Source organism: Homo sapiens, chromosome 19 (genome assembly GCF_000001405.40).
Source record: "Homo sapiens chromosome 19, GRCh38.p14 Primary Assembly".
NCBI lineage: Eukaryota > Metazoa > Chordata > Mammalia > Primates > Hominidae > Homo > Homo sapiens.
The window spans coordinates 29,181,539-29,253,112 of record NC_000019.10 but is presented as its reverse complement, the minus strand read 5'-3'; the positions used below and the strand labels follow the sequence as shown (position 1 = coordinate 29,253,112).

Below are 71,574 nucleotides of genomic sequence, written 5' to 3'. Positions count from 1 at the left end.
CAAATCAACAGAATATATATTCTTCTCAGCACCACATCGCACTTATTCTAAAATTGACCACATAATTGGAAGTAAAGCACTCCTCAGCAAATGTAAAAGAACAGAAATCACAACAAACTGTCTCTCAGACCACAGTGCAATCAAATTAGAACTCAGGATTAAGAAACTCATTCAAAATTGCACAACTACATGGAAACTGAACAACTTGCTCCTGAATGACTACTGGGTAAATAACGAAATGAAGGCAGAAATAAAGAGGTTCTTTGAAACCAATGAGAACAAAGACACAACGCACCAGAATCTCTGGGACACATTTAAAGCAGTGTGTAGAGGGAAATTTATAGCACTAAGTGCTCACAAAAGAAAGCAGGAAAGACCTAAAATCAACCCCCTAACATCACAATTAAAAGAACTAGAGAAGCAAGAGCAAACAAATTCAAAAGCTAGCAGAAAGCAAGAAATAACTAAGATCAGAGTAGAACTGAAAGAGATAGAGACACAAAATACCCTTCATAAAATCAATGAATCCAGGAGCTGTTTTTTTGAAAAGATCAACAAAATTGATAGGCCGCTAGCAAGACTAATGAAGAAGAAAAGAGGGAAGAATCAAATAGACACAATAAAAAATGATAAAGGGGATATCACCACCGACCCCACAGAAATGCAAACTACCATCAGAGAATACTATAAACACCTCTAAGCAAATAAACTAGAATATCTAGAAGAAATGGATAAATTCCTGGACACATACACCCTCCCAAGACAAAACCAGGAAGAAGTTGAATCTCTGAATAGACCAATAACAAGCTCTGAAATTGAGGCAATAATTAATAGCTTATCAACAAAAGTAAGTCCAGGACCAGATGGATTCACAGCCAAATTCTACCAGAGGTACAAAGAGGAGCTGGTACCATTCCTCCTGAAACTATTCCAATCAATAGAAAAAGAGGGAATCCTCCCTAACTCATTTTATGAGGCTAACATCATCCTGATACCAAAGCCTGGCAGAGACACAACAAAAAAAGAGAATTTTAGACCAATATCCCTGATGGACATCAATGCAAAAATCCTCAATAAAATACTGGCAAACAGAATCCAGCAGCACATCAAAAAGCTTATCCACCACGATCAAGTTGGCTTCATCCCTGGGATGCAAGGCTGGTTCAACATACACAAATCAATAAATGTAATCCATCACATAAACAGAACCAATGACAAAAACCACATGATTATCTCAATAGATGCAAAAAAGTCCTTTGACAAAATTCAACAGCGCTTCATGCTAAAAACTCTCAATAAACTAGGTATTGATAGAACATATCTCAAAATAACAAGAGCTATTTATGACAATCCCATGGCCAGTATCATACTGAATGGGCAAAAATTGGAAGCATTTCCCTTTGAAAACTGGCACAAGATAAGGATGCCCCCTCTCACCACTCCTATTCAACATAGTGTTGGAAGTTCTGGCCAGGGCAATCAGGTGAGAGAAAGAAATAAAGGGTATTCAATTAGGAAATGAGGAAGTCAAATTGTCCCCGTTTGCAGATGATATGATTGTATATTTAGAAAACCTCATTGCCTCAGCCCCAAATCTCCTTAAGCTGATAAGCAACTTCAGCAAAGTCTCAGGATACAAAATCAATGTGCAAAAATCACAAGCATTCCTATACACCAATAATAGAGAGCCAAATCATGAGTGAATTCCCATTCACAATTGCTACAAAGAGAATAAAATACCTACGAATACAACTTAGAAGGGATGTGAAGGACCTCTTCAAGGAGAACTACAAACCACTGCTCAATAAAATAAAAGAGGACACAAACAAATGGAAGAATATTCCATGCTCATGGATAGGAAGAATCAATATTGTGAAAATGGCCATACTGCCGAAGGTAGTTTATAGATTCAATGCCATCACTATCAAGCTACCAATGACTTTCTTCACAGAATTGGAAAAAACTACTTTAAAGTTCATATGGAACCAAAAAAGAGCCTGCATTGTCAAGACAATCCTAAGCCAAAAGAGCAAAGCTTGAGGCATCACGCTACCTGACTTCAAACTATACTACAGTAACCAAAACAGCATGGTACTGGTACCAAAACAGAGATATAAACCAATGGAACAGAACAGAGGCCTCAGAAATAATACCACACATCTACAACCATCTGATCTTTGGCAAACCTGACAAAAACAAGAAATGGGGAAAAGATTCCCTATATAATAAATGGTGCTGGGAAAACTGGCTAGCCATATGTAGAAAGCTGAAACTGGATCCCTTCCTTACACCTTATACAAAAATTAATTCAAGATGGATTAAAGACTTAAATGTTAGACCTAAAACCATAAAAACCCTAGAAGAAGACCTAGGCAATACCATTCAGGACATAGGCATGGGCAAGGACTTCATGACTAAAACACCAAAAGCAATGGCAACAAAAGCCAAAATTGACAAACGGGATCTAATTAGACTAAAGAGCTTCTGCATGGCAAAAGAAACTACCATCAGAGTGAACAGGAAACCTACAGAATGGGAGAAAATTTTTGTAATCTACCCATCTGACAAAGGGCTAATATCAAGAATCTACAAAGAATGCAAACAAATTTACAAGAAAAAACAAACAACCCCATCAAAAAGTGGGCAAAGGATATGAACAGACACTTCTAAAAAGAAGACATCTATGCAGCCCAACAGACACATGAAAAAATGCTCATCATCACTGGACATCAGAGAAATGCAAATCAAAACCACAATGAGATACCATCTCATGCCACTTAGAATGACAATCATTAAAAAGTCAGGAAACAACAGACGCTGGAGAGGATGTGAAGAAATAGGAACACTTTTACACTGTTGGTGGGAGTGTAAATTAGTTCAACCATTGTGGAAGACAGTGGGGCGATTCCTCCAGGATCTAGAACTAGAATTACCATTTGATCCAGCAATCCCATTACTGGGTATGTACCCAAAGGATTATAAATCATGCTACTATAAAGACACGTGCATACATGTGTTTATTGCAGCACTATTCACAATAGCAAAGACTTGGAACCAACCCAAATGTCCATCAATGATGGACTGGATTAAGAAAATGTGGCACATATACACCAGGAATACTATGCAGCCATAAAAAAGGATGAATTCATGTCCTTTGCAGGGACATGGATGAAGCTGGAAACCATCATTCTCAGCAAAGTATCACAAGGACAGAAAACCAAACACCACATGTTCTCACTCACAAGTGGAAATTGAAGAATGAGATCACTTGGACACAGGGCGGGTAACATCACATACCAGGGCCTGTCGTGGGGTGGGCAGAGCGGGAGGGATAGCATTAGGAGAAATACCTAATGTAAATGGTGAGTTGATGGGTGCAGCAAACCAACATGGCACATGTATACCTATGTATCAAATCTGCAAGTTGTGCACATGTACCCTAGAACTTAAAGTATAATAATAATAATAATAATAAAGAAAAACAGGAAGAAAAAACATCTGAGACAAGCAATTAATAAAGAAGAGATGTTTAACTGACTCAGAGTTCCACAGGCTGTATAAGAAGTGTGACGGCTTCTTGGGAGGCGTTGGGAAGCTTTCAATCATGGCGCACAGCTGAAGGTAAAAGGGAAGCAGGCACGTCTTACCTGGCCAGAGCAGGAGGGAGAGAGAGAGGGGAAAGGAGCTACACTTTTAAATGACCAGATCTCGTGAGAACTCTATCATGAGAGCAGCACTAGGGGGATGGTGCTAATCCATTAGAAACCACCCTCATGATCTAATCACCTCCCACCAGGCCCCACCTCCAACTCTGGGGATCACAAGTGAACATCAGATTTAGATGGGGACACAGATCCAAACCATACCAGTGAGGCTGTGAGTCTGGGCTATGGACAGGAAAGTTTTCTTTGCTGGGCACCATCTTGAGAGAGGACAGAGGGCTTTGGGTAGTCAGGAAAGACTGCCTGGAGGAGGCAGAAATAGAGCTGAGGCTGAAGAGGAGCAAGACTTGTGCTGAAAGGGAGAGGAGAGCAGGCAGTCGAGTGAAGAGGGAAAGAGCCCTGAGGAGATCCTGGCTCAGAAATGAGGCAGGGGCCTGGGCAACCCCAGCCTGGCAGATGGAAGCAAGGTGTGTGTGCAATAGGGAGAGGTCAGGTGAGGAGGCGAACTCCCAGGCTTCTTTTTCCATCTAGCCAAGCTACTTTTCATGTTGTTTTACCATATGTGTTTTCAAATCCATGCACACAGAAAGACAAATTCAAACAGCACAATAGGGTCAACAGTGAAATGAAGGTCTCGCTTCCCTTCCTGCCTCCATCCCCCAGCTCCCAACTGCTGGCCCACCTGTTCCCACCGAGCACCTTTCCAGAGCTGTTATAAGCCAATGCAGACGTATTGAGCTCTTCCAGCCTGGAGCCACTGCTCTGCAGCTGCCTGTGCCCTGGACATGCTGTCCTGAAGAGCTTTCTGTATCCCTATCTATGCGTCCACAGTGACTACATGCTTTTTACCCCTGGAGCTGCCTTAGAGGGGGCACCACGGAGGGATTGCTTTGTTTTGGAATCGGGCAGAGCTGGGCTGTAACCTAGCGCCATCAGGTGTCAGCTGCAGACCCTGGCCAAGTTCTTGGCCTCTAATCCATGGTTTTCTCATCTGTCAAATGGGGAGGACAACAGCCCCCTCCTCAGGGGCTGTGATGAGGATAAATGAGAGAATGCGTCCAAAGCCCAGGTACACAGCCAGGCACAGAGGATACTCCCCATCGGTGGTAGCTGCTAGAACTCACCCAGAGAGAAAGGAGCCTCGAGGCGCCCACCTGCTCTTCTTTCCCCAGGGACCCTGCAGACAGAAGGAGTCACCCCATGCCAATCTCACAGCTGGCCCTGCACTCCCGCTCCTTCTCCCTGCAGTGTTTTCTGCTGTCACTGCCCACGAGTTCCCTCAGGAGGGAAGGAATGACAGCTAAATGTCAGCCAGGCAGAAGGGCCACTTTCTCTGTGTATTCTGACTCTTAGATTGGACTCTGTTCAAGCCAGAGGCCGGGGAGCTGGGACGGCATCTTGGGCTCTGCCCAGGCGGGTCCCCGCCCACATTCAGCTGGCCACGTGGCCGAGGGCTTCACACAGAAACAGCACCACGCTGGGGTCTCATGTGGAGATGAAAATGAAGGGATAAATATACAGGTTTAATAATCTTCTGTCATTTTGACAATCTCTGCTGCTTGCCTGTGATATTTTAATCCACTTTGCACGCTTTTGACATTAAGAACTTCTGACAAAGTTTCACTGGGAAGATGTCTTTTTATAATGGTCCTGTACTATGTCTGTGATTCTAAACACAAATTTATTTGCTTTTATCACTTTGGACTAAAGAGAAAGGAAATGAACCATTAGAAAAAAGGCTTCTATACTTCTCTCCCCGCATAATTCTCCCCTGGAAGCAGCCGTCCCTCTCTTTTATCTTTCTACTCTGTGCTTGCAGGCACAGCCCCATTATCTGCTTCCGCACCGCCTTTGAGGTTAATATTTCAGTTCCGTCCTTCCGTTAGCTATGGAGATGAATTAAATTAGTGCCAGCAGGAGGAGAGAATTAAATAAACTGTAAAATAATGCCAACTTTCCCGTTTCTCCGCACCATCCTTGTACCCAAGCTAAATTTTTAAATGAGGTCTATAGGGATTCAAAAATACTTGTCTTTACTGATAAACAGAAGTTCAGACTGCTCAAATTGTTTCCAAACCATGTTCATTCATTCATGCATTCATGCATTTATTCCTTCATTTGGCACCCACTCTGTGACAGGTGCAGTTCTAGGCCACAGGGTGGAGCGTGGAGCAGGGCACTGCCCCTCAGCAAAGGACAGGTGGAAGGGGTGAGGCACCCCCAGCATCTGACATGGGGCAGGAGCGGCAAAAATGAAGGGAGATGCATCACTAAAGGCCTCTTAGGCCTCTGCAAATAGTAAGGATTTTATCCCTGTGAAATCAGAAGCCATTTGCAGATTTTAAGCAGGTTGTGGGTGTGTGGCAGGGCAAGAGTGGCTGGCGGGAGTCCAGGAGAAAGAAAGGAGCTGGCCAGGCACAGTGGTTCGTGCCTGTGGTCCCAGTTACTTGGGAGGCCGAGGTGGGAGGATTGCTTGAGCCCAGGAGATTGAGCTAGCAATGAGCCGTGATTGCACCACTGTGCTCCAGCCTGAGTGACAGCATGAGACTCTGTCTCTAAAAATAACCATAATAGTTAAAAAGAAGGAGCAGCTGTCCAGGTAAGAATGATGGGGCTAGGTCTAGGCTGAAGGCAAAACAGGTGGAGAGGAAGGGGCAGATTTAGGGTGTATGTGGGAGTGAGATGCCACCACAAGAGGGAAATTGATTACTTTTTTTTTTTTTTTTAATTTAGAGACAGTCTTCCCTTGTTACCCGGGCTGGAGTGCAGTGGTGCGACCATAACCCACTCCTGGACTCAAGTGATCCTCCTGCTCAGCCTCCCAAATAGCTGGAACAGGCACATGCCACCATGTCCAGCTAATTTTTTAAAAATTTGGTGGTCTTGCTATTTGCCCAGGCTTAGAACTCCTGGCCTCAAGCAATCCTCCTGCCTTGGCCTACTGAAGTGCTGGGATTACAGGTGTGAGCCATCACGCCTGGCTGTATTTTACTTTTGAGAAAGTTGTCTGTCTTGCTGTCATCTGGGTTGGCTTACCTGAACACCAGCCCCCATCCCACACCTACAGAACAGCTGTCAGCCTGAGAAACGGATTTTCAGGGGACCCCCAGGGTTGTGGGGAAAGGTGTGGATGGAGGGAAGGTGAAACTGCCCAGCAGCCTAGGTGTCATGTCTGCCATCCTGGTGCTGCTCCTGTCCTCCCGCTAGGCAGGGAGATGGGGAAGGTGGAGAGACAGAAGATGCTGACCACGGTCTTTTTTTTTTTTTTTTTTTGAGACTGTCTTGCTCTGTTGCCCAGGCTGGAATGCAGTGGCACGATCTCAGCCCACTGCAACCTCCGCCTCCCAGGTTCAAGCAATTCTCTGCCTCAGTCTCCCAAGTAGCTGGAATTACAGGCGCCCACCACCACACCCAGCTAATTTTTGTATTTTTGTAGAGAAGGGGTTTCACCACGTTCGCCAGGCTGGTCTTGAACTCCTGACCTCAAGTGATCTGCCTACCTCAGCCTCCCAAAGTGTTGGGATTACAGGCGTGAGCCACTGCTCCTGGCCCCGTGCACCTTTTAATTGCTCCCCGTTTGGACTTCATAGGGCCCTATATCTGAGTTTCTTCCATTTTAGGCCCAGGGATAGGGTCTGAGGAAAGCCCTCCTCTTCTACCTCCCACTGCCTGGGCTACACAGGTTAACACTTGTTTCTACCTCGGTATCCTTCGACCTCATCAGTCTTCAGCTTCCTTCCCCCAAACAGCCCATCTGCCTCCCAGGCCTGCTGTGACACTCTTTGGAGATGGGAGAAGTGGCATTCCTGGTGTGAGGGCTCAGCTGCAAGGAGGCACTCACTCTGAACAGTGCTCTAGATTGAGGGGAATTCTTATGAACACTGAGTGGACTTCCACCAGGGGTTGCAAACTTAGCCGGCCACAGCACCCAGGCAGTAACTGAGAGCAGTGAAGGCAGGTTCTGTAGCCTGCTGTAAAGACTAGCAGGGCAAAGCTAGGGACATGCCTCTCTGGCCGCAACCCAATTTTACCAAGGAAGCTGGGAACCAGAATGTCTATGGGAACTCTGCCAATATTTCATGCTGACAATGAATCCACATTCGAAGATCCAGTGCAGTTACTCTCCGTCCATCGGAGGGCTGAATTTGATGTGTTAGTCTCCTTGTGTGATCACTGCCTGCACTCACATTTCACTGTTCTCCAGCGCAGAAGTACAGATTTATTAGTGAAAATTTGTTCTGGCTAAGAAAACTACTGAACAACCCACCCTTTCCTCCTCCTGGGAGACTCATGAGTAGAGGCACTAATGATACTCACAGGAACTCAGAGGAAATAGCCCTGCCAGTCTTCCATCACATGTCTCTGGACATGGAGATTGGTTCAGGAATGGGCATGTTGCCCACTTTACCTGAGTCAATAAGCTATGATGAAACTTTTTTTGGGAGTCCTATGCGGGGGGGTGGGGCTTGCTTACTTGCTTAGATGAGAGGTGAGAGCTTCAAGAACCATCCTGCAACCCCTAGAGGACAGCTTATCTGAAAATGGAGGCTGCAGGAGAGAGAAGCCAGAGGGAGAAGCCAAGCTCTGGGGACATCAGTCCAGCCCCTGGATCCAGCTATGAAACTGAAGTTCTACCCTAGGGTATTTCAGTGATGAAGTCCCCTTTAGGCTTAAGTCAGTGTGCTTAAACTTTCTGTCTCTTAGAATCAAAAGTAATTTAGCAGATATAAAAGGATACCTACCCATTCTAGAATAGGATGAAGGTAGGTCCCGAGGAGAGCTACAGGCATTTGTGTAGCCCAAAGTGACCAGCGCAGAAGTCCAGGCAAGAAGGACCATTCTACTAGTGGCAGAGAATACAGCCAGCACTGGAGGCCAACACATGGGAGGTAACTCAGAATACAGGGAGGAGTAATTCACAATGGCTCTACCACCAATCTGTCTGTGACTTCTGAAAAATCACCCTCCCTCACCCCTGGACCTTAGTCTCCAAGTGTGTTACAGTCACAGATGCCGTCCAGTCATTGGCTGAGTGGCTGCTCTGTGTCAGGCACTCCGCTAAGTGCTTCCTTACCTGGTCCAGTGGCATCCTTCTGGCAACCCGTAGGCAGTGCCGCTGTGCTTGGGCCACTTTCCCAAGGTCCTCATAACAAAGGGGCAGTGTCAGGACCGACCTCAGGGGCAGGCAGCTCTGAAGGCCCGGGATGTTTAGGACAGGAGGCCAGGGCACCCTCAGAGGGCTGTGGAAGCAGCAGCCATGGCTGGCTTGAGGGAGGAGTTGTGGCGTCAGCTCTGAAGCACAGAGCTGTTTATGCAAACTCTGCTCTGATAGATCACGCTCGTGGGATTTTGCGTGTTCTTTGTTGGAGGAATTTTTGGAGCTGTCACTGGGTTAAGTTGAGAAGTAAAAAGTAGTGGGGGAAAATCATATCATTAAATATTCATCTATTTTCTTTGTTTTAATTAGATTCTTTACCCTATAGGCAGGTAGAAGGACAGGGCCTTCAGAGGCCTCTTTGTTGCATTTAAAAAAAAACTTTCACGCAATCAGTACAATAATTAAGAAGCACATTTTCTTTTTCCTAGCAAAAGGAACTAGTTATTTCAGCCTTGTGCTGATTGATCCATTTTTATGAGCAGTTTTAAAATCCTAGATGCATTTTGTGAGTCATTTAAAAGATGGCCTGGGTGAAGCCATGCATATCAACTGTATATTGTCCCAGCAATGGGTGGGGGTCCTGGCCACGTGGGGATGCTCCCCACAACAAGATCCCAGAAGCCAGCTCTGGCGTCACCCAGGACTCTTTCGGCATCAGCCACGAGGAGTTGCTGATAAGTATGCGTGGGGATTCTGGAGAACTCAGTCTGCTTCAGGCTCAAGCCCTGCTCTCTCTTTCCCTAGACTGCGTCCTCAAAATGTTCTCACTGGGAAGGGGCAGCCCCCTGCTTCCCTTTCACCCCTGGCCTAATTCCAATCCATCTCTACCTGTACAAAATCTATCAGCCCTTCAGTGCGCAGCTCAGCGGCACCTGTGCCATGAAGTCTTACACGCTACCCAGGTGGGAGCGCTGTGTCCCCTCTGGGCCCTCCCGGCTCTTTGTCTGAAGCCTTCGAGCCTGGCTACCCTCTGTGGTCTGCCTAGGGCTGTTGCCTGGGATGTCTTCATTGCCTCTGGGTGGAGGAAGATCTTCTTGGTGCTTGGTGAGTGTCACATGGGGAAGGGAGGAAGTGAAAGGAAGGAAATGTATGGGAGACAGGGAAGAAGGAAGGAATAAAGTCCCTTACTGTCTGATATTTTGAAAAACAGGGAGATTCATTAAGTATAACCTCTCCTTTCCAGGGAGGGCAGGTCTAGGTGGTAGAGGGGGTGTTTTAGCTGAGTGGAGTGATGGGTGTGGAGGCTGAAAGATGGGAAGGACCAGCCTGGCAGCTGGAGAGGAACTCGAGACGGGATTGACCAGTTTTAAAATGGATTTTATGAAATTATTTCCATTATGCGTGGATCCCTGTCTTGCCCCAATGTGTTCAGTGAATGATCAATATCCTGCTAATGTGTGGTGAGGATTTGGGGTCTCTGAGTCGGGAAAGACTGCTCACATGGCTGATTTTGACTTCGAGGGGGACCCGGGCAAGACGGACCGTGGATGTCTGCTTCTCTCAAGAGTCACAGCCTGAATCTCCTCTCTCGGCCTGTTTCACTCTTTCCTTGGCTTTCTGGGGACACTGTAGCAGTCAGGCTGCCCGGGTTCAATTCTAGTTCCCCCGGAGTCCTAGTTGTGTAGTCTTGAACATTTTACTTAACCTCGTCGACCTCTGCTTTTTCATCTGCAAAGTAGGGCTCACAATAATTCCTTAACTTAGAGGTCAACACAAAGCTTAAATGCACTTAAATGGCCATAAAATATTTAAATGAGTGCATGGCACAAAATAGAATGTTAGATGTTATTCCCTCATTCTCTCTCTTTTCTAATCTGAGGGCATTGGAAATATGTATGGAAACCTTTAAAAATATTCCTGCTAAGGTTGCCAGATAAAATACAGAACTCCCAGTTAAATTTCAATTGCAGATAAATAATTTGAAATGAAAAATTTAAATCCTACATTTTTAGCTGCTAAATGTGGCAACCCTAATTCCTGCCCTTCAACCCTAAGATTTCACTTCTGTGAATCAATTATAAGTAAATAATCTTACATACAAAAAAGTTTTATGTGAGGATCTTCAAGCGTTTTGAAAGTAAGTGTTGAAAATTTGAAAAATATATCCACTGGTAGGAAAACTGGTAGGAAAACGGTTAAATAAATGAGGGTCTATCTGCCTGATTGAATATTATAGAGTCAAACATTTTTGTTCCTGAAGAATATGCAGTAACATGGGGAATGCTTACGACATAAGAGAAAAAAGCAGGGAATACAATTATGTAAACTGAGGGTTTAAAACTCTGTAAAAATGATCCTTAAATACAGAAGAATACTGACAGGAAAATTGGTTAAATGTTAATAATGGTTATATCTGCATGGTAACATTATGGCTTTTTTCTTTTTTCTACTTCTGTGCACATCTCAAATTCTCTGTAATAAGCAAGAACTACTTTAGCTATAAAAACTGCTTCTCTATATTTGTGACTTGGGGGAAGAAAGAAGGAGGCTGGGTGCCGGGACGCTTGGGTCCTCATGCTGGGTCACACTGATGGTGTGGCCCTGGCAGAGTCACGTTGCTTCTTGGGACCTCTATTTTCTCATCCATAATATGAGAGCTGGACATATCAGTCTACACAACCCCATACTGCCCTAAAAATCTTTTATTCTTCTGGATTATTATTATTATGATTTGCCTCTTCTCATTTATTCTCTTTCTTAATTTCCCTCTCCTTTTCTCCTTTCTTTTCCTTTCTTTCCTCCTTTCTTCCCTCTCTTTTCTCCTTGCTTCCCTTTCTTAATTTCCCTCTCCCTTCCTTTCTCTTGTCTTGCTCTTTCTCATTCTCCAACCTGCTCAGTGTCAGAACTCTTAACATGCAAACATCAAACTGCTGCCAAATTCCAACCAGCCTATAAAACAAGCAAGATTTATTCCTACTGGAATAAACTGTTGGAAATCAAGGAAAGCACAGCTTCAGGAATGGCATGATCAGGGTGCCCTATTTTGCTTGATCTCCCTCTGGGTCCTTCTGTGTGTGCTGGCTTTGGCCCTGGGCTGACTTCCCTTTTTGCAGCCATAGTTGTTCCCACAATTTTAGGTTTCCTGCCTGCACATCACAGAATCCAGTTGGTGAGTGTTCCTGTCTCAACATTGCAGAAGGGTCACCTCTAAACTAATGACCAGGTCTGGGAAATGGAATACCTGAATTTATTTCAGCCACTAAAAGCCCCAATCTGGAATTCTGGGTCGGGCCATGAGCTGAGGTGGATTCCTGAAGAAAAAGCTGGGTATCAGTAGGAAGTGAACAGAAAAAGGACCCTGGGTTGGCACCCCCAAATGCTCATTACATCAATCGGCACGCATTTGGGGGCATCAGCTGATCCCCCAGCACCGCGCAAGGCCTTGGGATCAACTTGGGGGAGATCAGATGATTTACCTTCCTCAGTAGCATTTCTACTCACCTCCCAGAGCAAGTGCAGAGCAGCTTAGGGCAGGAGATGGCACTGTTGAAGCCATTTCTGGGTCTTAAATCAGATGTGTTTCTGTGTGTGTGGATTATCTGGGTGGAGGCTGCCATTGTCTCACTGGCTTTGTGTGTTTCTAGCATGATGGGACCCCTGGGATATGAGGGGGTCCTAAGCACCCTGACCATCTTCTCCCCATAGTTGAACTTCCCTGCCCTATTCTAAAGTTGCACACTCAGACAAAAGCCATGTTCTCCCCATCTCTCTCTTCTTTTTTATCTTCCATCTCTAACTTACAAAGTCATTTTTTAAAAAAGTCCATGTTCCCCTGCTGAGACTTTGCCTAATGAAGTATTTTATACTATTCGATCCTTTAAAAAGAATGAGGGTGAGTGTTTATTAAATTAATTTTTGCTTTAATGTATTTCCTCCATATTTCATGCTGTGGACACAACTGTTTCTGCAAATGACTTTTTCCAAGATGTCTGATTTATTTTTAATTGCCTCTGTCCCTTGGGTTTGTTCCACGCTACAATTGTTATTTCTATTTGTGTGGTGGTTAAAGCCTAGAGATACAACAGGTAAAGGCTTCTCCCTTTGGGGGAAAGAAGGCTGTGACTCTGAAGGGTGGAAAAAGATCCTTTCTGAATAGGAGCTTCAGAAACTTGTGTTTCTGAAAGTAACACAAGTTACTTTCCTGTGGCTTCCAGAATTGAAATACAGATAACCTTTTCTCTCCTCTGTAAAACACCTTCGGTATAGAAAGCTGGTTTACATGCACTATCTCAAATGCTCCACGTTTTGGTGAGGGCTTTCCCCACAACTTATGAGGTAATTAAATGAGAGGTTATTCCTATTTTGAGGGTAAAAGTAGAAACTCGCTAAATGTTTGTAATAGCACCTGTGGAGTGTACAGTTTTGACCTTGAAGATAAGCATCTTTTCATAATTCTACTCTATGTCCCCTCAAAAAGAAAAAAGATTCCAACCCCCAAAGGATGTTTTTGCCTTAAATATTTGTGTTTTCAAAACACAATACAGAAATAATATAAGTTGTATTCATTGTGAAAAAATGGAAAGAAAATGAAAACAATGAGTGTTTGTGTTGTGTGTGTGTGTGTGTGTGTGTGTGTACACATGCACTAATCAGCCCCCCACCTGGAAGTGACCATTGTCTGGAAAGACAGGGGGGTTAAGCTAGGTTCTGGGGTAAGTTCTGACCTGCTGGGATTTCATCTGCCCATCAGATCCCTCCACATTTCTCCCTACCTCCTGCTCCACCATCTTTAAACCCAGTGGGTGCAGGGAGTGCACATCTGCTGTCATTGCCTGCTCAGTTCATTCTCTCTTCTCAACCTCAGTGTCCCTCTGGGAAACCACCAACTCACTATCAACCCTTGCAGTGAGTGGAATGATTGATGCCAACCTCAGAGTCAAGAGTGGTCATGTGATCTAGACTTAGCCAATCAGAAACAGTGATAACGAAAAGCTGTGCCTCTTGGAAAACACTAGCTCTGTTTCTGCCAGACATGAAGATGAACGTGGCCATCCTGCCATAGAAGACATTGCTCAAGAGGGAGTCCACACAGAATAAAGTAGAGCTGGGAGGCTGAGGGGAGGCTGAGGGTGAGACCATATCCTCATGCTGGGGTTTTCTGTTCACATGAGCTAATGCATTTATTTTTTGCTAACTCCAGCTGGAGTTGCATTTTCTGCCATCAGCTCAAAGTGAGGAATGGTTGCTCATGTGCTTATCAGAGTGGAAACAGGATAGTTATTTTTAAAAGAAAAATTTATTTTTGAACTTCCCCAGTTCAGTGCTTACTGAAAAGCTGCAGAGAGGAGATTTTCCTCAAAAGTTTCTCAGGATACTAGACGGGGTGAGATTTCTGCTACTGACTGAATTCTGCTAGGATTTATAATTTACTTTCTTTGTGGTCAGAGGACATACTTTGTAAGATTTCATTCTTTAGAAATCTATTGAATTTGTTTGATGACATAGTGTATGATCTACTAGATGCACATCCATTTGCACTTGAAATGAATGTGTTCTGCAGTTGTTTGGTGTAGGGTTCTATCAATGTCAAGTAGGTGAAGGTGGTTGATAATGTTCTTCAGACATTCCATACTTTTACTGGTTTCTTGTCTAGTAGTTCTCTTTGCCCCCTGAGAGAGGTGCACTAACGTCTCTTACTATGACTGTGGCTTTGTCTATTTTGCTTTTTAATTTTGTCAATTTTTATGCATGTATTTGGAAGATCTGTTATTAGGCACCTACACCTTTATAAATGCCATATCTTCCTGATTGTATTGACTCTTTTTTAAATTTTTTAATTTATTTTTATTTTTGAGATAGAGTCTCACTCTGTCGCCCAGGCTGGAGTGCAGTGGCACGACATCAGCTCACGGCCAGCTCTGCCCCTGGGTTCACACCATTCTCCTGTCTCAGCCTCCCGAGTAGCTGGGACCACAGGCGCCCGCCACCACGCCCGGCTAATTTTTTGTATTTTTAGTAGAGACGCGGTTTCACCATGTTAGCCAGGATGGTCTCGATCTCCTGACCTGGTGATCTGCCCACCTCAGCCTCCCAAAGTGCTGGGATTGCAGGCAAGAGTCACCACGCCTGGCCTGACTCTTTTGTAGTAATGCAAAGTTCTTCTTCCCCTCTAGTAATAATAGCACTTGTTTTGAAATCTATTTTGACTAATATTATTATGACCACTTCAGCTTTTGTATGTTTACATTTTGCATTTTTTTTGCATATTTTTCTTTCAATATATTTTTCTTGTATTTGAATTTAAATTGTGTCTATTGTAAAGAGCATATACTTGATTCTTGCTTTTTCTTTTTCTTTTTTTTCTTTTTGAGACAGGATTCTTTCTCTGTCACCCAGTCTGGAGTGCAATGACGTGAACATGGCTCACTGTAGCCTCAAACTTCCAGGCTCAAGCGATACCTCCACCTTTTTTTTTTTTTTTTTTTTTTTTGGTATAGTTGCGGTATCACCATGTTCCCCAGGCTGGTCTGACATTTTGGGGCTTAAGCAGTCCTCCTGCCTCAACCTCCAAAATGCTGGAATTACAGACATAAGCCACTGTGTCTGGCCAATTCTTGCTTTTTATCCAACCCTTAAAAATCTCTGCCTTTTGATTGAAGTGAATATTCTTTATACATTTAATGTAATTATTGACATGGTGTATCAAAGTTTGCCATTTTTCTATTTATTTTCTATTTGCCTAATCTATTTGGTGTTGTTCTCCCCTTGTTCTTACTTTCTGGTCTTCTTTTTTGTTAAAATATTTTAGTATTTCATCTAAATTCCTTATTGGCTTTCTATCTATATATTTTGCAGGAGAGGCATTCATACCTGTAAGCCCAGTATTTTGGGAGGTGGAAGCAGAAGGACTGCTTTAGACCAGCCTAGCAACACAGCAAGGCCTCATCTCTACAAAAAAAAAAAAAAAAAACCTCCAGGCATGGTGGCACACATCTGTAGCCTGGGCAACAGAGTGAGACCCTGTCTCCAAAATATACATATTTGCCTTATGTTTTTAGTGGTTCCTAATAGGATTACTATAGCTACCTTTAACTTAACCCATTCTACTTATGGTTAATATCAACTTACTTTACACAAAATATAGGAAACTTGAAATAGTATGTTTCCATTTGCCACCCTATTTTTAGTGTTATTTTTATATATATATATACACACACACACATTATAAACCCATTTGTGCAGTATTACAATTTTTGCTTTAAACAATCATATTTTTAAAAGAAGAAAATTAAACAAATGGTCCTTTGTATTTATGAACATATCCACTATTTTCAGAGCTCTTTATTTCTTCAGCTTAAAGGACCTCCTTTACTTTTTTTGTAGTGCAGGTCTGTTGGTGGTAACAAATTATCACAGTATTTGTTTTCTAAAAGTGTCTCTATTTAACCTTCATTTTTGAGGCATATTTTATCTGAATATAGTATTCTTGGTTGACTGTTCTTTTCCACCCTACAGTACTTGAATTATATTGTTTCTATTTCTTTTGGCATCCATAGCTCATGATAAGAAATCAGTGATTATTCTTACTGGTTTTCTTCTGGAGTCACTTTGGCTGAATGTTTTCAAAATTTTATCTTTCTTTGGCTTTCTGAATGTTGAGTATTATATATCCAGTAGAATTTTCTTTAGTTTTATTATACTTGGGGTTTATCGAGTTCTTGCATCTGTAAGTTAATTTTTTCAACAGAAATTGGAGCTTTTGAGGCTATTCTTTCTCTAAATATTTTTTTCTTTCCTTTTCTGTTGCTCCTCTCATTCTGGGATTCTAATGACCTGCATTTCAGACCACACACTATAGTCTCACACATCTCTGAAAGTATTTTTATTTTTAAAACCTTTTTTGTGTATGTACCTAAGACTGAATTAATTTCTATTGATCTGTCTTCAAGTTTACTACTATTTTCTTTCACTTAAAATATGCTAGGCTGAGCACAGTGGCTCATGCCTGTAATCTCAGCACTTTAGGAGGCCAAAGAGGATGGATTGCTTGAGCCAAGGAGTTCAAGGCCAGCTTGGGAAAAATGGCAACACCCCATCTCTACAAAAAATGCAAGAAATTAGCCAGGCATGGTGGCACATGCCTGTGGTCCCAGCTTCTCAGGAGGCTGAGATGGGAGGATCACTTGAGTCTTGAGATGGAGGTTGCAGTGAGCCCAGGTTGCACCACTGCACTCCAGCCTGGGCAACAGAGTGAGACCTTGTCTCAAAAAAGTAAAAAGAAAATATGCTATGGAGCCTATCTAGTGAGTGCCATACAAGTGTCATTGTCCCCCTTCCTTTGTCGGACTGGGTGATTGTTCTCCCATTTTTCAGTAGAGTGTAATAAGTAAGCCAGCCTTGCCTTCTAGCAAGCATTTTTTTCCATTGATAATAATTTAGGCTCCTAGGATAAGAAGGCAAGGTTCCCTGTGAAAGGAAGAGAACAGGGTTTGAGGCAATGGTGGTAGTAGAAATGGCTAAAATATCTCTCAGGAAAGCAGGGAGGAAGAAGAGTTAGGTGGGAGTGAGGTGTCAGGCTCCTGGGAAAACTATGTAAGGAGGAAACGTACTGGGGAAAGCCAGGGGCTATAGCCTGTCGAAGGTCTGGGAGAAACCACATGTGTGTGTGTTCAGGGATGGCAAGGCAGTGAATTCTTCAGCAGGCCACCCAGCTCTATGCCCCACTCACACCTGCAGACTCTATTTGCTTGGGTTTGAGAGTCAGCATTGCATAGAGGTGAGTACTTCATGTTGTCAGTGTCCAGCACTGTGCCCCTTGGCCACCCAGCAGAGGTGACACTCACACCTGTCCTGGGAGTCCATCCAGTCCCAGATCATTACCTCATGTGATACACCAGCCCCTTCACAAAGCTCCAGGACACTGTAAACCCAGGAAAAGGATATCTCACCTGTTTCTGGGGGGTAGTGCTGAACTTGGACTTGAGAAGCCCTGCCACTGTGACAGAGTTTACCGACCTGTTGGTAAACCCCAGTGATATGGAAAGTCCCCGCTAAGGGGAGCGTCTGACCCTCACAGTGACCTGGAGAGGCAGGTGCTATCCCATTTAACAGAGGATAAGTGAAACCTCAGAGAATCCAGTGCCTGGTCTCACTGCCACGAAGGAGATGAGCCCAGGAAGTCTGGCTCCAGAACCAGTCCATTTAATTACTGTGCTCTCTACCCACACAGGAAGGGCTCAGAAGCAGTTTGCCAAGCTCACTCCAGAATGTGTGTGTTTGTGTGTTTGTGTGTGTGTGTTCTTTTTTTTGTTTTTTAAGTGTTAGTTCAAAGCTGCAGCACCCAGGATGGGGTCAGTCACATTCATAATCTACATACATTCTTAGAGATGCCCAACTGGGCTGCCTCAGGTGCACAACTGGGCAGCCTTGGCATTCTGTGCTTTTCTAGGGATAGGGGTGGGAATGGAGGGAGGAGCCAGTCTAGCAGGATTGTCCGGGAGACCTCTGATGGCACCCATGAAAGCTCCCTGAATACAGTCTGAACTCAGGCCCTCAGGCTACAGGTGCAGAATTGAGGCCAATAAAGAGAATGTGGCCTGCTAACAAATGAGCCATTGGAAGGTATAGACCAACAACACAGATCTCTTTCCATGCATCCATCCATCCATCCATGTATGTATTCATCAATTCATCCATCTATCCAGTCCGCTGTTATCCATCCGTCCACCATACACCCATGCATCCATCAATTCATCCATCCATGTATCCATTCACCTATCCATACAGTGATCATTCATCCATCCGTCCATGTATCCACTCACCTATCCATCTATTCATTCATCCATCCATTCATCTATCCATTTATCCATCCATCTATCCATCTACCCATCCACCAGATACTTACTGAGCTACCATGTTCTAGGTGCTGTATTGAAAGCTGGGGATTGGTGGAAGGCAGGGCAGACACAGTGCCTGTCCTCATGGAGTTGATATTTGCTAGAAGGCTTTTGATCTGTCCCTCTCCCAGCCAATGCAGAGCTGTGTCCGTAGTATCCCTCACACCTTATTTTTCCTATAATTGTTTTTTCTTGTAAGCAGTATTCTTCTGGAAGCCCCAGGAGAGGACCTGTGCCTCCTCTGACTCTCAGTGTGGTGAGAACTGTGTCATGGAAGAGAAAACCTAGGCCCTGGTGTCAGGCTCACTTGGGTTCGAATTCTGGCTCTGCCCCTTCAGCTAGTCACTGAACACTGTGCCTGAGTTTTTCACCCCTGACACAAAGATCATAAGATCTACCTTGCAGGGCTGATGTGAGGACCAGAAACACTCAGCTCATGGTGGGGGTGGGGAGCATGCACTGCCTGCTGGGCCTGGGGCATCTCTTATGGCAACACTGACATGGACTTGGCCCTTGGAGCACAGCTCACCCAGAGATCGGGATGCGCAGTGCCTGGCACCTGGCAGGTGCTCCACACGTGGGGCTCTTTCTCCATCACACTGGGCAGACTCTCTTGGCAGCTGCTCCAAGAAATCTGCTTGGCTGCCTTCTCTGTGCTGAGCAGGAGTGGCCTTGGCTGTTCTGGCAGTTGTGACCTTGCTGCTGGCAATGTTTAGCTCAGGGCCTCCTGAATGTTCCACCTGACTTTTAAGGGATCACATCGCATCAGCTTCACTTATCTGATTTCCTTCAGGTGGGCAGCTGGGGGGCCTCAGCAAGGTAAAGGCATCTGCAGCCTGGCACTCGAAGTCCAGACCCAGTGTGTGTGCATGTGCATACGTAAAACTGAAATAAAGGCTCACAAAGCAAGCTCACCCTTCCTACGGGCAATGCATTTGTATTTTCTCCACTATTCTATGCTGTTTTATGATGTATTATTTTTATTTTTATTTTTTAAATACTGGTTAAGATCCAATGAATGGATCTTACGATCTAATAATGGGTCTTCACAGTGCAAAAAACATTGCCCTTGCTGGGTGCAGTGGTGCACACTGTAGTCCAGCTACTCGGGAGGCAAGGTGGGAGGATGGCTTGAGCCCAGAAGTTTGGGGCTATAATGCGCTGTGCCAGTCGGGTGTCTGCACTAAGTTTAGCCCCCAAATAATGACCTCTCAGGAGTGCAGAACCCTCAGGTTGCCTAAGGAGGGATGAAACTGCCCAGGTTGGAAACAGAGAAGTTCAAAATTCCCATGCTGATCAGCAGTGGGATGGTTCCTGGGAACAGCCACTGCACTCCAGCCTGGACAATACAGCGAGAACCTGTCTCTAAAAAAAAAAGAAAAGAAAAGAAAAAGAGAAAGAGAAAAACACTAGCTGATCAAGCTCTTGCAGGCTTTCCCCTCTCACCTTAGGCTAGCTCACTCATACCCATCACCCCAGCGTCTCCGCAGAGCCTAGGTGGTACCGCCTTTAAGCCCATATGAGGGCCTTTGAACATCTACCCCAGCTCTTCCTGGGCCATCTTGTTCTGGTCTCTGCTCCCCTGCTGTCATCACAGAGAGGCCCTCACTGATCATGCACATGAGCAGCTCTCACTCTCAGCTCCAGGCACTGTCTGTGTCACCTCCTTGCTTACTTCCTGCAGTCCTGCCTTCTGTCTTGCTCACCTTGCACACTGTCTGCAGGTGGTTGAATAGAGTGCTGGAGGCCTGCCTTCTTGGCTTTGCAGGGCTTGGATTTGCAAACTGGTCCCCTGGAGCACCTTCCAGGGAGGTCTCCTCCTACCTCTCTCCCTGCAGTAGCCAAGAGGGGAGCAAAGTCTCCCTCCACAGATGCATCTGCCTAGCACTTAGGTGCCAGGCGTACTCACTCTACCTGGATTGGGGGCACCAACCCCGGAGCCTGCCTTCTTCCATGCCCCCATGTGGTGTCTTGTACTCCTCTCCCTCCCTGTCCCTCCCTACCCCAGGTGCAGCCCTGCCCTTGTGTAAATGTCTCCTCCAGTTACAAGGGCCAGGCAGGTACCATACAGTTTTCAATGCACCCAATATTGAGGGATAAATCACAACCAGTCCTCAGCTTCGTGTTCTAGAAGACAATGGGAGCTGGGAGCAACCACGGAGAAGCTGCAGAACTCAGGCCCTGTCTAAACCGGGGTCTCCACATCACTCCTCATGGTTGCTGCCTAGGAGTGCAGCTGTTATGGTCTGACAATCTGATTGTCTGTGTGGTGTGTGCATGTGTGTGTGTGTAACCTCCAAATTTTCAAATACTGGTTGACAATTCCGTTTTTGTTTGTGTTTTTTTTTTTTTTTGAGACAGAGTCTTGCTCTGTCACCCAGGCTGGAGTGCAGTGGTGCAATTATAGCTCACTGCAGCCTTGATCTCCCAGGCTCAATCGATTCCCCTGCCTCAGCCTCCCAAGTAGCTGGGATTACAGATCCATGCCACCACACCCAGCTAATTTTTTAAAAAAATTTTTTTGTAGAGATGGAGTCTGGCTATGTAGACCAGCCTGGGCAACATAGCCAGACTCCTGACCTCAAGAGATCCTCCTGCCTCAACATCCTGAATAGCTAGGATTATAGGCATACAATCCCATTTTATTTATTTATTTATTTATTTTTATACTTTAAGTTTTAGGGTACATGTGCACAATGTGCAGGTTAGTTACATATGTATACATGTGCCATACTGGTGTGCTGCACCCACTAACTCGTCATCTAGCATTAGGTATAACTCCCAATGCTATCCCTCCCCCATCCCCTCAAGCGACAGCAGTCCCCAGAGTGTGATGTTCCCCTTCCTGTGTCCATGTGTTCTCATTGTTCAATTCCCACCTATGAGTGAGAATATGCGGTGTTTGGTTTCTTGTCTTTGCGATAGTTTACTGAGAATGATGATTTCCAATTTCATCCATGTCCCTACAAAGGACATGAACTCATCATTTTTTATGGCTGCATAGTATTCCATGGTGTATATGTGCCACATTTTCTTAATCCAGTCTATCATTGTTGGACATTTGGGTTGGTTCCAAGTCTTTGCTATTGTGAATAGTGCCGCAATAAACATACGTGTGCATGTGTCTTTATAGCAGCATGATTTATACTCATTTGGGTATATACCCAGTAATGGGATGGCTGGATCAAATGGTATTTCTAGTTCTAGATCCCTGAGGAATCGCCACACTGACTTCCACAATGGATGAACCAGTTTACAGTCCCACCAACAGTGTAAAAGTGTTCCTATTTCTCCGCATCCTCTCCAGCACCTGTTGTTTCCTGACTTTTTAATGATTGCCATTCTAACTGGTGTGAGATGATATCTCATAGTGGTTTTGATTTGCATTTCTCTGATGGCCAGTGATGATGAGCATTTCTTCATGTGTTTTTTGGCTGCATAAATGTCTTCTTTTGAGAAGTGTCTGTTCATGTCCTTCGCCCACTTTCTGATGGGGTTGTTTGTTTTTTTCTTGTAAATTTGTTTGAGTTCATTGTAGATTCTGGATATTAGCCCTTTGTCAGATGAGTAGGTTGCGAAAATTTTCTCCCATGTTGTAGGTTGCCTGTTCACTCTGATGGTAGTTTCTTTTGCTGTGCAGAAGCTCTTTAGCTTAATTAGATCCCATTTGTCAATTTTGTCTTTTGTTGCCATTGCTTTTGGTGTTTTGGACATGAAGTCCTTGCCCACGCCTATGTCCTGAATGGTAATGCCTAGGTTTTCTTCTAGGGTTTTTATGGTTTTAGGTCTAACGTTTAAATCTTTAATCCATCTTGAATTGATTTTTGTATAAGGTGTAAGGAAGGGATCCAGTTTCAGCTTTCTACATATGGCTAGCCAGTTTTCCCAGCACCATTTATTAAATAGGGAATCCTTTCCCCATTGCTTGTTTTTCTCAGGTTTGTCAAAGATCAGATAGTTGTAGATATGCGGCATTATTTCTGAGGGCTCTGTTCTGTTCCATTGATCTATATCTCTGTTTTGGTACCAGTACCATGCTGTTTTGGTTACTGTAGCCTTGTAGTATAGTTTGAAGTCAGGTAGTGTGATGCCTCCAGCTTTGTTCTTTTGGCTTAGGATTGACTTGGTGATGCGGGCTCTTTTTTGGTTCCATATGAACTTTAAAGTAGTTTTTTCCAATTCTGTGAAGAAAGTCATTGGTAGCTTGATGGGGATGGCATTGAATCTGTAAATTACCTTGGGCAGTATGGCCATTTTCACGATATTGATTCTTCCTACCCATGAGCATGGAATGTTCTTCCATTTGTTTGTGTCCTCTTTTATTTCCTTGAGCAGTGGTTTGTAGTTCTCCTTGAAGAGGTCCTTCACATCCCTTGTAAGTTGGATTCCTAGGTATTTTATTCTCTTTGAAGCAATTGTGAATGGGAGTTCACCCATGATTTGGCTCTCTGTTTGTCTGTTGTTGGTGTATAAGAATGCTTGTGATTTTTGTACATTGATTTTGTATCCTGAGACTTTGCTGAAGTTGCTTATCAGCTTAAGGAGATTTTGGGCTGAGACAATGGGGTTTTCTAGATAAACAATCATGTCGTCTGCAAACAGGGACAATTTGACTTCCTCTTTTCCTAATTGAATACCCTTTATTTCCTTCTCCTGCCTGATTGCCCTGGCCAGAACTTCCAACACTATGTTGAATAGGAGCGGTGAGAGAGGGCATCCCTGTCTTGTGCCAGTTTTCAAAGGGAATGCTTCCAGTTTTTGCCCATTCAGTATGATATTGGCTGTGGGTTTGTCATAGATAGCTCTTATTATTTTGAAATACGTACCATCAATACCTAATTTATTGAGAGTTTTTAGCATGAAGGGTTGTTGAATTTTGTCAAAGGCTTTTTCTGCATCTATTGAGATAATCATGTGGTTTTTGTCTTTGGCTCTGTTTATATGCTGGATTACATTTATTGATTTGCGTATATTGAACCAGCCTTGCATCCCAGGGATGAAGCCCACTTGATCATGGTGGATAAGCTTTTTGATGTGCTGCTGGATTCTGTTTGCCAGTATTTTATTGAGGATTTTTACATCAATGTTCATCAAGGATATTTGTCTAAAATTCTCTTTTTTGGTTGTGTCTGTGCCTGGCTTTGGTATCAGGATGATGCTGGCCTCATAAAATGAGTTAGGGAGGATTCCCTCTTTTTCTATTGATTGGAATAGTTTCAGAAGGAATGGTACCAGTTCCTCCTTGTACCTCTGGTAGAATTCGGCTGTGAATCCATCTGGTCCTGGACTCTTTTTGGTCAGTAAGCTATTGATTATTGCCACAATTTCAGATCCTGTTATTGGTCTATTCAGAGATTCAACTTCTTCCTGGTTTTGTCTTGGGAGAGTGTATGTGTTGAGGAATTTATCCATTTCTTCTAGATGTTCTAGTTTATTTGCGTAGAGGTGTTTATAGTATTCTCTGATGGTAGTTTGTATTTCTGTGGGATTGGTGGTGATATCCCCTTTATCATTTTTTATTGCATCTATTTGATTCTTCTCTCTTTTTTTCTTCATTAGTCTTGCTAGTGGTCTATCAATTTTGTTGATCCTTTCAAAGAACCAGCTCCTGGATTCATTAATTTTTTGAAGGGTTTTTTGTGTCTCTATTTCCTTCAGTTCTGCTCTGATTTTAGTTATTTCTTGCCTTCTGCTAGCTTTTGAATGTGTTTGCTCTTGCTTTTCTAGTTCTTTTAATTGTGATGTTAGGGTGTCAATTTTAGATCTTTCCTGCTTTCTCTTGTGGGCATTTAGTGCTATAAATTTCCCTCTGCACACTGCTTTGAATGTGTCCCAGAGATTCTGGTATGTTGTGTCTTTGTTCTCATTGGTTTCAAAGAACATCTTTATTTCTGCCTTCATTTCGTTATGTACCCAGTAGTCATTCAGGAGCAAGTTGTTCAGTTTCCATGTAGTTGAGCGGTTTTGAGTGAGATTCTTAATCCTGAGTTCTAATTTTATTGCACTGTGGTCTGAGAGATAGTTTGTTATAATTTCTGTTCTTTTACATTTGCTGAGGAGAGCTTTACTTCCAAGTATGTGGTCAATTTTGGAATAGGTGTGTTGTGGTGCTGAAAAAAATGTATATTCTGTTGATTTGGGGTGGAGAGTTCTGTAGATGTCTATTAGGTCTGCTTGGTGCAGAGCTGAGTTCAATTCCTGGGTATCCTTGTTGACTTTCTGTCTCGTTGATCTGTCTAATGTTGACAGTGGGGTGTTAAAGTCTCCCATTATTATTGTGTAGGAGTCTGAGTCTCTTTGTAGGTCACTCAGGACTTGTTTTATGAATCTCAGTGCTCCTGTATTGGGTGCATATATATTTAGGATAGTTAGTTCTTCTTGTTGAATTGATCCCTTTACCATTATGTAATGGCCTTCTTTGTCTCTTTTGATCTTTGTTGGTTTAAAGTCTATTTTATCAGAGACTAGGATTGCAACCCCTGCCTTTTTTTGTTTTCCATTTGCTTGGTAGATCTTCCTCCATCCCTTTATTTTGAGCCTATGTGTGTCTCTGCACGTGAGATGGGTTTCCTGAATACAGCACACTGATGGGTCTTGACTCTTTATCCAATTTGCCAGTTGGTGTCTTTTAATTGGAGCATTTAGTCCATTTACATTTAAAGTTAATATGGTTATGTGTGAATTTGATCCTGTCATTATGATGTTAGCTGGTTATTTTGCTCGTTAGTTGATACAGTTTCTTCCTAGTCTCGATGGTCTTTACATTTTGGCATGATTTTGCAGTGGCTGGTACCGGTTGTTCCTTTCCATGTTTAGCGCTTCCTTCAGGAGCTCTTTTAGGGCAGGCCTGGTGGTGACAAAATCTCTCCGCATTTGCTTGTCTGTAAAGTATTTTATTTCTCCTTCACTTATGAAGCTTAGTTTGGCTGGATATGAAATTCTGGGTTGAAAATTCTTTTCTTCAAGAATGTTGAATATTGGCCCCCACTCTCTTCTGGCTTGTAGAGTTTCTGCCGAGAGAGCTGCTGTTAGTCTGATGGGCTTCCCTTTGAGGGTAACCCGACCTTTCTCTCTGGCTGCCCTTAACATTTTTTCCTTCATTTCAACTTGGTGAATCTGACAATTATGTGTCTTGGAGTTGCTCTTCTCTAGGAGTATCTTTGTGGCGTTCTCTGTATTTCCTGAATCTGAATGTTGGCCTGCCTTGCTAGATTGGGGAAGTTCTCCTGGATAATATCCTGCAGAGTGTTTTCCAACTTGGTTCCATTCTCCCCATCACTTTCAGGTACACCAATCAGACGTAGATTTGGTCTTTACACATAGTCCCATATTTCTTGGAGGCTTTGCTCGTTTCTTTTTATTCTTTTTTCTCTGAACTTCCCTTCTCGCTTCATTTCATTCATTTCATCTTCCATCGCTGATACCCTTTCTTCCAGTTGATCGCATCGGCTCCTGAGGCTTCTTCATTCTTCACGTAGTTCTCGAGCCTTGGTTTTCAGCTCCATTAGCTCCTTTAAGCACTTCTCTGTATTGGTTATTCTAGTTGTACATTCTTCTAAATTTTTTTCAAAGTTTTCAACTTCTTTGCCTTTGGTTTGAATGTCCTCCTGTAGCTCGGAGTAATTTGATCGTCTGAAGCCTTCTTCTCTCAGCTCGTCAAAGTCATTCTCTGTTCAGCTTTGTTCCGTTTCTGGTGAGGAACTGTGTTCCTTTGGAGGAGGAGAGGTGCTCTGCTTTTTAGAGTTTCCAGTTTTTCTGCTCTGTTTTTTCCCCATTTTGTGGTTTTATCTACTTTTGGTCTTTGATGATGGTGATGTACAGATGGGTATTTGGTGTGGATGTCCTTTCTGTTTGTTAGTTTTCCTTCTAACAGACAGGACCCTCAGCTGCAGGTCTGTTGGGGTACCTGGCCGTGTGAGGTGTCAGTCTGCCCCTGCTAGGGGGTGCCTCCCAGTTAGGCTGCTCGGGGGTCAGGGGTCAGGGACCCACTTGAGGAGGCAGTCTGCCCGTTCTCAGATCTCCAGCTGCATGCTGGGAGAACCACTGCTCTCTTCAAAGCTGTCATACAGGGACAGTTAAATCTGCAGAAGTTACTGCTGTCTTTTTGTCTGTGCCCTGCCCCCAGAGGTGGAGCCTACAGAGGCAGGCAGGCCTCCTTGAGCTGTGGTGGGCTCCACCCAGTTGGAGCTTCCTGGCTGCTTTGTTTACCTAAGCAAGCCTGGGCAATGGTGGGCACCCCTCCCCCAGCCTCGCTGCCACCTTGCAGTTTGATCTCAGACTGCTGTGCTAGCAATCAGCGAGACTCCGTGGGTGTAGAACCCTCTGAGCCAGGTGCGGGATATAATCTCCTGATGCGCCGTTTTTTAAGCCCGTTGGAAAAGTGCAGTATTCGGGTGGGAGTGACCCGATCTTCCAGGTGCCGTCTGTCACTCCTTTCTTTGACTAGGAAAGGGAACTCCCTGACCCCCTGCGCTTCCCGAGTGAGGCAATGCCTTGCCCTGCTTCGGCTCGCGCACGGTGCGTGCACCCACCAACCTGCACCCACTGTCTGGCACTCCCTAGTGAGATGAACCTGGTACCTCAGATGGAAATGCAGAAATCACCCGTCTTCTGCGTCGCTCACGCTGGGAGCTGTAGACCGGAGCTGTTCCTATTCGTCCATCTTGGCTCCTCCCCCACCAATCTCATTTTTTAACACTTTACAGGCCAAAGAAACCATGGCTCTGGGCCTGATTTTGCGCACAGCCTCCACTGGTGAGCTCTGCTCCAGGTGCTGCAGGCTTTGGGCTGGATTCAGCCTGCCTTGCTCATGTGGTCATTCCATGTGCCTCACATTTAAGGCAAGGAAAGTTGGCTGTTGCAAGCTGTCAATGTTGCTTTGCCGGAGTAAGAAACAAAGACCAGCTGGTGGAGACCCCCAGTACTGGTAGATCTCAAGAGGACAAAGGTGCCTGCTGAGGAGTGGTGGGAAAGGAAATCTGACTGATAAACTTTCCACTGATTGTAATTATGTAAATCCAAGATCCCAAAGAAGTAGAATATTGGCCTTTAGATAAGGTACCATAAACCTGTCTTGGATAATTAACCTTTTTAAGAAGCAACCATGTTCAGTACTTAATATCTGAAAAGGTGTAACGTAGCAAGAGTGGGCTATAAATAAAAGAGATGGAAAGTGCGGTTGCATTTCCCAATTCATGATGGTGGGCTGCAGCTAATTAATTCATAATGCCACTGAATTGATACTTCTTTATTTGTGTTCATGCAAATTACCTCTTAACTCATGTTAAAAGGCAAACATATTGAGCAAGTTGAACTTTCAAAAAAGCCAACGTTCATAGAACACAGAATAATAACGGTTATAGTTGGTTATTCATGCTGCTATAGATAAGATTATTATGTCAACATTTCCATTTGAAACTCTTATTTTCAACAATTTATAACTTGGTCATAAAAAATAAAGATCCATTGTGCTCTAAGTGACTGTTACGGTTTTACCCAGGGAAAGGTTATTTTTTTCCCCTCCATGTTTAAAAATAGCTTTACATAGCAGGTTAAAATTTTATCATCTCACCAGGTTTAGAAAACGGCATTCACTGTCTGGGCGGGCCAGGCCATCACCAGGGGCTGCTGCTTTCTGACCTGGCTGTTCCGAGTGTCCTCCTTGGCATGATTCTCAACTCACCAACTGCTGGGGATAGGGGTTTCTTCTCATTGATACTCACCTGCTCTTGTTTTTTGTTGTTGTTGCTTTCTTTTGAAACAGAGTCTCACTCTGTTGCCCAGGCTGGAGTTCAGTGGTGCGATCTTCGCTCTCTGCAACCTCTGCCTCCCAGGTTCAAGTGATTCTCCTGCCTCAGCCTCCCGAGTAGCTGGGACTACAGGCACGTGCCACCACCCCCGACTAATTTTTGTATTTTTGGTAGAGATGGGGTTTCACCATGTTGGCCAGGCTGGTCTTAAACTCCTGACCTCAGGTGATCTGTCCACCTCAGCCTACCAAAGTACTGGGATTACAGGTGTGAGCCACCGTGCCTGGCCTTGTTTGTACCTGCCCAGTGGCCTAAAAACTTTCCTCTCTAATGTAGCCCTCTTCTGTCTTCTCTTTTCTTCCCCAAGGCTCAGGAGACATGCATCCACTTATCTATCAATTCGATTGTTACTTATTCACCGAGTACATACAGTGGACAAGATGTATGCTGTTGTGGGGACACAGGTGTGAGCAGAGAAGATATGGGAAAACTGAGAACTCCCTTGGAGTTTCTCTAATATTCAGATGTAGATTTCATGGGGTGGGATGGGCAGGAGTCCATCTTTAGGTTCTTTAAAGGTGCTGATTACAGCCAGGTGTGGTGGTACACATCTGTAGTCCCAGCTATTTGGGAGGCAGAGACAGGAGGAGTGCTTGAGCCCAGGAGTTCAAGGCTGCAGTGAGCTATGATTGCACCACTGCACTCTGGCCTGGGAGACAGAGCAAGACCCCGTCTCAAAAAAATAAAATAAAATAAAATAAATAATAAATAGGCTGGGCTCAGTGGCTCACGTCTGTAATCCCAACACTTTGGGAGGCCGAGGCAGGTGGATCACCTGAGATCAGGAGTTCGAGACCAGCCTGGCCAACATGGTGAAAGCCCGTCATTACTAAAAATACAAAAATTAGCCGGGTGTGGTGGCTCACACCTGCAGTCCCACCAGGAGTCTGAGGCATGAGAATCACTTGAACCTGGGAGGCGGAGGTTGCAGAGAGCCAAGATCACGGCACTGCAGTCCAGCCTGGGCGACAGAGTGAGACTTGGTCTCCAAATAAATAAATAAATAAATAAATAAATAAATAAATAAATGTGCTGATTTGGCTACAGTAGACACCATTAGCTTCCCACAGTAGTAAACAAGGCCAACTGTAAGTGAGCAGGCAAAGAAACAGACATCGTTGATTCAGATGGTGATGACATCAATAAATAAAAAAATAAAAATCAGTGGAGTGACTGGGAGTGACAAGAGGTGTGGAGGGCGGGAAGATCAGGGGTAAAGTGGGTACTAATAGAAAGCTCAGCTGGGTTGTGCGTGCTGGGAAGACAGGAGGCACCCAGGAGTGCTGGGGCACCGGGAGCAAGTATGGGAGAGTGGAAGAGTTAGAGAGGGGGCAGGTGGAGGAGCTGGGCTAGAATTCCAAGTCGCTTCCCTCTCTGAATCACAGGCACTCATACTTAGTGCTATTCCTCCCTATCCTGTCTTCCTTGTGTAGTTGAAATGGACCTCCCAAATGGAGGTAGATTGATGGATTGATATTTTAATTGTAAAAATAATAATATAAACTCAGTGTACTTTTTACTACTTCCCAAATGGAGGTAGATTGATGGATTGATATTTTAATTGTAAAAATAATATAAACTCAGTGTAAAAGTGTCAGATAACATAGAAAAACAAAGGGCAAAGTCAAAAATAGAAGTCAATAAATCCAGAATCCAAAGATAATGATTGTTAATATTTGATGCACGTCTTGCTAGACGTTTTGTTTGCAAACACAGACAGTTACTGACATGCATACATGCATCCATTTAACAAAAACTTGATCATATACATCCTGATATGTATATGCTTTTTTCACTTAATGCATTGAGTACCGTTTACTATGTCATTAAACATAGATCTATGATATAATTTTAAATGAGGGCAAAGTGATTTTATGGATGCATCCCCGTCTAACTCATCCTGCACAGCAGACAGGAAATCTGCAGATCATTTTTCATGATTATAAACAATCCTGTTATGAACGTCTTTGCACATTCATCTTCATGTACTTGTCTGATGCTTATTTTGGACACATTCCTACAAACAGGGTAGTTGGGTAAAAGGCTCTGGGTTGTGAGTGCAAACTGCAGAATCCCACACATAGAGGACATGGGGGTCCTCGGGCAGGCCTCCTAGGAGAGCAGGAGAGCTGCCCTCACTCCCCGGGTGGGCAGGGCTCCAGGGCCAGATGTGCTGTCTCCAGGATCCCTCTACCTTGTCTGAAGTCCAGGGCTCCCGTGACCTCTGCCTTCCAGTGGCACCTGCAAATTAGACCCCATTCTCTTAGGGTCTGAGTTGTCTTCACACAAAAGTGCTGAGAAGGGACTGTTGGTGTCTGGCAAGGTATTTTCCTCTCCATGTAGCAAAGCTACAAGAAAAGGGGGTTAGGGTAGAGTGTACCATTTGGGATCTGAGCTGAGAGGGAACCTAAGACTTGACCTCTAGAACTTTCAAATATTCACATTCTATTCCCTAGATAGCAGAGATCTACCTAGAGCTCCTGTCTCTTGCAGGGCAAGCCAGGGGAATGATTGCCTCTCTCAGCAGGAGCCGAGAGAGGAGAGAAGCTTCCCTCCACGGATGCACCTGCCCAGCACTCGGGTCCTAGGATGTTGCTCCACCTGGATCAGCGGCACCATCCCCAGTGCCTGCCTTCTCCTCTAATGCCTCCAGGTGATCTCTTGTGTTCCTCACCCTTCCCATCCCTCCTGACCCTGGGCACCTCCACGATCCCTTCTGCCCAGGCTTTTGGTTCCTTCTCCCCTCAGGGTCTCACTGACTGCACTCCATTCTCTCTCTGGAGCACAAGAAGCCTTATATGCATTTGCTGACCCCTTCAGCCAGCACAAATTTGCCATCTCTCTCTGCGTGCCTAAAGTTCCATTACAGGTGGAATAGAAGAAGCCCGGTCACTCTTACACAGCTGAGGATGCAGCAATACTTCTTCGTGGAGTGCAAGACTCTATCCCTGCCTTAAGGAGTTTATTTGGTGGAGACAAGGCAGAGGAGAAGGTAGGGTGGTTTATTCCAGCCTAAGAGAGGGCATCCACAGCACATCCCATAGCCGTCCAGAGGAAGGGGACTGGAAATAGGACAGTAGCTGTAAAATACTCATCCACACAAACTGAGCACCGCCAGAGGCCATGCCAACATAACCGAGTTCAAGCCGGTACCATGCACTGCACAACAGCCAGTACGTCAAGAAACAAGGAATTGGGTCAAGGGAGGGGGCTTTGTTTTGGAGAGCCAGCAACCGAGAAGGTGGTGGGCCAGTGTCCTAAAGAACCATCTGAAGTTACTATGAATTTCAGCCTCCTTTTATGTGGGAGGAGAGAGGGGGTTGAGGTTAGGATGTGACCGATGACAGCGGACATCTGAGCAGCAGCAAGGGTCTGAGGGGGCTGGAGACGTGTTTGTCCTTGGTCAGGTCCCAGTGCTCGTGTACATCTTTAACACACAGTGTTGCTCATGGGACGCCCTCCTTATCTCCTTGGGGGTGAGTGTTCAGAAGGAACTGTGGTCTCCTTGCTTTAAACTAGAAATGAAAGGCCTCTCACAGTTAGCTTGGTTTATGTGCAGAGATCAGCAAGAGCAGTTAACCCAGAAGATGTCACCAGAGGAGGTGGGTTAGGAGCAAAACACTTGTCACATGAGGGCTTCTTTTCACTGCTCCACCAAGGGCACATTCTTGCCTTCCCCTTTATACACACTCCTGTTACCCCCATCTTGCCAGGAGGCTGGACGTGTCCCCAGGTCTGCCCAAGTCCACCAGGGCTTCCTGGAGGACATGGAGTTCATGCTGGACCTTGACCCGGAGAAGAATGAGGCAGAGGATAGAGGGGGCTCCAGGTTAGGCCCAGCACAGGGCCAGGTGGGAAGGAGAGTAGCTTTGGCCTCTGCACAGAACCACCAGGTCCATGGTCCAGTCTTGTCTCTTCTGCCAACCCCATCCCTTCCAGCTCTGGCATTCATGGAACAAATCATCAGTTATTTGGATTCAAATCTGACAAATTAAATTGCAAAGAATTAAATAAGTTGTAGATCAATACTGTCTAAATGATCAATTAATCATTCCCTGTAATTAAAACTACCAATTCCTAATACCTTTCAGTTAAATTTTATTGCACCATTTCTAATTCAGAGCTTTTCGGCAGTTATATTGATTGCAGGTATACTTACCTGGTAATCAAATAATTTATTAATCAGCATACTTCATTATGGAATATCTGCACATTGACTCAGAAGGCTGGTTTAGTTCAGCCTGAGTTTTATTTTTATTTTATTTTATTTTTTTGAGACAGAGTTTGGCTCTTGTTGCCCAGGCTGAAGTGCAATGGCATGATCTTGGCTCACTGTTACCTCCACCTCCTGGGTTCAAGTGATTCTCCTGCCTCAGCCTCCCAAGTAGCTGGGATTACAGGCACCCGCCACCATGTCTGGCTAATTTTTTTTGTTTTTAGTAGAGACAAGGTTTCACCATGTTGCTCAGGCTAGTCTCGAGCTCCCTCAGGTGATCCACCAGCCTTGGCCTCCCAAAGTTCTGGGATTACAGGCATGTAATATCCTGCCCAGCCCAATTTGAGTTTTATTTTAAAGATGCTGGAGGTTTGCCATTACCTGCTTGTATACGTCACACAAAGTTCCTTCTTTTGTGAAAAATAATTGCAAAAAAAATAGGTGTGTGTACTTAAAAGCAGGTAAATGGATAAACTCAAGTGGTTCCTCAAAATTATGTTTTAACCGTAATCTTTTTCATGGAGGTTTTGCAACTTAATTTATTCCCAATATGCTTAGAAAAGTGCTCTCAAGATTCAGGGATGAAAAGGCCTTTGGGAAAATGGGTGCTACCTTCATTAGTACCTTGAAATACAAATTAAATCCCAAGCACATCACAATTTGCTTTCCTGCATCTACCAATTTTGAAATAGTACAAATAAAATGTCTTACTTACCTCGTGAATTTATTATTTCAGCTGTTCATGCTGGACACCTGGTGGTTTGATTTAACTTCCCTTAATGTTTTGGGGCATCATTAGGAGAGGGAAATGAGGACCTGTAATTGTGTGTGCAGACCCTGCAGGGGCCCTGGGTGGGCTGGAGCCTCCTTTCTGCTCCCCTTGCTCACATTCAAGGTCCCCAGGGCTGTCTGGGTTTGTCTTGGAGATTCAGGGAGCCAGCTCCTCCCCAGAGAGAAGAGGGCTCTGGTGGGCTTCCCTCTGCAAAGACAGAACGTGGGCATCAGTCTCTGGATCTCAGCTTCTCCTGATTGATGGGCAAAGCTTCCACAGAGGTGTTGAGCTGGGTTGCAGCTGAGTGGATCCAGCACTTCAGGCTTGAGAACAAGATGACTGAAGGTAGGGAGCCATAGGACCACTGAGAAGGCCAGAGGTGGAGGTGGGAGAGGGGCAGAAACTGACATTACCACCTTCTCTGTCCTCTACAAACTGCCCAAGGACTTTCAGAGCCATACTCCTTCAACTTATGCCCCACACCCCGAAATCTTCCTTCCCTCCAAAAAATGTTCATTTCTCCATCAACACAGTTCATCCTAGACCCGTCTGTCTCAGAGTACTCCTCACTCTGCAGGGAGAGCTGGGGGAAGTCCCTAACAGCACGCAGAAAGGATGGCAATTTGGAACACGGAGTGGATCACATGCCGAGGGCTTCCATGCAGTCACATGCTTACACACCTTCTACCTGCATCCTCACAGAGTCCTCCGGGAGTTCCAGCCAGCAGCTGAGCAGCCGGACGGCACCATCCTTGCTCCACTTCCCTGCTTGCTGGCTCTCATTGTCCTTATTCTTGGAGAAAGAAAGTCCAAATTCTTAGCACAGTGTGCAAAGCATGAGCCCTCCAGGTCAGGGCCTGAATTAGGTGATCTCTGAGTTCCCTCTGAGCCATAGCACCCTGTCCCACCAGCCCAGGACTCCCTGCCCCTCGTCCTTTCTTTCCTCCATAGAACGTACCACCATCTGGTATATTACATGTTTGGTGGTTGTCTAGCTTCCACCACTAAAATATAAGGTCCTGGGGGCCACACGCATTTGACTGCTGTGTTTGCTGCTGTCTCTCTCATCAGCAGTGGACACACAGGGTTGCATACAGTAGTCACTGTACACAAATCTTCTGAATGGATGAATGAATGGATGAATGATCCATCTCCAAGGGCCCTTAATTACAATCATAACCAACTAACTTAGCAATTTGAAAGCCTTCTTTCATCTTCACAACCAACTTTCGAGTTAGGTATTCTTATCTCCATCCTCAGACGAGGACACCAGGGCTCAGAGGGCGTCAGTCACTTGCCCAGGTGACTCCAGCAATGGGAGGACTTAGGATCACACTTAGGCCGCCTGACTCAAGAGCCCAGGCTCTTGCAAAGTATTTGAAACAAATGAGCTCAATTAATTCCACACATTTTCAGGGGGCACATAATACAATCCAGGTGTAAAAAACACTGGGGGACTTTTGGTGCTACTGCACCAGCCTGCTTGGCAAGAGATGGATGTGTGGCTGATAGGGAAACTGATAGGGTTTTCAACAAAGCCTGAAATTAATCATACTTAATGAATGTGACTAATGTGATGAAAGAATGAGCGATTAAAATATTAGCACATCTGAACTTCTCCTCCCTGGCTAATCTCCTCCCTAGGGTTATCATCTTTCAAAGAAGTAGGGGCACAGAATTACAGAAACGGGTTTTATGGAACACAAATGCCTTTTAAATGGCTTAGATTAAGGACAGTCTGTGCAGTTCTCAAGCGGCTGTCTGTCTTCACATCTCGCTGCTCAAGTGAGGGACGTGGGCTGTGGGGAGAGGCTGAAACTGTCAAGATGGCTGCAACTGGAAATGGGAAGCCAGGCATTTCCCGGGGTAATTGTGTGGAAACAGGAGACAGGCGTGGGGTCCCTTCAGCAGGGAGGCGGTTGCCTTTCTGTGTAGGCACTAGGTGAGATGAAAGTGGCTGGGAGGCATGTTCCCTGGGGATGAGGCAAAGGCATCTTACTGGCTTTGCACATTATGCAGGATCACAGGCAGAACTACCTAGGGACCAATTTTGTTTTGAGGATGACGAATGCAGAATCCCAGCACATTTGCCTTAGAGCTCCCCTCCCTATGCCCCCTCAACACACATTGCCCAGATGAACACATCAAGGCAGTAGGGAAGAGGGCTGGGGGCGGTGGTTTGCGCCTGTAATCCCAGCACTTTGGGAGGCTGTGGCGGGCGGATCATGTGAGGTCAAGAGTTTGAGATCACCCTGGCCAACATGGCGAAACCCTAACTCTACTAAAAATACAAAAATTAGCTGGGCATGGTGGCATGTGCCTGTGATCCCAGCTATTCGGGAGGCTGAGGCAGAATTGCTTGAACCCAGGAGGCAGAGGTTGCAGTGAGCCGAGATCACACCACTGCACTCCAGCCTGGGCAACAGAGCAAAACTTTGTCTCAAAAAAAAAAAAAAAAAAAAAAAAGACTGTAGGGAACAGGAAGTGTCTAGACTACAACTCACACTTGGAACTAGGAGATTCCCCTGCATATCAGTGTTCTGCTACTCTCCGGAATCAATCGATCATGCTTGTGCAAGGAATTATATAAACCTGAGGTCCCAAACTCGAGGCCTCAGCAGATGGGCAGGTAATGTAACTGAATGGACACAGTGGGAAAGGACCCAGACCACCAAGCAGGTACCTACCCTGGCTGACAGCACCCCACCGTCTTTCTCTTTGTTGAGGACATGGGCCTCGAGTGGCTTAAAATAATGCAATTTTATTATTTTACAATTCTGGAGGTCTGAAGCCTAACACAGGTCTGTAGGGCTGCACTTCTTCTGGAGACTCTAAGGGAGAAGGTTTCCTTTCCATTTCCAGCTCTATCTCTGCCTGCAGGTCCCTCCTCTGGCCCCACCCTCAAAGCCAGCAATGTGGCATTTCTGTCCTCTCACCTCTTGCTTCCCTCTTCTAAGACCCTATGAACATGCCGCACCCACCCGGACACTGCAGGAAGACTCTCTGATATGGTTTGGCTCTGTGTCCCCACCCAGATCTCACCTTGAATTGTTACAATCCCCTTGAATTGTAACAAGGGGGGGACCAGGTGGAGGTGATGGATCATGGGGGCGGTTTCCCCCATGCTGTTCTCATGACAGTGAGTTCTCATGAGATCTGACAGTTTTATAAGGGGTTCCCCCTTCGCTCTGCTCTTATTTTCTCTCCTGCCACCCTGTGAAGAGGTGCCTCCTACCATGATTGTAAATTTCCTGAGGGCGCCCCCCCAACCAGCCGTGCTGAGCTGTAAGTGAATTAAACCTCTTTTCTTTGTAAATTACCCAGTCTCAGGTATTTCTTCATAGCCGCATGACAACAGACTAATACACTCTCCCTATCTCAATCTCCAATCACAGCTGCAACATTCCTTTGCTGTGTAAAGTAACATATTCCCAGGTTCCAGGGATTAGGCTGTGGACATTTTTGTGGGGAGGCATTATTCCATCTACCACAGTTTGTATGTGGGAGTACTCACAATTTGTAAATGCTAGCAAATAATTCTGAGGTTCATAGCACTGTGTATGCCAGATCACCAGGTGTCTCTGGGCAGAAATGAGTGGGGAGAGAATGAATCTCCAGTCCATGACTTCCGACCTCTGATTTAAACAGTGTTTGTTAAAAGGAAGGCTTGGTGTCATGCTTCCTCCTGCCTTGTTCATACATACACATTGCGTGTCAGACTTCCAGGGAACTGAGAAGCTTACCAAGCATTTATGTTCCCAGGCCTGTGGCTATTTTTTTCCCTCAGTTTACAAAACTAACAATGTTTATTAAGCTCTCATTGTATGCCAGTGTGCTAAATATCTCACATGGATTCTTTCTTTTAATTTGCACAGCAATGTCATTTTTATCCCTGTTTTACAAATAAGAAATCTGACACTCAGTAACGTTGCCCGATGTCACACAGGTAGTAAGGGGCAGAGCTGCCATGAAGGCCAGGCTGTCTGGCTCCAGAGTGAGCTGATACATGAAAGCTAAAACCCCCTTCAGTTAAATAACAACCACTGAGGGGTTGCAGTGGTGTGTACCTGTAGTCCCAGCTACTCTGGAGGCTAAGGGAGGAGGACTGCTTCAGGCCAGGAGTTTGAGACCAGCCTGGGCAACACAGCAAGACCCCCATCTACCAAGTGGAACCCAGGTTGGCCTACAGAAGTCCAAGTTCCAGTATGCCTGCCACTCCTGGACATTGGCCTCCTTCTTCCACGAGAAGACAGCTGTTCGGCCATACAGTTACCCATCTCTCTGCTGCAACGCTGGACTCGAACACCACTACCAGATGCGTTCTTATCAATGTGTCTTTGGGCATGTCATTTGTCTTCTCTGAGTCTTAGTTTCTTCATCTAGAAAATAGAAAGTTATTATTATTGCAGATATTTACATACTGTGTGCCAGGCACAGTTCTAGGCATTTTACATGTATTAATCCATCTCATCCTTAAAATAACTCTCTAGGGTAGATCCTGTTATTATCTCTGTTTTACAAGAGAAAGACGGAGGCACACACAGAGATTAAATAACTTGCCCTAGGGCACAGCTAGTGAGTGGTGAAACTAAAATTGAACCCAGGAGGTCTGGAGATAATTCCTATTCTGTTCACCCAACTGGGACATTGTGAAGGTTTTGTGAAGGATCATTCATTCATTCATTCATTTTTCATTTCCTTACCAACTCAGAGGGAATTGTGATATTATTTCTTGTGAAGCACTCAAACCATGCATGCTGTGTGACAACTTCTCTGGAAATGTCTTTTATCCTAAGGTTGTTGCCAAGGGAGAGCACTGAGCCAGCTGTGTGATGAGCCTGGCTAGGGTGGCCCCTGAGGAGGCAGCCTCCAATCTTGAGAGTACAATATAGTCCCTTGGGCTATAAGGCTGGTCAAAGCCTAGGCCCTAAGGGGAGTCATAGGAAGGTCAAAGGGGAAACCTGTCAGTACACTTTGGACCTGGCATGAGGAATAACAACGAGTCAGCAAGGATCAAGGGAAGGCTTCTTAGAGGAGGTGGCATCTCAGATAAAAACACCACTAGCAAATCCTCACTTGGTGCTGCCTGTGTGCTGGGCCTGCTTGTAGATGCTTTACACGTTTTAGTTCATTTACTCCTCCCAGTAACTTTACAACACACATGGCATCATTACTGCCCCCATTTGGCAGGTGAGGAAACTGAGGCACAGAGAGGTGAGGGAACTTGCCCAGATCACAGAGCCCATGCACAGCACAGAGCCAATTCTGTGCACTGCTTATATTAACATTTACTTAATATTTAAATTATTTTTGACCTAAATGAAAAACTTTATCTCAGTATAGTACAGAATAGAAAACCAGTATGGATAGAAAATCAATACTATGAACCATATAATGAAATCACTCTAGACTCAGTTCTCTGCTAAGAGCTTCTAACTCAAGATCTTTTCTGTTAAAAGTGGGAGATAAGTGTAGAGAGGAATTAAAGATATATTAGGATCAAACTGAGGCCAAGTGAATTTGCTCATGCCTATAATCCCAGTACTTTGGGAGGGGGAGACAGGACTCCTTGAGGCCAGAAGTTCGAGACTGGAGTGGGCAATATAGTGAGACCTCATCTCTACTTTTTTTTTTTTTTAATTAAAGATGTATTAGCACCAAACTGAGACTTTCTCATTGGTGCAATCAGGATTGAAAAACAAAACAAAAGAAAACAAAACTTTCTCACTATGTGATGGAACATGAATGAGCGAGCTCTGTGCATCCTCTAAAATTCTAAAATCCTACTTTGGGAAACAGTGGTGGCACTGAAGAGCATAGACTCAGGAGACAGATTACCCTGCTTCACATCTTGCTGGCTATCCAGTTCCTGGAAAAGAATCTCTCTAAACCTCGGTTTCTTCATGGGTAAAATGCTGATAGTAATAGCTCTGACTTCATAGAGACCTTGATAACAAATGAAAGAACGTAGGTATAATAAAACGCAAAACCAAATACACAGTGAATACTTAATAAACATAATCCATTAGCATTATCGAGCTTTGCACAGATGCCTCTGGCCTTTTTGTTGTTGTTGTTGTTAGATGAAGATAATAAAAATCATCATAGTAAACACATAGCGATTACTATGTGCTGGACTTCGTCGTAGTTGAGATATATTACCATCCTAAGTTAAACTATAATCGTTTATTGTTATCTCTAGGTCTTCCTAGATGAAATTTTTACCCTAAAGGATCGTAAAGTCGGCCCACCGGACGTCAGTGGGGTCCCCTGTTCAGCCCTCTCGTTCTTCTGGGGATCTCTCGGGACACTGACGAGGTGGCACCGGGACCTACAGGTGGGCCGCAAGCCCCGCCCCCAGCGACGGCTTGTAGCCCCGTCCCCCGACGCAGCGCCTCTCCAAGTTTGCCCCGCCCTGCAGGACTGCAGAATTTCCTTTCCGGCGGCGCGCTGTCGTCACGCGTCCCGCGCCTCCTCGCGCCTGCGCCGTGGTTGGAAGGTCGTCCCTGTGACCGGCTTGGCGGTTGGAGCGGCTGTCGCCATGTTGTCGGTAGCATCCCGCTCAGGCCCGTTCGCGCCCGTCCTGTCGGCCACGTCCCGCGGGGTGGCGGGCGCGCTGCGGCCCTTGGTGCAGGCCACGGTGCCCGCCACCCCGGAGCAGCCTGTGTTGGACCTGAAGCGGCCCTTCCTCAGCCGGGAGTCGCTGAGCGGCCAGGCCGTGCGCCGGCCTTTGGTCGCCTCCGTGGGCCTCAATGGTGAGCCGGGGCGAGGGCCGCGAGCAGGGCTGGGGGTCTCTCGGTGCCCGCTCCTCCGGCCCCCAGCAGGGAGCGGCCGCGGGCGCGCGAGCGGAGCCTGAATCAGGTCGGGCTGGGCGGCCTCCGCAACTCTGGGCCTGGCCCCCGGGCTCGGGGCGTCTTTCTGGTGGCCGGCCTGGACTCGCGTCCGCCGGCTTCGCCTGGTTCCTCCTCGGCCGAGTTCACGAGCTCTGTAGTCCCGCTGTTCCAGCCACCTCTGAGGGGTTTTGTTGCTTGCAGGTCGTTTGACCTTGGGCGAGTTTCTAAACGTACTTCCTGTGAAATGGATTCATATCTTTATCAATTTTGTAGGGGTGTCGTGAGGCTTAGGTGGAGGAATTCTACGTAAAGCCGTTAGCACAGTTTGGGCACTTACATGCTTAAGAAATGGAAACTTACTAATATTTGGGAAGTTGGTCTTCTCACCACTACCGATCCCTTCATGTCCTTCCCCTTCATCACCCCCCCACCAAAAAAAAAACAAAAAAAACATACACAAGGTCAGTTACAGTGTAGTGTCACAACATAATCAGTCGTCAAGGACGGGCAGAGATTGACGACATTTACATTTTACAGATGAGAAAACAGACGAGGTAGAATGACTCGCACCAGGATCCGTGGTGTGGACATGTGGTAGCAGGGATTTGACAAGACGAATTGTCGTAGCCACTGAGCTCTTCGCAGGGGCTATTCCACACCCTCTGTCCTTAGATCCCCGTTTATCTTCTTTGCCTCGCCTTCCATCTTTACTTGGCCCTGTATCGGAGATAGAGAAATGGCAGCCTGTGGGCAGTGTGTCTGCAGGCTGTGTAGTTTTCAAAAAAACTGGGAAGACTAATGGCATCTCTTAAAATGCTGGAAGCCGGTAATACTGGGATCTAGTTTCTACTTGGGAAAATTCCATAGTGTGCTGTGTAGTGGCCGCCCCCGCAGTTGGAGCAAGTGGTCTTCTCCAGTTTGTCACAGTCTTTACCAGGTCTGCGTGTTTCATTCTGTTACCAGCCTGGCTCCACTGATAGCTGTTTGTGACTCTTCCCCTACACGCTAACCAAATTGCCCGCCACTTTTCTTTTTACTCTGTCTTCATTCACCCTGGGCTCTGCACTTTCTTCATGGTCCTTCCACTAAGTTGCTACATGTCCATATGTTTTCCTTACCCATCTTTTCAATCTCAGTTAAGGATCAGGTGAATAAAGTTTTTATTTGCTGATTTGTCTGTCTCTGTAGCACATACACTTTACACTCTGTATTGTGTTTATTGGTAACTCCTCCACCCTTGGGCTTAAGGGCATAGAGAAGGTAATATCTTCTTTATTTTTCTATCTTTCACAACGTCGGATTTTGTATACAGTTAGTGCAAAGTATTTGTGAATGAATATTTGTTAAGGAGCATCAGTGGGTTTTGAAGAAACTGTCCATGGCAGGTGTAGAGTACCCTAGCCCATCCTTGGGACCTGGAGGTGAGAAGGAAGGAAGGAGAACATTTCAATAGCAAAAGAAAAGCATCTTTGGAATTCGTCGTGTTGCTAAAGTTTCTTCAAAAAATTGGAGGCTTACATTTCTCTGATGGCCAGTGATGCTGAGCATTTTTTCATGTGTTTTTTGGCTGCATAAATGTCTTCTTTTGAGAAGTGTCTGTTCATGTCCTTCGCCCACTTTTTGATGGGGTTGTTTGTTTTTTTCTTGTAAATTTGTTTGAGTTCATTGTAGATTCTGGATATTAGCCCTTTGTCAGATGAGTAGGTTGCAAAAATTTTCTCCCAATTTTTAGGTTGCCTGTAAACCACAATGAGATACCATCTCACACCAGTTAGAATGGCAGTCATTAAAAAGTCAGGAAACAACAGGTGCTGGAGAGGATGTGGAGAAATAGGAACACTTTTACACTGTTGGTGGGACTGTAAACTAGTTCAACCATTGTGGAAGTCAGTGTGGAGATTCCTCAGGGATCTAGAACTAGAAATACCATTTGACCCAGCCATCCCATTACTGGGTATATACCCAAAAGACTATAAATCATGCTGCTATAAAGACACATTTACATGTATGTTTATTGGGGCACTATTCACAATAGCAAAGACTTGGAACCAATCCAAATGTCCAACAATGATAGACCGGATTAAGAAAATGTGGCACATATACACCGTGGAATACTATGCAGCCATAAAAAATGATGAGTTCATGTCCTTTGTAGGGACATGGATGAAATTGGAAATCATCATTCTAAGTAAACTGTCGCAAGGACAAAAAACAAACACTGCATGTTCTCACTCATAGGTGGGAATTGAACAATGAGAACACATGGACACAGGAAGGGGAACATCACACTCTGGGGACTGTTGTGGGGTGGGGGGAGGGGGAGGGATAGCATTGGGAGATATACCTAATGCTAAATGATGAGTCAATGGGTGCAGCACACCAGCATGGCACATGTATACATATGTAACTAACCTGCACATTGTGCACATGTACCCTAAAACTTAAAGTATAATAAAAAAAAAATTGGAGGTTTACCTGACTTAGAGAAACTATTTTTAGAAACAGGCAAATAATGTAGAACCATAAGGCAAAAACCTTTTCTGTAATCATTTCAGCCTGTAATTTAAGTTCACATTATAGTCTGTCTAGATGGTTCATGGCAGGATGGCTTATGGGAGTGGAGGGGTTGGATCTGGAGAAGATTCTTGAATTGGAGAGGAAGGTTGTACTATTTTCATGCAGATTTCCAAGGCGCATTGGAGCTCAACCTTAAAATAAAACTTGTTTTGTTAAAATTCCTTAAATTTTCTCCTTTAAGTATTTGATTTTGCTTTAGGTTAGAATTAAATCTAGCATCTTACTGAAAGTCAGACCTAATGCAGCTCATGTAAATATTTGGAGAATGATTTTTGCAACAGGGCAGTTTAATTTCCGAAAGGATTCTTGGTGGTGTAGCCTACTAAAGTGTAACCAGCTAGATAGAGTGGGAGGAGACTTTTGCCACCAAATCTCTGAATGAGAAGGGCAAAGCCATTTTATTGAGTTTTCTTGTACATTTCCTTGTATACTGTTAAGGGTTGTGGATACTGTTTTTAATGTAGAAGTATGAACTTTTTATTCCTTTATCTTTTAGGGAGGAAGCTCATCTTTTCTGTAATCCCAGGTAGTGCTAGGAGCAAGTAATTTATGCTTAATTCCAAATGCCAGTATATACTGGCAGGTTAGCATTTATTTGTTAGAGTAGTAGTATAGGATGTAATGTCACTTTGACTCCACAGATTCTGGGATGTGAGTCTCAAGTTGCCATTATCTGTGTCCTGGTCTTCTCCAGGAAATGATTTAGTCAGAAAAGCACATAGAGTGATTTTGGTAGGTTTCATTATTGTTTGAATACTTCTGGCTTCCATAAAGTTATTGACCTTGAGAATCATGTGAAAAGCAGTTCAGGTATTCCATATTGTAATGTTTGACTACTCAAGGAAGTACAGTATATTAGGATGATATCCTAGTAGAGCAAGGTAGAATTGCAGTTTATTACAATAAAAATGCATCATAAAAGATCTTTATTTTGGATACACATTTTCTAAAAGAGGAATTTTTAGTGTCCCCTTTTTTAAAAAGGAAACTTTGTGGCAAATTTCTTAAGATGAATATACAATTTGCAAAGAGGTTTGCTTCCTGAAACATACCTAAAAGTGGTACTAGGTAAAATTTTTTTTTGGTCAGATATTTAAAAATAGTATTGGAGAGAGGGATGTAACTGTGTCTTGTTTTTGTTTTTTAAACTACCAAAGAAACTCCTTGCTCCCAAAGTACTACATAGTAATTATTTGTTTAACATTCATTTGAGCTCTTTTATGGCCTAGACTAGAAGTGCCCCAGTTGAGAGAACTACAGCAGTGAAAAGGGAAGATAATACCCCTACTTTTACAGTAACTATTGCCCTTTACTGAAGAGGGGGAGATATGAAAATTTTGCCCTTTTTTTCCCTTGCTAAATTGAAATAATTAGTTCTTTTGCAGTTTTCATTTTATTTTGAGAGCTCTGATAAGGATGTCCTTCTCTGCCTATTAGTGGTTTTAAGTTAAAGTAATACTAATTTATACACTAGAGTATAAAATAGAAACGCTAATTTTTCTGCAGCAGAGTTATACAGTTCACAGAATGTTTATTATATCATTATTATTTTATGAATTAACAGTTTTTTCCGAGAACATAGATTGGACTATAAGGGGCAGACATTTGCCTTAATAAGGTGATCACACGTCAACTTACTGTGTGGACTAGATGAGTTTTAGGGTGTCCTTCTAATCCAGAGAGTATGGGAGGTATTTAGCATGATTTATATAGTAAGTCTTGGCAGTTGAATTTTCGGAAACTTTGAGTTATTACTGTTTATTTTGCTGTTTAACGTTTTTAGCATGATGCACTGAGGTGTTGTGAATCCTGAATCAGCAATGTTCAACCAACTAGGGGGAGCTCAATTTACAAATAGTATCTTGTGATTTCATACCAGTATGATAGGTGGTGGTTCACTTCATTTCATTTTTAAGATTTTATATGCTAGCACCGCCAATTTGACTATTTCTGAGACCCAGTGAGTGCCATATTTCACATTTTTAGAATTTGATTTTTTACCTGTGAATCCATAAAGGGCTATTTCCTGATATATACTCCCTTCGGGATACTCATCTAATTGTGTTTTTTAACCTTCTGTTTGTCTTGCAGTCCCTGCTTCTGTTTGTTATTCCCACACAGACATCAAGGTGCCTGACTTCTCTGAATACCGCCGCCTTGAAGTTTTAGATAGTACGAAGTCTTCAAGAGAAAGCAGCGAGGCTAGGAAAGGTTTCTCCTATTTGGTAACTGGAGTAACTACTGTGGGTGTCGCATATGCTGCCAAGAATGCCGTCACCCAGTTCGTTTCCAGCATGAGTGCTTCTGCTGATGTGTTGGCCCTGGCGAAAATCGAAATCAAGTTATCCGATATTCCAGAAGGCAAGAACATGGCTTTCAAATGGAGAGGCAAACCCCTGTTTGTGCGTCATAGAACCCAGAAGGAAATTGAGCAGGAAGCTGCAGTTGAATTATCACAGTTGAGGGACCCACAGCATGATCTAGATCGAGTAAAGAAACCTGAATGGGTTATCCTGATAGGTGTTTGCACTCATCTTGGCTGTGTACCCATTGCAAATGCAGGAGATTTTGGTGGTTATTACTGCCCTTGCCATGGGTCACACTATGATGCATCTGGCAGGATCAGATTGGGTCCTGCTCCTCTCAACCTTGAAGTCCCCACGTATGAGTTCACCAGTGACGATATGGTGATTGTTGGTTAAGAGACTTGGACTCAAGTCATAGGCTTCTTTCAGTCTTTATGTCACCTCAGGAGACTTATTTGAGAGGAAGCCTTCTGTACTTGAAGTTGATTTGAAATATGTAAGAATTGATGATGTATTTGCAAACATTAATGTGAAATAAATTGAATTTAATGTTGAATACTTTCAGGCATTCACTTAATAAAGACACTGTTAAGCACTGTTATGCTCAGTCATACACGCGAAAGGTACAATGTCTTTTAGCTAATTCTAATTAAAAATTACAGACTGGTGTACAAGATACTTGTGAAATCTGTAACTGACTTTATTTTCTTGCCCAAATATTTGCTTCCTGCTTTGCGTCAGGGACGCAGATTCTGCACGGTCATTGTTGGGATGAAGTAAAATTAACGGGTCATCTAAGTGTCTATGGCATTGACAGAAACAGTAGTATCTAGGTATTCCTTATTTACCGGACTTGGTAAGAGTCCTGGCTATGCATTTCCTCCCTACTGTGTAAGCCGTGTGATAATCTCAACACTAATCTGTGGGAAAGAGTCCTGAATGAGGCATTAGTAGCTCTGAGGGTTTATCTTCACGTCTGGTCTGCTGGTTTTTCTCCTTAAGTGACAGGCCAGGAAATTTTATTAGTCCCTTATGAGTGTAAATTAGTACTTAATCCTTTAGTCTTAATAGGCAGTGATGGGATATTACCTGAGAGAAACTTTCCAAAATGAGAGTGCTCTGCCATTTCGTTCATTTTGTGTGTGGTTCATCATGTCCCCAAAGTTCCTGCATCCACTCTATCAGGAGGCAGAAAGGGAGCATCTGAGACCTAATACTGCCTGCATGCAGAAGTGGTCCTGCTGGGTTTGTTTCTGTAGTGATGACACTTTGAATGTTTTTTCCTGTTGGGTTTACAGTCACTCAGCACTTTTCACTGTAAGATGGTGTGGAACCAGACGCAGAGCACATCGGAATTCACATCCTATTCTGCCTCCAATTACACAGGTGAAACAAGACTAAGGTCCATTTTCCCCTGGGAGTTGGGAGTGGGCTTTGTCCTTTGAGAATCACAGTCACTTTTTGATGTGTTTGTCTTTGCTGTTTAGAGGTGGACCAGTCGTGCTTTACTGAGTCTACCTGATAATCTCATGTACACTTTTTTAAAATGGCAAAAATGGTTAGGTTGGGTCTGCCCAAAGGGAACTGACCATCCAGGATTCCAGCCTTTGATGTTAATAGCTAGGTGTTGACAGAAAAAAGAAAATGTCAAACTTTCTATGCTTATGAGTAGATACTAGTCTTTGCTTCATTTTTACCATTCTAGAAATGAAATTAGCATGTGTGATAATTGGTGGGACACAGAAGTATTTTATATTCTGTGTCTCTAGATAGTGGAGGCACTCTTCGGATTGGGGGTTGGAGGAAGGGTTGGTGGCAGAGTTGGAATGTGAAACATTGAGTTGTGAGGGGAACACAGGTCCACACACTAAAAAACCTGTGCTGCCAAAAATGTCAACAGCACCCCCTCCCTATAGAGAAATACTGATAACCTATATCACCTCCCACCCTGAAGTGATACCTTGAAATTCTACATGGCAGTGGAGGACAGAAGTAGGAAGTTTGCAGGTCTCTAGGTACTCACTTAGTGCCGGAATTGCTATATTTGGTGGCTGCTTACTTCATCTTTCATATTTAGAGTTTGATGGTGGGATGCTGTTAAATTGTAGTAGACCATTTAGTTTTTAAAGAAGGCTTTGTTCCACAAGTGACAGGACAAGTCAAGTCACTTCATGCTGTTTTGCTGAATGGATACGGCAGACCTGTGTTAACATTTTTACCATTCTGTGAAAACAAAATCCTAGATAGTAGGAGAAAATTACTTACAGAATAAACCTGACCAGCTAGCACCCTGACATCAGATCATTAACCTACTGCATTTTATTGGGGATAATTCTTGGGACAATCTTGAGAGCCAAGTGTTTTCATTATGCTTTAAAAAGTGTTATAAAAATGGCCTTTTTGAAAATGTTGCATTATTTGTTAAAGATAACATCAAATTTTCTTTGGTCTTTCTGAGCATACCTTTGTAAAAACTTTGACTCAATCTGAGTGTATAGAGGGCATTTGTCCTGACTGGATCAAAATGTGCTTTAGTACCCTCATTTTTCTAAACTGTAGGAACATACTATTTAAATATCAGAAGTAATTCTTCATTCTCACAGTACTAAATTTCATTTTCTGTATTTTCATGTCGTTTGAATTTCATTGCATTTTGTATATTAACCCAAAATAATGTTTATATTTTATGGACTGTTATCCTTAGCCCACTGTTCTAACACACTTTATCACCACCTATTTGCTGGTGACTCCCCACAACCACTTCCCTGAGTTTCATATTCATGTGCTTACTGGGCATATATGTTTGGATGTCCTGTTGACACCTTAAACTCAAACTGTCTGAAAGGAAAAGATGTCATCTCTGTTTCCAATGAACCAGCTTCTCTATTTTAGTCAGTTGCCTCTCCATCGACCTTGTTAACTACCCGCCAGGCGAAAAACCTGTTAGTTTTCCCTGCCTCCTTTCCATCCATTATCTCCTCTCCACTTTGCCCCAAATCAGTCCCCTAGTTCTGCCAATCTACTCTTTGTTTTTCTTTTTTTTTGAGATGGAGTCTCAGTGTTGCCCAGGCTGCAGTGCAATGGCAAGATCTTGGCTCACTGCAACCTCCACCTCCCAGGTTCAAGTGATTCTCCTGTCAGCCTCCTAAGTAGCTGGGATTGCAGGCACACGATGCCACACCTGGTTAATATGTTGTATTTTTGTAGAGACGGGGTGTCACCGTGTTGCCCAGGCTGGTCTCAAACTCCTGAGCTCAGGGAATCCACCTGCCTCGGCCTCCCAAAATGCTGGGATTACAGGCCTGAGTCACTGCGTCCGGCCTGCTAATTTACTCTTAACAAGACCATTACTGTATCTGTCATCTGTAGCATTCTAATAATGGCCAACTTTTTGAGCACCCATTACTGACCACTAGGCTAAGTGTACATTAGGTATATGGTCTCTCTTAATCTGTAAAATCTGAGGTTAATGTCAGGTAGTGTTGCTATTTCTAGTTTACAGATGGGGAAACTGAGGCACACCAAAGTTTCTTTTCTACAACCATACCTGTTAGGTTTGTTGAGCCAAAACTTTTATTTTAGCTGAGGGAGTCTCGAGTCCAGAGCCTATAGTCTGATCCCCATTTTATACTGTAGTGTTTTAATTGAGGCCTTGTTAAGTCTTGCCTAGTCTACTGCAGTAAAATTCCAGATAGATCTTTCCCCCAATTCTGTCCCCATAAAATTTGTCCTCCATGTAGCTGCCAAGTAGTGTGGAGGTTAAGAATATGACATTGGTTTTGGATTCCAGTACTGGCTCTGCCATTTCCTAGATGTGTGACCTGACATAAATTACTCAATCCATTCCTCTTCCTTCATCTGAAAAATAATACCCGCTCAGGGTTGTTTTAGGAAGTAGCACATTAGTATGTGTCAAGGTATATGTCAAAACTCCTTATACAAGTCCTCACCTGCATCCCATCGGTAAACCCCTTGCTCTAGTAACAGAATTTTCTTGTAACCTATATTCTTTGTAGTTTTCTTTCAGTCTTTTCCCAAGCTGTCCCTTCTTATCTTTATTTTAGCTATTTCATCCACTGCCTGCCTATCTGCTTAGGTGCAGTGCCCTGCAGGAAGCCTTCCTTTTCTCACAGGCCCTTTCTCAGTAAGTTTTTCCAAAATAACCAGGAAATATCCATTGTGGTATTTATATTAACCTCTTTTGTAAAGCTCACGTTCCTGGTTTGTCTCCCCTCCACCGCCAGACTGAAGGCTGAGGCCCATGGCAACTACTGAGCCATGGAGTTGCATGCTCCAAATGAAAAAAAAAAAAAAAAATGAATTTCTGAGTGGCATTTGAAAGGAAGATTTTCCAAAGAGTATTTTGGAAACATCAGGTCTAACAACAACAACAACAAAAATCAGTGTATTTTATCTTTCCAGGACTTGAGGTCAGAGGAGATATTACAGTATATTTTGGATTTAAATTTAAACCATCCCCATAAGAAAAAGTTGAAAAGCATAAATAATGAATTCAGGATCTTAAAAACTGAGATTTTACTTTAGTTATGTTTGTTTCGTAATGAATGTTCTGCCTATGTAAGACTTCAGTGTCAAAAAGTCTGTCCTTTAGTATTTTATTTTCAAAACTTGTAAATGCAATGGATGTCATTTCATTTAATTTTACCATTTTATCTGTCTTACTCATTTTCCATCCTGGGATTTAGGAGGGGAACATTTTGATTAGAGAGGAAAAATATTATCAAGCAGGTGAACTGATCAATTCTCTTCTGAGGAAGGATTCAGGATGATTTTCTCCTTTTCAGTACTCAGCACTATTTATTGGAGTTTAACAATGTCCCAAACACAGTACTGCCAGGAACATGAAGTTAAGATGGTTTTTAGTCCAGATACTTAAAGAAGACCTAAATACACCACAAAAGGAAGACTATTCAATTGCTTGCTTCTGTGAGTGCTTATGAAATAGATTATTATAGATCGGAAATCTCTGGTCTGTGGCACAAGATTAAAGTTAACTTTGTGGAGGGCTTCAGCAATATCTCTGTAATAACTCTTCCATAATGATCAACCTAAGACTGGTCTATCAGTGAAGTGAAAATCCTAAATTCAATAAACTACACTTTATATTTTTGCAGCTATTATCCCAAACTTGGATCAATTTGAGTGCAAAAACTTAACCGTCATCTGGCTTTTGAAATCCTTATTTTATTAGAATATTTGCAAAGGTAAGAAATCAAAGTATCTAAGTAATAGGTTTTCATACATTTTTAAAAGGGCAAACAAAACCTTGGTTTCTTAATGGAAGGGAGAGGAGAGCTAATGCATTTCACAAAATAGGCCTGTCTAGATTGAGTATCTGAAATCTGCCATTTCCTGCATTGGGGCATGGCTAAAATTTTAACTCGTGCCTCTTGCTTTATCTGAGGGAATACTTGCTTTCTTAGCTCTCTCCTCAAGACACACTCTGCTGTGGTCCCTTTCAGCCCTTTGGAGAGACAAGGCATTCCTGGGGCCCCAGTTGATCTCAGTACATGAAAATCAGGTTAGAGGCAGTGTTCCTCTTAGTAACGGATTATCTATTATACCATTTTAAATATAAATTTCAAATGAAATAGTGGGTAGAAAAGGTATATCAACTGTAAAACAAGATACAAATGCTCAAAGCATTATTTAACGAGGCAGTAAATGGCATTTAGAATGTGATTAGGTATACAGAAAGGCCACTTAGGTGGAGGTAGACCCTACTCAGAATGCGATTCTGAATCAAAGGTTGGTATTAATCCTGCATTCTCATAATACTTTGGCCCCTGGAAGTTCAGATTTGCATGTGTACATAGTTTTGATGTTAATGGAAAGCAAAGCTGAATTCATCCATGACAGTGGTTCACATTGTAGTGTCCCCCTCCTGTTAGCTTTGAAGAATTACTACTAATTGGCTGTAAAAGCTGGTTCTTTGAAATGATCAAGAAAATATATAAGGCTTTTTGTAAAGCTTGATAACGAGAAAAATGAGGCAAAGCAAAAATATATAAAATGAAGAGCCAGCCATCCTCACTTGATGGAAGAAATTAAAATAATAAAAACATGCAACTCCATAGTAACAAAGTTGTAAAAACCAGGGGATACAGATGACTTCTTAGCGAAAATATAAAATGCCAAAATTAGCCCAAGAAGTAGAAAACTTAAACATACCAATTAGCATAGATTAAGTATAAAAAGTTACCATGACTGAATGACTTCATAGCTGAGTTCTATATGACACATTAAAGAAAAGATAATTCCAATTTAAACTACCAGCTCGTTCAGGTCAGAGCTTTTCCAATTTTACTGTGCGTGCAATTTACCTGGAGATCTTGTTAATGATGCATATTCCGATTCTGTAGGTCTGGAATAGGGCCTGAGATTCTGTGTTCTAACACTTTCCCAGGTGATGTCCATGGCAGGCTAAGAAGTTCAAGGGTGAAGGGGCTGCATTTGGTGAGGGCCTTCTTGCTGCTGGGGACTCTCAGCAGAGTCCCAAGGTGGTACAGGGCATCACCTGGTCACCTGATGAGGGGGCTGAGCATGCTAGCCCTGGCGTCTATCCTCTTATAAAACCACTTAATCTACTTCTGTGATAACCCATTAATTCATTACTTTGTGAATGGACCTAATCACCTCTTTAAGGCCCCAGCTGTCAATACTGCCACACTGGGGATTAACTTTCAACATAAATTTTGGAGGCGACAAATATTCAATCCATAGCATTCTATAGAATGCTCCAACAATTCATTTTGTGAGTTTAATGTAAATTTAATATTAAAACCTGACATTAAATATCAAAAAAATCAGTATCATTTACTGAATTAATGAAATTTTCTAAATAAAATACTAGTAAAAGAAGTCTAATAATGCTGCAAAAGAATAATAAACTTTGAGATTTATTCTAGGAATGCAAGGTGGTATCAACACTGTCTATTAAATGAACAAAGAAGGAAAAATAAAGACAACAATAGATGTGGAAAAGCTATCCCTAATATAAATAGGAAATAATTAAAATAGAGGAGTATATTTTATTTATTTATTTATTTATTTATTTATTTATTTATTTATTTATTTAGAGGCAGTCTTACTCTGTCGCCCAGGCTGGAGTGCAGTGGCATGATCTCGGCTCACCACAATCTCTGTCTCCCAGGTTCAAGCGATTCTCCTGCCTTAGCCTCCCTAGTAGTTCGGATTACAGGCACCCACCACCACGCCTGGCTAATTTTTTGTATTCTTTGTAGAGATGGGGTTTCACCATGTTGGTCAGGCTGGTCTTGAACTCCTGACCTCAGGTGAGGAGGGCAGATCACTTGAGGTCAGAGGTTCGAGACCAGCCTGGGCAACATGGTGAAACCCTGTCTCTACTAAAAATACAAAAATTAGCTGGGCTTGGTGGTGGGTGGCTGTAATCTCAGCTACACAGGAGGCTAAGGCAGGAGAATTGCTTGAACCCAGGAGACAGAGGTTGCAATGGGCCAAGATCATGCCACTGCACTCCAGCCTGGGCAACAGAGCGAGACTCTGTCTCAAAAAAAAAAAAAATTTTCCAGGTACTCTGCCTGTGGGGTACCCTGCCCTGTCTATGGAGCAGACATTTTTCTGTATTCTGTTGTTCTAATAAGCTTGCTTTGCTTTCACTTAAAAAAAAAAGTCTTTTCCTCAAATTAACATACATTTATTAATAATAAACTTCCAATTAGACTCTATACAGCATTTTGTTTTGATCCAATTTGTTTAGGATAAAATGATCATAAAGCTTATATAAAATAAATATCCAAAAATATCCAAGGAAAGTATGAAACAGAAGAATAAAGATTTGAGAAACTACAGTGTAATTATTGTAGTTAATATGACATTGGCATGAGGACAGATGGGTCAGTGGACAAAATAGACTATCAAGAATGAGATTTCAAGCTACAAGAATTTAATACAAGAAAGACAGGATTCAATTCAGTGGGAGAAGATTGGTTTATTTAATAAACAGTGCTGGCAACGCCTACTATTCATTTGGAAGAAAACAGAGATGGACCCCAGCTCCTATCATGCTTAAAAATAAACTCTAGTGGGATTAAAGATGCATGTAAAAAAAATTTTTAAGGAAAAATTTTAGGAACTGTACATGTAGTTTAAATGGGGAGAGGACCTTCTTAATCATGAAAGGACACTTAAAACCTATAGCAGAGGCCAGGCATGGTGGCTCACACCTGTAATCCCAGCACTTTGGGAGGCTGAGGCCAGTGGATCACCTGAAGTCAGGAGTTCAAGACCAGTCTGGCCAACATGGTGAAACCTCATCTCTACTAAAAATAAAATAAAAAAAAAATTAGCTGGGCGTGGCAGAGGATGCCTGTAATCCCAGCTACTCGGGAGGCTGAGGCAGAGAATTGCTTGAACCCAGGAGGTGGAGGTTGTAGTGAGCCGAGATGGCGCCACTGCCCTCCAGCCTGGGTGACAGAGTGAGACTCCATCTCAAAAAAACCAAACAAACAAAAAACAAAACAAACAGAACCTATAGCAGAAAAGATAGGCCTATTTGTATTTTTTAAAATCTTGAATTTCAAAAGATACTAGTCAAATCAGATGAAAATAGATTTGTAAAATAAAAATTCTAAGCCCAATGAAGAGTTGGTATCTATAACATACATAGAGAGATCTTATAAATTGACAAGAAAAGGACAAAACTGTAGGAAAAAATGTAGGTGAAATACCCTCATTAGAAAAAAGTGAATCTGAGTGCCTAATAGATGAGTAGGTATGAGATCTTGTCATTGTCAAAGTCAACACAATGGCAATGAGGTGTCACTTTACATCCATCAGATGGGCAGAACTTCCAAGAGTAACAGCATCTTTTGCTGTTGAACAAGTGTGAGAGAATGATACTCTTGCACATTGCTGGCATAAATAGGAGAAAGTTTTAATGCACTTCTCCAGACTGTTTTCCAAAAACAAAGAAAAATAAACTCCCATTGGCCCAGCAGTTCCTCTTCTGACACTCTCCATAGAAATAAAAACAGAAGTCTGGAAAAGTGAATGTGTTGTGGGAAGTCAGGGACCCCGAACGGAGGGACCGGCTGAAGCCATGGCAGAAGAACATGGATTGTGAAGATTTCATGGACATTTCCCCGAATTAATACTTTTATAATTTCTTATGCCTGTCTTTACTGCAGTCTCTGAACGTAAATTGTGAAGATTTCATGGACACTTATCACTTCCCCAATCAATACCCTTGTGATTTCCTATGCCTGTCTTTACTTTAATCTCTTAATCCTGTCATCTCGTAAACTGAGGAGGATGTATGTCACCTCAGGACCCCGTGATGATCGCGTTAACTGCACAAATTGTAGAGCATGTGTGTTTGAACAATATGAAATATGGGCACCTTGAAAAAAGAACAGGATAACAGCAATGTTTAGGGAACAAGAGAGATAAACTCTGACTGCCGGTGAGCCGGGTGGAACAGAGCCATATTTCTCTTCTTTCAAAAGCAAATGGGAGAAATATCACTGAATTCCTTTTCTCAGCAAGGAACATCCCTGAGAAAGAGAATGCACCTCTGAGGGTGGGCCTCTAAAATGGCCCCCTTGGGTGTGGCCGTCTTCTATGGTCGAAACTGTAGGGATGAAATAAGCCCCAGTCTCTCATAGCACTCCCAGGCTTATTAGGACAAGGAAATTCCCACCTAATAAATTTTTGGTCAGACCCTGTCTCCTGATAAGATGTTATCAATGACAATGGTGCCTGAAACTTCATTAGCAATTTTAATTTTGCCCCAGTCCTGTGGTCCTGTGGTCCTGTGATCTCGCCCTGCCTCCATTTGCCTTGTGATATTCTATTACCTTGTGAAGCACGTGATCTCTGTGACCCACACCCTATTCATACACTCCCTCCCCTTTTGAAAATCCCTAATAAAAACTTGCTGGTTTTACGGCTCAGGGGGCGTCACAGAACCTACCGACATGTGATGTCTCAGCTGGATGCACAGCTTTAAAATTTCTCTCTTTTGTACTCTGTCTCTTTATTTCTCAAACCATCCAATGCTTAGGGAAAATAGAAAAGAAACTACGTGAAATATTGGGGGTGAATTTTGCCTGATATCTGGCCAAATTTCCCCCAATATGAATGTAAAAAGATGTTTGTGGCCGGGCGTGGTGGCTCACGCCTGTAATCCCAGCACTTTGGGAGGCTGAGGCGGGCAGATCACGAGGTCAGGAGATCGAGACCATCCTGGCTAACACAGCGAAACCCCGTCTCTACTAAAAATACAAAAAATTAGCCAGGTGTGGTGGCGGGCACCTGTAGCCTCAGCTACTTGGGAGGCTGAGGCAGGAGAATGGCGTTAACCTGGGAGGCGAAGCTTGCAGTGTGCAGAGATTGTGCCACTGCACTCCAGCCTGGACGACAGAGTGAGACTCCATCTCAAAAAAAAAAAAAAAAAAAAGATGTTTGCTTTGGTGAAATTACAGTGGTCCCAAACTAAGTGACAATGACATAAAGGGAACAATAAGAAGTTGTTGTAGGCCAGGTGCAATGGCTCATGCCTGTAATCCCAGCCCTTTGGGAGGCCGAGGTGAGTGGATCATGAAGTCGGGAGTTCGAGACCAGCATGGCCAACATGGTGAAACCTCATCTCTACTAAAAATACAAAAATTAGCTGGTGGCGCATGCTTGTAGTCCCAGCTACTCAGGAGGCTGAGGCAGGAGAATTGCTTGAACCTGGGAGGCAGAGGTTGCAGTGAGCTGAGATCGCAGCATTGCACTCCAGCCTGGGCAACAGAGCGAGACTCTGTCTCAAAAAAAAAAAGTCATTGTTTGTGATTATATGAATAGGTATATGATCGTATTTATATGGAAAACATGTGGAAGAAACTAGATCTTGCTAACGTAAATGATCTGGGATTGAGATGGTTCTGGTGGGGGAAGGGCCAGGGAAGAGAGTAGGTACAAAAGACGCAAGCTAGCTATCACAGAAAATGCATGAAAACACCGCTGCCTGCCTCCTGCCCCTGCCCGGCATGAATGGTATATTGGTGTGTGTATATATATATATATATGTGTGTGTGTGTATATATATATATATATGTATATGTATATATATGTGTGTGTATATATATGTGTATATATATGAATATATTTATGAATGGTATATTCATATATATATGAATATATTTATGAATATATGCTTATACAGACTAATTTTACAAGAAAATTATAAAAATTACAAAAAACTATACTGTATAATTTTATAAAATTATATAATGTGTACATATATAAGTATATGTTCAGAAATATATATCTATGTATGTGGAATATATGTGTATGAATTTCAATGCATATGCAGAAAGAGATTGGGGAAAAAGTTCTATTCATATCTACAGACGCATAAGGAGGTCTACTATGACATATTGCTAAGTGAAAAAGCTCAAATGGCGAAGTGTGTAACATAGTTCTCTTTGGTAAAAAACAAAAATGCCCTGTATGTCTATATTGCTGCTTTACTACGTTGGCATGAGCAGAGTGTGAACGTGCGTGGCTGTGCTGTTAGAATGGAGCAGGAGCGCAGGGTTGGGGGCAGGTGGGAAGTAGGGCTTTTCTTTCCACAGATTTAGTGTTATTTTACCTGCTGTAGCAACCTGTTTCGTTTGGTAATTTGAAAAGCTTGAAATTATATTGTCCTGACTATCTGGGCAGACATTCTTCCTGACCTACTATTTGAACTGACCTACTGACAACTTTGAACATCAGTTGGTCCCGCCTATTAATTAATATTAGACAGCTACTTCCCAGTATTTGTCAGTGGTCAAGGCTTTGTATATTAGCCCTAGATATCCATCTATACACAAAAGTGCTATAAATGTGCAGTTCTTGATATGTGGGTTCAGTGATTTTGAGTTTAGTAAATGTTTTCCAGAAAGACTAAAAACAATAGACTTACCATTTATTTACTTGTGTCACTCATAACTTCTAAGTCACAGATGGCTTTAGTTCAAGCCAATACAAAGGGAAGCAGGAGACTAATTGTAGAAAAGTCATTTGCATCTTGTTACGTAATTATGTATTATCTAGACCAGAGCTATCCAATAGAACTGTCTGTAATGAAGGAAATGTTCTACAATCCGTGCCAGTATTGAGCAGTTGAAACATGGCTAGTGCATCTGAATAAATGAATTTTACATGTTATTTTAGTGTTAATTCAAACAGCCACACACATGAACAGTGGCTACCACATTGTTCAATGCCAATCTAGAACCACTCAACTCACTAAAAACAAAAACAAATCCCAACGCTGTTGAAAATTGAAACAGTAAACTTGCTTCTATTGTCTGTAACTGGTGTGTAGGATAAATATCCTCTGTGTATAGAGAGAACAGCTTTTAGAAAACATTTTTATGATTCTTAATTTTTTTTTTTTGAGACAGAATCTTGCTCTGTTGCCCAGGCTGGAGTGCAATGGCATGATCTCAGCTCACTGCAACTTCTGCCTCCCAGTTTCAAGTGATTCTCCTGCCTCAGCCTCCCGAGTAGCTGGGATTACAGGTGCCCACCACCATGCCTGGCTAATTTTTGTTTTTTTAGTAGAGATGGGGTTTCACCATGTTGGCCATGCTGGTCTCGAACTCCTGACCTCAGGTGATCCACCCACCTCAGCTTCCCAAAGTGCTGGGATGATAGGTGTGAGCCACTGTGCCCGACCAGACTCTTAAATTTTTAATGAAATATTTCAAGCATACAAAAAAGCACAAGAATGATAAACACCCATGAACCTACCATTCAAATTTAACAAATGCTAACAGTTTGTTAAATTTTGCTTCAGATTTTCAAGAATAAAATATTACCTATCCAATTGAAGCCCCCTTTCCCCGCCCCCTTCTTCACTCTGCTGCCTGCCCAGGTAAGGATATATATATTTAGCACGTGTTCTTCCTTTACATTATTGTCAGATATTTATTGCACCTTTCCAAGATGAACAAGTCTCAAGTGTCAAAGTGTGACATTCTCTCTAGGCTGTGTATCTGTCTGTGTGTTTGCCAAAAACAGTCCAGTTGCCAGGAAAGATTGCAGGAATTACAGAGCCATAGAGAGAGGCAGAGCCATGTGGGATGGGAAGTTATTTACTTGCAGAAGGTGAGAGTGGACGACATTGAATATGAATTGCTCTGGAGGAAGTAAGTTCAATGGGCTCAATGGGAAGAATGGACATTTGCTAATAGGCAGGGAAGGTAGTCTGAGGGAAGGAGCCAATTTTACTATTTTCAGGAAGTGAGGGACACCACCAAGAGGTTTCCTTGTGCTTTTCATGAAGGGATTTGTCTAGGGGAGCGGTTCTCAAATTTGTTTGCTCATTAGCATCATCTGAGGATCTTCAAAAACCACTGACACCTGATCCACTCCCAGAGCCTGCTACTTAATTAGTCTCAGGCATTCCTGCCAGTCAGAACTTTTAAAACATCTCCAGGTGATTCCAATGTTCAGGCATCATTGAAAACCACAGCCTCGGGCCAGTGTTTCAAACTTGGTAGACGTTGCAATCAACTGCTAAGCTTTAAAAACTATGCCTGGACCCACCTCCAGGCATTAATCGTTGTTTAAACCGATTTAAATGGGATGGAAACAACCTGGGCATGGAGATTTTTTATAGCCCCCAACCAATTCTAATGTGAAGCCAAATTTGTGAATCTCTGGCCTAAAGGAAGCTCATGTTTATAGCAAATAATTTGGATAAAAAAACCTCAATGAGTTTCTGGCTTCTACATGCTGGGCTCAGTCTAGAGTTGTCATATAACTGGGGACTAGGTATCATGGAAATAAAATAGAGCTATCTCCAGGCTCTTTTTTGCTTCCAGTAAGTGCCAATAAATCTGATCCAAAACGCTCGGAAACACACAAGTTTATCCAGTGACCAGTGGGGACTCTCTCTTGCTTTGGAAGAAGCAGAGAAGTCACTTTTTATTTTATTTTTATTTTTTGAGGCCGAGTCTCACTCTGTTGCCCAGGCTGGATTACAGTGGCTCGATCTTGGCTCACTGCAGCATCTGCCTCCCGGATTCAATCGATTCTCATGCCTTAGTCCCCCGAGTAGCTGGGATTACAGGCGCCCACCACTATGCCTGGCTAATTTTTGTATTTTTAGTAGAGACAGCGTTTCACCATATTGGCAAGGCTGGTCTGGAACTCCGACCTCAAATGATCTGCCCACCTCAGCCTCCCAAAGTGCTAGTATTACAGGCGTGAGACACCGCGCCCGGCCAGAGAAGTGACTTTCAGATTCTTAGAAAAGGGTTGCAGGTTGTTTGATGGACAGGATATTATGGATTATAAAGATTATAGTGTAAGAAAACCAGGAGGCAGAGGGCCAAAGGTAAGTCTTAATACCATCCTTCCAGCTACCACCATCACTATTGCATTCCAGGAGTCGATGATGCTCAGCGTGATGACCCGTGTGAATCACATTCTTTAAGGAAAAGGGTGTATTTGTCATTTGCCCTCACTACTTACTTGGATGAGATGGTTTTTCCTGGAAGAGAGAGCTCACTGCTGAGTTGAGTGGGTGGGTAGAAAGCAGTATCGATGAGAAATGGTGTGGCTCTCATAGCAGTGTGAGGTAAGGAGGCTGGCAGAGCTGCCAGGAAATGCTGCAGGGCTGTGCTGAGGAACTGGCACTTCCTGGGGGAGGAAGGAACACAATGAGAGGGTAGACTAGTGAAAGGGTGGAACATTCCAGCAGTAAAGGCTGTTGATGCAGATGGCGGGCACTTTACCTTTGGACAGTTTCCTTTTATTTACTGAACTTGAGAAGGAGCTGGGAAATTGATCAGTGATTGATTTGAGGGTGGAACAAGGGAAGATCATTTAAGATCTAATATTTTTCTTTTATTGAGAATTAAACTCTTCACAGTTGTGGGAGAAGATAGAGTTATGATAGAGATTAAGTGTAGAAAACTTCAAGAAAGATGACATTTTAAATAGCTTTTCTAATTCAAACATAATGAACCTTGAAAGCACAGAAAAGTACACAGAAAAACTACCAAAAATCTTACCCAAAGATAAACATTCTTACCATTTCCCTGTATGTTATTCTGGCATTTTTTTCATACAAACGAATCTTTATATTTTGTGTGTGTGTGTGTGTGTGTATATATATATATATATATATGTGTGTATATATATACCATATCTCAAAAAAATGTATAAATCTATATATACAGTCTTGCTCTGTCACCCAGGCTGGAGTGCAGTGGCACAATCATAGCTCATTGCAGTCTTCAACTCCTGGGCCTAAGGGATCTTCCTGACTCAGCCTCCAAAGTAGCTGGGACTACAGGGGTACACCAGCATGCCTGGCTTAAAAAAAAAGTTTTGTAGAGATGGAGGTCTCACTATGTTGTTCAGGCTGGTCTCAAACTCCTAGCTTCAAGCAATTCTCTAACTTTGGCCTCCCAAAATGCTGGACTATGTGCTTTTCTTAATGAAAGTTATCCCCTGTACAAAATAGTTCACTGTGAGAATTCTCTTGATATACTAAGGGAGAAAAAGCTGCCCATGGAACAGTCTGCACAACTCATTGAACCAGTCAGCCCTTGTGGCACCTCTAAGGCATTTGATTTTGAAGGGAAGAACTTGAGGTGACCAGGAGAAAACCCAAGCTATGTTCTAGAAAACCGCAGGGGTAGATCCTCGTTCTATAACAGTTCCAAAATGTGTTAGCCAGGCCTGATCTGACATGAGAACACAGCTGATTGGTGTTTTGCACTTTGCCCCCTTCAGCCTCACCTTGTATTTAGCCCAGACACAATCCTATCCTATCACTTTTCTTTTTAAACCAGCCATCAAATTACCTAATGGGCGAGACCCTCAGCAGACAGTCATTCAACTTGACGGGGGTTTGCGAGGAGTTATTGGCATAAATTATCTCAGCACAATTACCCAGAGTTCATGTCACAAGTGTGTTCCATTGTACTCTCTCTCTCCTTTTTTTCAAACTACTTAGCATAATTATGTTATTTTAATGGCCACTCTAGCAACATTAACTATGACATTACCCAGTAGTCTATCAACTGGTGTTGGAAAGCTCTTCTTCAGCTTCAGTCCTGGAAGCCTCCATTATGGTTATACTCTTCAAAACAGAGGTATTGCTGTTATCAATGGTCCTGCTAAAGCCTTCTATGCTATTTCTTGAGACAGAGTCTTGCTCTGTCACCCAGGCTGGAGTGCAATGGTGTGATCTCAGATCACTGCAACTGCCATCTCCCAGGTTCAAGCAATTCTCCTGCCTCAGCCTCCCGAGTAGCTGGAACTACAGGTGCCCATCACCACACCCAGCTAATTTTTGTATTTTTAATAGAGACAAGGTTTAGCCATGTTGGCCAGGCTGGTCTCAAACTCCTGACCTCATGTGATTCACCTGCCTCGACCTCCCAAAGTGCTGGGATTATAGGCATGAGCCACCGCACCCAGCCTTCTATGCTATTTCTGATCACTTCAAAGGAAAGGACCCCATGAAGTAGCATCTTTCTCAGATATTTTCATTTGTCCATCCATAGACCTATCCAAATCACTCTTCTAAAGTGCTCTGGGGACCGAGCAGTCATATCAAAATCTGAGTTGACTCTACGGGCCTTGACTTTGGAGTCATCTGCTGTTGAGACACTCCCTGTCAGGTACAGAAACAGGTGCTGCCTGTGTGCCAGCTCACCCTCGGCAGGTGGCTGCATGCCTGGGCACCAGGGACCTGGCCGATAGCCACAAAATGTGAATGACTGGCCTAGCCCAGCTTTCCCATTTCACAAGTGGGCACCCGAGGTCTGGAAGCTGTGCGGTGACTGCTGAAGTCTCGAGGTTAATAAGCAGCAGACCTGGGACTCTGCAATCTTCCCACTGCCCCTCGCACCTTGAGGCACTCTCAGAGAAGACACTCCACGTGGAGGAGGAGCCATAATGCCTCAGTGGGGCACAGGTTTGCAGCACCAAACAGTTTCTACAAGGCCTCCCTGTTTCTTGCCTAGGTGATGCTCAGCATTGCTGACTTCACTTCCTGTCACTCCTGACCTCCCTTCAACTGCCCACATTAGGGAAGGTTTGATGCTAGCATTCTTGACCCTACTCTGCCATCCAGAATTAGCCCAAGGATTGTGGACAGTGAGGCAGGAAGAGCCAGAGCTCCCCAAAGCCTCAGCTCCCAGGAACTCACCTGCAGTTCTCACTTCCTGGCAGGACGCTTCTTGGGCCCCCACACAGTGCACCCCGCTGGGAGGAAGACTGGCACTCGAACTTTCAAGCCAACTAAGGGAGAAGCTGGGGTCCGGCTGCTTGCTTTCCTGTGTTCTGTGAATAGCTGCACTCCTTTGCAATAACTCTGTTCTTTAATAAAATAATCTGATCAGCATGTGACTTTGGAGGGACGTAAAGAGCTTCGGCAGGCAAGCCGTTTGAATTGCCAGTAGCACTTCATTCACAGGGGAACCAGCAGACTCACTCGACAAGGGGGACACCACTAGGCCAGAAGCTTCAAAAAGTCAGAAATAATTGTAAATTTTTAAAAATTATTATTTTTTTTTGAGACGGAGTCTCACTCTGTCACCCAGGCCAGAGTGTAGTGGCGTGATCTCACTGGAAGCTCTGCCTCCCGGGTTCAAGAGACTCTCCGCCCAAGCCTCCCTAGTAGCTGGGATTACAGGCATGTACCACCATGCCTGGCTAATTTTTGTATTTTCAGTAGAGACAGAGGTTTCACCATGTTGGCCAGGCTGGTCTCTAACTCCTGGACTCAAATGATCAGCCCGCCTTGGCCTGCCGAAGTGCTGGGATTACAGGCATGAGCCAGCATGCCTGGCCATAATCATATTATTGTAACAACTGCCACTAGTATGTCCTCACATATGGGTCTGAGGACTTAGATATCTACACACCTGAGACAGGTGGTCATTTTCCCTGCTGAGGAAGAGGATACAGGGAAGTATCTCGCTCCAGTTCAAACAGGAAGAGGCAGAGTTGGAAAGTAAATAGAGCCTCCCTGACTCCAAAGCTTGTGTTCTCCATCAGTTAACACCTTTTGATTTCTTCTTCCTCTTTACTAGGAAGAGGCACAGAGAAGCTGGGCCCAAGCTGGTCCATTTTCAGCACAGCCCCTGGAGGCATCTTTAGTTCACCTGCAGGACTGGACCGGAGAACCTCTCTGTGCCTGGGGCTGTAACGAATATGAGTGTCTTCTGGCCTCCTCACAAAAACACACTCTTCCATCATCTTCCACTCCATCCTTGAACCTGGTGTTCCAGGTAATTGCCTGTCGAGAAGCCAGGCAGAGTTCTGATGCGCTTGTAGGATGCTGAGGCCATCAGCTCCATAATGAGGTAAAACTGGATTTCTGTTCTTTAGCCCTCATTAAAGGAAGCACTACTCACTTATTGATTTGATTTTAAGTAGGAAATGACTGTGTATCAGGCGCATAAGTGACAAGAAATTGAGCCTAGAGGGGAGCATACTGTCTTGCAGAGACATGACAGCTGACTTTGATTGAGAGGGCCCTTAAGGAAAAAAGGTCCACACTTGTTCTCTGGGGGGCCAACCAATGGCTTGAGGGAGAAGCATTGGAGTGGGGGATGAGTAAGGGCCTCTTGGTAGGTAGAGCTGTGTGGAGAGAGAGTGGGTTGCCTTAGCGGCAGCGAATTTCCACACTGGGTGTGAGCACGCATGGGCTGAGCCACTATCCAGTGACAGCGTCATGTAAGGGGCTCTGGCAAGAGCGAAAGGCTGTGCCTAAATAGCCCTTCTGACTCAGAAGTATATTACACCACAGCTGCGTTTCAAGATTTAGACAAGCATTTAAGATGCTTATACTTGGGCATTAAGCCAGTGAGGGTGCTTTCTCTTGCAAGAGCTAGGAAACTGTACCCAATTTACTTAAGTGAAAAGGGAACATTTCAGCTTGTACAATGGCAAAATCCAGAGACAGGCACGGCTGGACCCAGGGATTGGGGTTAAGTCATCCCGATCCTCTTCCTTCTTCCCAGGTTGTTGGCCCAGTTCCTTGGAGTTGGCCTTGTTCTCAGGCAGCCTCTTCCCTAAGGGCAGAGAAATGGCTGCAGCACGTTTCTCCAGCTTTAAATCTGGAGGAGAGTGAGAGACTCAATGCCAGCATTTCCAGCAACGGGGCTGTTGGAGAAATAAAAAGTCTTGCCAACAAAAAGACTCCTCTCCCCTCATACCCATATAGATGAGGCAGGAAACGTGATTTATTCCTGAATATGCATATTAGATACACACATGCGAGGAGCCTGCAGGAGACTCTACACAATCTGGGCTGAATTTCACACACTTTCTACAGCAAAGTAGAAGAAAAATGAAGCCCACTCTTCCCTCCTTGAGAGACGAATGGATGTGCCTTGTAACAGCCTTCTGCACACCTCCCGAGAGACCGCTGAGTCAATTTCCGAGGCCTGTGCCTACAGTCCCAGGGTCAGAAGGCCTGTGACCTTGTGTTGTGAAATCTGGAGACTGGAGACCTTGCATTGTAAAATCTAACTCCTGACTCTAGGGTCTGGCCTACCTGTTGTGCTTTTAAGGAGATGCTCTAAGGGCAAGGCAGGGCAGCTGCTACCCCTTATTAAAATTCCATCATATGTATCAGCACAAGGTCATTATGTCGCACGGGCTCTGGTTGCGTGATACGTCCACTGCTGAGCAAATTTCTGTGGTCCAAAGCAGGGATACACTGACAGGCTTAGGTCTAACTTATGGAGAGGAGGTTTCCAAGAGTGAAACTAGGGCACAAGAGGAAAAAGATGCCCAGATGCCATGGAGACCCTGGGGCGCTGGGATGGGAGGTGGAGCTCTTCTGATCAAACCTAGCAGGTGACTTGGTCTGGCCATCAGGAATTAGTGTATCACCGTGCTGCCAATTCCCAAACCCCTTTTAGAACCACAGAACTTGCGTGGAGAGAAGAATGAACAATCAGAGGTTTTTTGAGAATAACTGCCGTGGATCTCAGAAAACCGACAGGGAGAGAACAGGAAATTCAGGCAGAGAGCCAGCTCTGAGCTGAGGGCTGTCTTCTTGAATGTTAAGGCTTTACTTGGAAAGCAAATGTTTCAGGATGAAATCTGCGTAGGGAGGTTTGGGATCTATGGTCTACCCCAGCTGTCCTGTGAGGGAAGGAAGAAAACCACCCAAACCAGACAGAAGCATCTGGCCAGTCGTCATGCACAGCCTCTGGGACATGGCTTCTCTGCCTGCCTCACCCACAGCCCAATGTCTTATGCACAGGTGACCATGTCCTGTATTGGTGACCAGGGAGGAGACAAGACCTGCAGCCTAGTGGGGAGCCTTGTAAAGCTTTGCCAGATGAGGCCAACAGTAACCCTCACACAAATATTCTCTTTGGAACCGGTATGTGGTGGCCAGTTATCAATACATCGCAGGAGCAAAAATAGTAAACATAGGAGCAAAATGGAAGAGAAGATATATGAGCTCTGGTAAGCACAGAGCAATGGAACAGGAATCAGTAAACTCCAGCTATGGTCCTACTGTGCAGATGAGAAAACAGGCTTGGAGAGGAACTTGCCCCCAGGTCACACAGCCAGTTGTGGCCAAACTGCAGCTTCCAACCTAGCTATCCAATTCTGAAGCTACAATAACTTTTCTCACTACAAAGATTTATAGAAGCTCCTCTAGTTACTGATGGGTGAGATTCCAAAATGCTGCTGGAGGCCATTGTTCCTAAGTCCAAAGAGACATTTCCCATGTGACTGCGAAGCTGTTTTTTGGCAATGAGAAGGGTGAAGGAGCTTTGGTTCAGCAGCAGACGTTTTTCTCCTTCCAGGATCACAGGTCATGTGTAGGTGGCTGGAAGCCTTTCTACTAATTAGCTGAGGTGGTTAACCCCAGTCTGAGACATCACATAAGCAGAACTTGTAGTATAGAGAACCTATTGCTCTTGGGACAGCAACATTTAGTCCTGATCAGCAACCTAGGAGGACAAACCCTTGTTATGCATTTCCAGTAAGCCTCAGTGAACTGCATCGTCTCAATTGCTTTTTTTTTTTCTACCAGGAAAAGGGTACTTGCTGGTGTGGGAGGGGTGGAAGCCAGTTAGACAAGTGGAGGGTGTGAGACACTCTTGGGCCCTTCTAGCAACTCTTTGATGGGTCAGAACTTCTTGGATGTACCGCATCCCTCCACCCCTCAGGGTCTGAGTGTCTCCTGTTTCCTTGGCTCAGAACTCTTCTCATGAATGAATGTGACATGCGCAGTGTTACTGTCAACAGGGAAGCCTGTTTGGAGGGAACATCTCCAGGCCTGTGCTCCTGGAACCCACTCTGGGAATCACCAGCTGCCCCGCTCTTACTTGCTGGGTCTTTCACTTCTTTCTGCCTGTTAGGTAACCCTCAAATCCCAGAGGCACTAAGGGATCAAAGCTTATTGCCTCTCCCTTGAAATCAGGAGACACAGACAAAATTCTCTGTGCCTTGGGGTTGCTGGGCACAGGGTGAGGGTCTGGGGTCTCAGTTCACACATGGGAGGTGGGAGAAGGGCCCCCCCACCTGGAGGTTGTTGCATTGACAGAAAGGAACTGGTGGCGCCTGCTGTTCGGCTGGGCACGTTGGCTGCATGTGCTGAAGACCTGACGGGACCCAGCTCTCACTTGGTCTGGTCCTGTTATTTTCAGCTTGTCTGGCTGGAAGCTCATTAGGGAGCTGATGGAGAGGCCATGGCTGACCGCCGTGTGGCTCTGCCGGCACTCACCTGGGTAGCAGGGAAGGAGATTTTTCACCTCCACTGGCCTCTCTGTGCCCACATTTGTGTTTGCAGGTAGCATCTGCCTGGGTAGGTGATCTGCCCTGGCTCATGGCTTGCATCTTGCCACCACCCTGGACCCTCCTGGTATGTGCTCCGTAAATCACTCGCCTTAGCAGCTATGTATTCCTGTCATCCCCACATGGCTGGGCTGAGGGCATCAGAGGTGGGTGCTGCCAGCACTGTCTATCTCCAGCTTTGTTTTCACTTCTGTCTTCCTAGGACTCCTCTCTCAGGCAAGGTTTCCTTTCAATTATTTCAAAAGGTCATGCCCTCAGTGACAATGATCCATGTCATTAATTTGACTCTGGCTGAGGTGACAGGCTGTGGTGGCCTCATCTCTCCATCCCAGGCCCAAAGATGTCTGAACACCGTGGGTCACTTCCTCCCCCGTGGGCACAAGGAACAGAATGGCTTTCAAGGGAGCTGTGTGGATCTGCGGAGCTTACAGATTCCGGCCCCTGCCGGGTCTCCAGCCTCCCCTGAATCCTCCCTGCACTCCTTCCTTCTGTAGAGCTGGGCACCGCACACATGCTCACTAAATGCTGCTGGAGTGAATGGAGGAAAGAACAGATGAAAGAATGTCATTAGCCACTAAGCAAACAGATACAACAAAGCAACAGCTAAGCTCAAACCCCTTAGGTGGTTTCAAAGGTCTTTCTGGTCTGTCCCCTGCAGGGTGTTCATTTTCTCTTCTGCTCTGCACCCCTTAATATTTCACACTCCAACGATACAGAATGATGTGCAGTTCTCCAGTGCTGTGGCAGTGTTTCAGACCTCCAAGCTTTTGTGCAAGTTGTTACACAGGTCTGGAATGCTTTCCGCCTCTTGGCTGAGCTCAGATGATATCCTCCCAACACCCTACTTCTGCACCCATTTGCTGAGAGGCTGTCTCAGAAATCCACCTATCACCAGCTTTAGCCTCTCTGGGCCCGCTCTGTAATTGGTGCACTGGGATTCTGCATTGAAATAATCTGTAACATTTCCTTCTTTCTTTCTTTTTTTTTTTTTATTAGACAGAATTTCATTCTTGCCGCACAGGCTGCAGTGTGCAGTGCAATGGCACACTCTCGGCTCACTGCAACCTCCGCCTCCTGGGTTCCAGCGATTCTCTTGCTTCAGCCTCCCGAATACCTGGGATTACAGGCACCTTCCTCCATGCCTCGCTAATTTTTATATTTTTAGTAGAGATGGGGTTTCACCATATTGGCCAGGCTGGTCATGAACTCCTGACTTCAGGTGATCTGCCTGCCTCAGCCTCCCAAAGTGCTGGAATTACAGGCGTGAGCCACTGTGCCTGGCCTAAAACATTTGCTATAGTCTATTTGGTGAAATGCTATCCAAAGATGTGGATTCTTTGGAATCCAGATGGTGCCCACCTGGATTGAGGGTGGGTCTGCCTCAGCACAGGGGTTCTGTGTCAGCATGTTAGGAGGAGAAGGCTGCAAACTGGACCCTTCTTGTTGAGCTTCATGGCAATCACTGTCATTTTCAAGGTTCCAAGAAGCTCAAGATTAAAGAAAACCATTCATTTTTTATGCAGTAGTTCCTAAATGTTTAAATAAAGACCCACTTTCATTAGTAGTTATTAACATCCCACACATGAGTTTTCCTTTGAGTCCTCTTGGCAACACTACTTGGTTGACATCCCATCATCTCTGAGTGGAAGTTCCAAGAGAGCAGGAGCTGGGGACCTGACACCTAGCACCTTGCTGGTGCACATTGAGAATCTGCGGAGTTGAATAGGTTTCAGCTGATGGGACGAGTAGCACATCTCACCTGGGGCTTCCAGAATTTGTGAGAAGCTCTCTGCATGGTTCCCCAGCAGGATCTGGAAATTCAATTCCTGGGTGTCAACAGGCTCACTTTTCAAGGTAGCGTTATCCCCAGCTGATGCCAAGAAGTGTCACTGGTGCTCCTGCTAATGCCTCCCTTACTATCACTTGTGGGTGGTGACACTAATCAGTGTTGGCAAATTAAGGTGACCCCCAATGAGAGGGAGGGAATGTGTGTGCCTTCAGAGCTTCATGCTTGCCTGGACTTCTTTCTCGGAGGCTGTCAGATGGGAGGCAACTCTGGGCAAATGATCGTGATGCCGGGAGGGGCCATAGGTGATAGTGGTGGGGAGACGAGGGTAGGCACAGGAAAGAAAAGCAAAGGACAAAAGGCGCTCATTTATCTAGGAAGCATCAGCCCAGCTGCTGTATTGTGGCTGTGCCAGGTCATGGTGTGGGCTGAGGTATTAGGTCCAGAAGCCCCGGGACTGGGGATGCCAGTGGTAGCTTCCCAGGGAGGATGAGGCTAGAGCTGGGGCCTCCAGGTGGACACAAGAAGGAAAGGTGTGATGGTTAATATTGAGTGTCAAATTGATTGGATTGAAAGATGCAAAGTATTGTTCCTGGGTGTGTCTGTGAGGGTGTTGCCAAAGGAGATTAACATTTGAGTCAGTGGACTGTGAGAGGCAGACACACCCTCAATCCAGGTGGGCACCATCAGCTGCCAGCGAGGCTAGAATAAAAGCAGGCAGAGGAACGTGGAAGGACTAGACTGGCTGAGTCTTCTGGCCTTCATCTTTCTCCTGTGCTGGATGCTTCCTGCCTTTGAACATGGGACTCCAAGTTCTTCAGCTTTCAAACTCAGGCTTACACCAGTGGTTTGACAGGGGCTCTCGGGTCTTTGGCCACAGACGGCTGCACTGTCGGCTTCCCTACTTTTGAGGTTTTGGGACTTGGACTGGCTTCCTTGCTCTTCAGCTTGCAAACAGCTTATTGTGGGACTTCACCTTGTGATCGTGTGAGTCAATTCTCCTTAATAAACTTGCTTTCATATTCTATGCTATTAGTCCTGTCCCTCTAGAGAACCCTGACTGTACAAAAGGCTTTCTTGGGAAGCTTACAGTGAGTCACACGGTGTATGATGCTGTGAAACAGCAGGGCACACAATGGGCACCAGAGGAGTGCTGGAATCCAGGGGTAGTGGGTGAAGAGGAGCTTGGACAGCAGGCAGGAGTGAGGTCACAAAGGGCCTCGTAGGTTATGTATAAAATCTACCTTCTGTGCAGTGAGAAGCTGCTGAAGGGCTTTCAACAGGAGGTGGAAATTGCTTTACATTTGTGGAAGCCTACTCGGCAGAAGCAGAGAGGTTGGAGTAAGAGGGAAATAAACTAGAAGCAAGAAAATTACTAAGGAGGCCATGTCACTCAGAAATACGGGGGCCGAACAGTGGCAGAGAAGTCTGAATACATAGGAAAAAAATGGAATCTTTTTTGTTTTCAATTTGCCAATAGTGATAAGACTTGGTGCTTAACGTGATGTGGAAATGGCCAGTGTCTCAGATGGCTTCCCGTTTCTGCCTTGGGTGACTAGATTTGTCTACATGAAAGCATCAGAATTAGAAATTAGCACATGGCTTGGCCTTAGCACCGATGACCAAAGTGGCTGGTGTTTGTAACAGGTGACAATGGTGGTCAGGTTTCTGTCTTTTTCTTTATCTCAGTCCTCGCCTCTTCTGTTTTTGTCTGAGTCATTTTTTTTTTTTTTTTTTGGTGAAGAAAGGCCCTGCCAGACTAGGTTTATATTTGACAAGTTTATTCAAATTCCACAAATCTTGTTTTCACAGCAGGGAAGAAAAACGTCTTCATAGTTTAAAAAACAATTCCTTTTAAAGACAGGGTCTCGCTCTGTTGCCCAGGCTGGAGTGCAGTGGCATGATCACAGCTCACTGCAGCCTCGACCTCCTGGGCTCAAGTGATCCTCCCACTTCAGCCTCCTCCTGAGTAACTGGGACTACAGGGTACCTTCGTATTTTTATTTACAAGTGGCTACAGTCAAGGCAAAAGATTAATTTGCCACTCTCTCCTTTGTGGATTTAGTTAGGACCTACCTGACCCCATGTAAACTACTGGGCTGGGATCATGTCTGATCCAGTCCTGAGACCCTGTGCCATCAACACTGGGTGCAGTATATCCCTAGCACCCAGCAGCACATACTAACACAGTACTGCTCCTTGTGCCCTGGCACTCGTGAGCTCTTATTTCTCATTTATGGGATGTTAGTCTGTACAAGTCCATATTCTACCTTCAAGGCCTGTTCACATGCCCCTTCTCCACAGAGGCTTACATGATCCTCCTGGGAAAACGCAATCTCTGTCTTCAGATCCCACCAAACTCTACCTGCTCCTCCTTTGAGGCCCTGGCACTCCTGAGCTCTTATTTCTTATTCATGGAGCGCTAGTCTGTACAAGTCCATATTCTATCTTCAAGGTTAGAAGATAGAATTTAGGTTTAACGTGCCCCTTCTCTATGCAGGCTTACATGATCCTCCTGGGAAGAAGCAATCTCCATCCTCAGATCCCACCAAACCCTACCTGCTCCTGCACTGTCGTGATCAGAAACTGGGCCTCAGAATCAAGCACTTAGGTTCGAATTCCAGCTCCACTATTTTCTATCTGGTGAAACTTCAAGAGCATCAATTTCCTCCCTGGTGCAAATGGGGTTGGCAGTTTCTCCTTTCAGGGGGTTGTGGATGTCAAATGATTTCGTGCATATAAAGTGCTTAGCGCAGTGCTGGTCATGATAGGGATTTACTTCCTGTTA

At 44.2% G+C, this 71,574-nt stretch overlaps 1 protein-coding gene, 1 long non-coding RNA gene and 1 pseudogene across 3 annotated transcripts, besides 2 other annotated features; 2 read left to right on the top strand and 1 right to left on the bottom strand.

Annotated features, from left to right (window-relative positions):
• Positions 19,728-20,023, top strand: RN7SL340P (RNA, 7SL, cytoplasmic 340, pseudogene; annotated as a pseudogene).
• Positions 37,298-39,860, bottom strand: UQCRFS1-DT (UQCRFS1 divergent transcript). 2 transcript variants are annotated; one of them, NR_184021.1, is made up of 2 exons: positions 39,679-39,860; positions 37,298-37,832 (listed from the first exon to the last, which is right to left on the bottom strand). It is a non-coding gene; the product is annotated as a UQCRFS1 divergent transcript (long non-coding RNA). The 2 variants fall into 2 exon arrangements; NR_184022.1 differs by having other exon boundaries at positions 39,705-39,860.
• Positions 39,779-40,018: an enhancer, noted in NCBI's record as "active region_14405". NCBI's record gives its function as "activates an Ori minimal core promoter by ATAC-STARR-seq in GM12878 lymphoblastoid cells {active_cell/tissue: GM12878}" and the evidence as "EXISTENCE:reporter gene assay evidence [ECO:0000049][PMID:35858748]".
• UQCRFS1 (ubiquinol-cytochrome c reductase, Rieske iron-sulfur polypeptide 1) lies at positions 39,962-47,793 on the top strand. Its single transcript, NM_006003.3, has 2 exons — positions 39,962-40,208; positions 44,955-47,793. Exons 1-2 carry the CDS (start codon positions 39,995-39,997, stop codon positions 45,563-45,565), a joined length of 825 nt encoding a protein of 274 aa, NP_005994.2. The 5' UTR covers positions 39,962-39,994; the 3' UTR covers positions 45,566-47,793.
• Positions 40,059-40,368: a silencer, noted in NCBI's record as "silent region_10462". NCBI's record gives its function as "represses an Ori minimal core promoter by ATAC-STARR-seq in GM12878 lymphoblastoid cells {active_cell/tissue: GM12878}" and the evidence as "EXISTENCE:reporter gene assay evidence [ECO:0000049][PMID:35858748]".
• Positions 47,794-71,574: the final 23,781 nt, after the last annotated feature.

Excerpts from the sequence above, each read along its gene's own strand:
- UQCRFS1 (NM_006003.3), top strand. The coding sequence starts at position 39,995 with ATGTTGTCGGTAGCATCCCGCTCAGGCCCGTTCGCGCCCGTCCTGTCG. Across the intron at positions 40,209-44,954 it reads CGCCTCCGTGGGCCTCAATG|TCCCTGCTTCTGTTTGTTAT; the intron begins GTGAGCCGGGGC and ends TTTGTCTTGCAG.